This window comes from Carettochelys insculpta, chromosome 14 (assembly GCF_033958435.1).
Source record: "Carettochelys insculpta isolate YL-2023 chromosome 14, ASM3395843v1, whole genome shotgun sequence".
Lineage (NCBI taxonomy): Eukaryota > Metazoa > Chordata > Testudines > Carettochelyidae > Carettochelys > Carettochelys insculpta.
In genome coordinates, this window is record NC_134150.1 from 22802594 (window position 1) to 22874682 (window position 72089).

The following is a 72089-nucleotide window of genomic DNA, read 5'->3' on the forward strand; positions in this document are numbered from 1 at the left end:
TGTTTGTTAGCATTAAGATGTTTTCTTTTTCAGTGCCATACAAGCAGCAATGTCATCCTCTAGTTTATATCATGGATGAAAGCATGTGCCCCAAGAAACTCTGTCAAAGTTGCAGGTTTCTAATGTGCTCATAGCACCAACCCCTTTTAAAAATTCTTCTACTCTGTGGACTCCCGATCATCTACATTTTATCTTTTTTTTTTTTGACTTTTGATTTTCATCACAGCAGCGTGTTGTTCAGAAGGCCGAAGAGTACTTTTCATTCAAGGTATGTGAAAGTGGGGGTAAGGGAGGCTAGGAGACATAAAAAATTACTTTAAGAAAAGAAAGGCTTGGTGTGAAAAGCAATTTTTCTTTTTAACCAGGCTGCTAAATAGTTACAAGCACAGTTGTCTAAAATGACAGGCCACACTACACATAGTAAATAACTGATGAAGGTTAACTGTGCATCAACTCTGCACACAGTTTAAGTACTGTAGCCCACTAGGCACATGGGTATTTTCTTGAGCTGACAAAGCAATATCATGCCACTGTAACTGGTAACAATAATCCTTCTTTCACCCATAGTTCTGACTGGTCAGACATCCTACAGTATGTTTTCCTACATGATGAGAGTGTTGCTCTGGGCATCTAACATCTGCAGACTCTGTCCCCAAGGTTCAAGCTGTCTCAGAGGCCTTTCCTGTCTCCCAGGAGACAAAGGCTAGTGTAAAATTCACACCATTTGCCTCTGCTGTGCTTTTTTGTTCACACCAGAATTTGGATTCCTGAATGATGTGAGCTGTAAAGTAATTGCATGTACTACAGGTTGAACCTCTCTAATCCAGTACTCTCTCACCTGGCAAACTCCATAATCTGGAATAATTTTAAGTTAATTATGGGTGTGCCCAAGCTTCCTGTGGTCCAATAAAGTTTGTTTACAGCCACCAGTCCTGGCTCTCAATGTTCTGTAATTTACCCCTAAATGCCTTCTAAAAGCCCAGTAAGCAATAGAAGTGTTGGTAATGTTGCTAGACAATACTGACACCCTTACCCCATCATTCGGCAAATTCTCTCATTCAGCATCGGTTAGGTCCCAAGAGTGCCAGATGAGAGAGGTTCAGCCTGTACTTCTCAATGGTAGAAAGGCCAAGATCCTCTCTAACTGCTCTGAAGGGGAGAACGAGATGTTGTTTGCTGCTTGGAATAAGGATATCATTTAGTTGATCTGAATTCTGCATATCAGAATCAGACAATCTATTGGCCCACCTATGATTGCCCTGTGGAGGGCAGATTCCAGCAGATTGCTGTGAAGTGCAAGGAAAACCTACTAAGCTCTCTCATGTTTCAGTCCGGTCAGGTAAAGTAGTCAAACAAAGTCATTGGCAACTGGCAGAAAAGCTGTTTCTGGTTTGAGACACCACAAGAGATGCTTATTGGAAGGACGATGAAAATCTTCTGAGCAGTGCGTTTAAAACAAAATAAGTGCCATAGTCCCATATAGGGATGCGGGGAGCAATAAACCATGTAAAAAGTGGCCAAGCATCATCACCTTGTGGAGAAAATATTCTCAGAGTGGATAAATCCTAATATTTCTCAGATTTTGTTCACAGAAAGCTGACCATCAGGACAACCCAGTGTCAATAACACATCTATTATTTCCCATACAGCTGCCATGGCTTGATAAAAGAAAAGACCCGCAAGAGCCTCAGGTGCACTGGTTAACCCAAAACAAGCATAAAAGCAAGGCAGAAACCATTTTTCATTTCAGATACTCACTAATGGATAGAGAGACTTGAATGCCAACTCTTCTGGACCATCAGGAAATCATCGTGGATGGTGAAAACTGATCAAAAAGGAGGAGCACAAAGTGAGCGAAAATGAAGTCATGATGTTGCGATGCAGCCATGCATGAGGCAAATGATTGATACATTAGCAACACTTGTTCCCAGACCTCAAATAGAATCAGTGTTGCACTCAAATTCCTTCTCTTGCCAGAGCACGATGAGAATGATTTCCAGTTCTTCTTGTCTCAAAGATGCACCATATCAGTCTCACAATTAGATATACTACTCAAATTAGCAGGGGCATAGCCATGAACATACTTAAACTGTGATCCCCATGCTCAAGCCAGGGCAAATAGCACAAATGCATTGCAATGTGCCTTTTGGCCCCAGTTTGCAGTCCAAAAATGTTCTGTACTTTTCTATTGAAGTAAGTGACATAACTATTTGATAATACTTCTCTGAATATATCGAAGGCCAAAGCACTTCTTTAGTCTGCACACATCAGTAATTGCTTTATACAGCAATGACCACGTGACATCCAAGCATACCTAAGAAGCACCTGGTGTGATTGCTCTACAGAATAGTAGGTTTTACTTTTATGGAACTCAATGGCTTGATAGGTGTATGGACAGGGGAAGTGGAACTAAGCACAGGAAGTGAATTCCAGGAATAGCTTCTATACAGTTCAAATAAGTTGCTTGTGTGCAATATATGTGCTGTTACATGGCTAATTTGCATGCAATTACACTGATTTCACACAGACCATTACTAGCTGCACACGCAGTCTAAATAATCACACACACAAATTAGGCACACATTTTATCTCAATCCTATCCATCTAACTTATTTGAAAATCTGGGCCTTCAGCTATATCCCCTTCAGAGCAGAAAGAAGAATAGAGAGCTTTGGAATCAGAAAGTCAAGTCCTTGAGAAAGCAGCTTTGTCAAAAATAGCTTTCTGAATGATCCCACCCCAGTGATCTGTAACAAAAACATTTTCCCATTAAGGAATGTGACAAGGAAGTCTTGGTGGGGATATGCTGGATGGATTTTGGAGGTGAGAGATGGAGAAGGGAGTTTGGGGTGGAGGAAGATACAGACAGTCCAAACAAGAAATATACAAGGCATTGATGAGAGTTTTAGTGGCAGAGGTTGAAATGAAGGAGCAGATTCTGTTGATGCTGAGGTACAGCAAGAAGACTCAAAAAAACAGGATGTGAGGACATAGGAAGATGATCTCAGGTTTACAAGCTTAGATAACATGGAGGATGGAGTTAATATCTGATATGAAGAAATGCCAGACGAAAATGGATTAAAAAAGGAAAGGTTAGGCAACTGCGTTTTTAAACTTATTCAATGTAAGGCAGCTGCAGGCCAGGCAACCCACAATGCATGCCTAGATAGCACGGAACAGACTGATGTTGGAGGGTTTCAGGTGAGAGTTCTCAACCAGGTAGCAACTAGCGTCACCAGAATGGATAAGGTGAGCTAGGAAGTGAGTGTAGAAAAATAAAATGAAAGGGCCCCACAGTAAGAGAAGAGAAATGGAGAAATAAGTGGCAAAAGAAGGAGGAGTTCCATGAGTCAGAACACACACCTGGAAAGGTGGTGTCCTGGCTGACAACAATAAAGAAGAAGAAAGAAGACAGAAGAGGAAGAAAATAGAGAAGAAGTGAAGTCCACAGTGTGTGAGGCATTAGAAAGATGAAAATAGAGCAGTGGCCCCTGGATGTATGCAGGAAGAGGTGATCAGTAACTATAGTGAGGGCAGTTTTAGTAGAATGTGGTGGCAGAAGCCAGATTGGATAGGGACCAGGCGAAAGAGGAGAAAAAGTCAAGGCACTGGGTGTGGATGCTGTGTTCATGAAGCATAGAAATGAAGGGAAGGTGGGAGGAAAAGATGAAAGAGCAAGAGAGAGAAATAGAAGTGGTCTAGAATAGGGGGAACAATGGCTTGCTTGAATATGGAGGGAAAGTATCCAGAGGACAGAGAACAGAGATGAGGGGCAGAGGCAGGGGGAGAGCAAATGAGCTAAGGAGGCTTGGGAGCAGATGACAAGGGGGTTATGAAAAGAGATGAAGGCACTGAATAGGCATAATAAGAATCCTTTCCTTCTACTTATTCTTTTCCGCTGGTTGTGTCTTTAACTGCCAGAGTCTGCTCTGCATAACGGCAAGACAGCAAGCTAGTAGTGATTTTTAACTTTTGCAATGCAACAGTGTTAGTCTGGGGAATGTTTTAGGTGTAAAACTTCTGAAACTCAATTATGTAGCTCAGATGAACAGCTAACTTTAAAACTAGCAATTTCCAATGTGCTCTGGTAAGAAATTATAGTGAGCACTTGATATTGTTATGAGGCATGTGATGATGGCTTGGTATTCACAGTTCTGCTAGTGCACTTGTTATATGTATATAGCTGTATGTTGGTCTCCATGCTAATATTTGTAAAGCCTCTCTCTGCCCCCAATTCAGTGACCACAACAAAAGTAAGTATCTTTGATCATCCCCTTCCCAAGACTTTTTCTTCAGCTTTTTCACACAGAATACTCTTAAGGGGACAAATTTCCTCCTCTCTGCCACTGATATTTCGTGCTCAGAGACATGCCATAGTCTTAATTCCTGAATCTTCCAGTTGGAGGTTACACTTTGGCATAAATTTACTGCCTTGTGCCAAGGTAGTTTGAAATTGTCCTACACTCTTGAATGCTCAGAAACAGTGAAAAGATGTCAGAGAGACACCAGAGCATCTCATAGGGCTTGGGGAATATGGGTACTCCCCTCAGTGAGCAGAGGTGGCTGGAACAGACTAGTCATACATCATGGTGGTCTGAGTCCATCCCTCTCTTCTTTGCCCAGATTACCCCAACAGGACAACTAGCCTTGCAAAATTTCAGATCTATTTCCAGATTTATTTCTAGGTCTGAAGTGGGTCTGCCCCACGAAAGCTAATACATTATTTTGTCAGTCTTTAAAGTGCTACAGGCCTGCTTTTCTGTTTTGTGAAGGTACAGACTAACATGGCTACTTCCCTGTGACTAAAGTTCCTGTGCTCATTCTTTTCTTGGCAAACAGATTTCTACTGTGTCTGAGGCCTGATGAGGGGGCTGAATGAACAGGAGACAGTCAGGGAAGGGCCGGGCACAGTGTCTGTTCTAGTCTGCTGTACAAACTCACCTTTCTCAATCCATCACTGAAAAACAATGATGGACAAGGTCTTCAAGCCAATTCAACAATGTTCAAACTCTGGTCTTTAACAGTGTTGTGCAGCAACTGTTTTCACAAGATGAGGATCAAAAATTTTAAAGAAAGATGAAGGGAGCACTCTAATAAGGGAAATGTACCACAGATTTGTTCTTGGTATCACTCCTGGCCTTTTGTAGGCTGGGAACTGAGATGTAGATATTTTCATTTAAAACAAAAATCAGAGACTGACTCACTGTACTCATCATGCACAATCTGAGTAAGAAGCTGGTAGAAGAGTGCATTTGACACTTTGAAATCTACCCATCTGCCATTTTAGAATCATTTTCTTCCAGAAAATTCAGCAAACTGCAATGGCCCCTGAAAAAATGGCTTTAATTTGCCAGCATTGTGCTCTGAATTGGGTGAAACATTCTGTGAATGAGAAAAGGAAAATTGAAGGACTGGGTCTATTCTGCATTCCTGAGCAATACAGCAAAGTGTCTGAGGGCTAAGTGATGTAGCCCACACAACAAGAATAACCATCAGCAAAAATAAGAGCAGTCATAACCAGTGAAGCCCAGTTATAAGGCACCTGGAAGCTAACTCTGTTACTAAGCATTAAGAAAGAGGAAGAAGGAACACTAGCAAAGCCCCACGAAATCATTTTAAATACAAAAGGGATGATGTTTGGCCACAGTGAACTTCTGGCACTCATTGGTGGCATATCTCTAACAGTCTTGCGCCCAGTAATTACTTGGGTACATGGCTAGCACGTGGTTTTGTTTCAGATCCACTTGTCCAAAAAGTGACAATTGTTTTCAAATTATATTTCTGAATGACTGTGTCATATCTTAGGCCTTTTCATACCACTGATGTGGCTTAAGGATGATAAAATTAGGAAAGCATAAGTCTGTAGCTGTGTCTACACGTGCACGCTACTTCGAAGTAGCGGCACTAACTTCGACATAGCGCCCGTCGCGGCTACACGCGTCGGGCGCTATTTCGAACTTAACTTCGACGTTAGGCGGCGAGACGTCGAAGTCGCTAACCCCATGAGGGGATCGGAATAGCGCCCTACTTCGACGTTCAACGTCGAAGTAGGGACCGTGTAGACGATCCACGTCCCGCAACGTCGAAATTGCCGGGTCCTCCATGGTGGCCATCAGCTGGGGGGTTGAGAGATGCTCTCTCTCCAGCCCCTGCGGGGCTCTATGGTCACCGTGGGCAGCAGCCCTTAGCCCAGGGTTTCTGGCTGCTGCTGCAGCAGCTGGGGATCCATGCTGCACGCACAGGGTCTGCAACCAGTTGTCGGCTCTGTGTATCTTGTGTTGTTTAGTGCAACTGTGTCTGGGAGGGGCCCTTTAAGGGAGCGGCTTGCTGTTGAGTCCGCCCTGTGACCCTGTCTGCAGCTGTGCCTGGCACCCTTATTTCGATGTGTGCTACTTTGGCGTGTAGACGTACCCTCGCAGCGCCTATTTCGATGTGGTGCCGCGCAACGTCGAAGTTGAACATCGACGTTGCCAGCCCTGGAGGATGTGTAGACGTTATTCATCGAAATAGCCTATTTCGATGTTGCTAATTTCGATGTTGGCTTCACGTGTAGACGTAGCCTGTGTGTCCTAATTGTACTTAGGAGGAGGTAGAGAAAAAGACAATGCTTCCTGGAGACTGGAGTTAAAATTGTATCATTGTCTGTTCAAATGTTTCACAGTCCATGCCTTTCTGGATGGATGGGAGATGGAATATATTTTTAGAGACAAGCAAGAAAGATGCAGATTGGGTTGAAGGAAGTGGATAGAACCGAAAAAATATGACAATTAATAATACAGCAGGGGAGACTCATCCTGGCACTGGATTAGAATAGTTGGGAACTAAAGCTATTTAGTTGGGAACTATTTAGAATAGTTGGGAACTAAACCCCAGCTGCAGCCCAGGGGTATGTTTAGCCACCAGGAGAAATCTCTATCTTACATATACAAATCATGAGGTTTATGAGAAATGTCCTCGCCTGGTGGTGCATCTGGAAGTTCAGGTTCAGCAAGGCACAGGTTGAGACACTTGAACGAATCTTATTAGCAAAGGCAGGCTGTAAAAAAGGAAATGCAATATATGAGCATGTTTGGCTGGAGCAGGTTACCTAAATGGATGAAGTTAGTGTTCTTCATTTGCTTTTGGCTAGTTTACTGGGGTAAAGAGGGAAGTACCTGTCAGCTTATAGGTTAGTCAAACATGAACTCACAAATAGGAAGTGACTCATTTTTGGAGAAATATAAAGTAAATCTGGCTTAAGTAATAATGTGTTTGGCATATTGTAATGAACCTGTTCCCAACTATCCGGTGTTGTTGCCTGTGAATTCTTCAGCAGCCAATCAACTGATTCCTGAACATTCTGAAGCCCTCATGTATTTCCAAAAGTCCTGCCTTGGTTCTGCATTCAGGAAAATCAGGAGTGCTAATTGCATTGCAAATAAAGAATAAGAAGTAGCAAGTATTCCTATTTATATAACCTCTCCCCTCATCACTCCTCTCCTTGAGTCATTCCAGATACTGTTGACTAAAATATAACAATAAACAAAAACATAAACCAGAAAGCAAAAAACTAACAGAAAACTAAATATCCAGCATGGCACCACCAGTACAAAAGTGTGCAAGAGTGCTGATGTGGATAAAACAGGAAACTCTCAATAATGATATGATTCCAACAGTCTTTTTATGTGACAAGAATGAAGCTAAGACAGATGTCTAAGAGGAACATGTTCCACAGCCTAAAGGCTACCACAGAAGGATTCATCACCCAAAGGTGAAATGATGGAAGCCTTATAATGCAGAAGTCATCAGAGCATACGCCTGCACCAAGATAAAGTTGGAAGAAGAGGTCCTGAGACTCTCACTCTGATGTTTTCAGGGGCTTTAAAAACACTTTCAGAATGTATTCAGAATTTTGCAAATAGCATTTTACCTTTTGGACTTCCATGTGGGTATCCCAGTGTCTTCCCAACCATTCTAATAAAAACAGTGTGCTGTATATCTGCTTAAATTAATAAAACAACAGGAGTCTTTTAATAGATTTAAAAATCACAAACACAGGACCCACTCAGGCAGTCATTTCTATAGGGCCTGATCCAATGTCTACTGAAGTCAGCACCTCAGACTTCAGGAGGCTTTGGATCTACTCCGTTATTAACATAAGGCATGCTGCCACAGCATTCAATTAAATAGTAACCCATTTCATTAAATAAATAGGTCCTTGAAAATGTGTATAGTATTTTTTGGTGTCTACATGCAGGTGTGTGTGTTTCTGTGTATATGTGCACTTGGTGCTAAGAAAAGATATTTTGCAAAATAACTGGTGCCTTTTATAAAATATGTGTCTTTTGAGATCAAATATTTAAAATAACAACCAACGAAAATACGTTGCTGTTCTTTTATTAACACATATGGTGGCAAATGAAAGCATCACATGTAAATAACAATGCACAACTGTAGTCATTTACACTGTATATCTTCAGTGTAAAAGTTTATACAGCTGCTGCTAGCTACTCGGGAGTCACAAATGCAAACACGATTGCATTATGTTTACAAATTTCCCACAGAACATTTTGCATTTGTATGGGTTATATTACATTCATGCTGAGGGTTTGATGACAAATAACTGTAGATTAAACCTTCCTTAAAAATATGTGGAGCCTTTTAACAAAGGGTACATAAAACAAGCTGCTAGTTATTTTTCTTTGTTAATAACGATAGCTTTTAAAACCCAATGTTGGGAGCTGTTGGAGGGTCTGCTACTGGGCTTTCATTCATTATACTAATAAAACTCCATAAAGTGGAGTATTGCAGCTAGAGGGTATTTCTACTTTCAGATAGCTACAGTGACAGACACATATTTCCTGTCTCTGAATACTACTACAGATACTATCAACTGAGACAAAGAAAACAAAATGCATGACAATCATTCAGTCTTACCAGGAAGAGATTTGTAGCTAGCTACTAAGAATGCTTCCCAACAAACAGACTATGTTGTCCTAGGGCTACATGGAGGAGTTATATATATTTCTTTGAACATTCAAGGGCACTTGGTTTGTTTTTTCTCTAGTTGAAAGACTGTTTTGTTTTCAGCTATGGCTACACAGGTACATGATCATCAGTTGGAATTATACAAGCTTTCTCTTTCTGCTAAAAAAGAAAAAAAAATTAGCTGACTATTCCTTCCAGAATAATAATGCAACTTTTTTGTAAATATTTTAATATTTTTTCTCATCCCAGTTTTAGTTTATTCAAGAAAATAATTATGAATCAGATCTCTCTCCTTCACACATTCTCTCTCTCAGCATTTCTAAAATGCTTCTCAATGATTTGATATGATGTTACAGAAAAAAACAAACAAAAAAAAACTGTGAGAGCTATCCAGAAAATTCTCCATCCTTTGCTTGAGTGGTTTAATCAGCAGTTTCTGCCTCAAAACACTGGTCTAGGATTTTCTTTCACTTTGCTTCATTGGGAGATGTTTTATTGTAGAAGTGGGCTGCACAGAATGATCTAAAGGTGCTCAAGACAGCGCTCAGTTTGATGGGCTCAGGGAGTGCAATCCTGAGTTTTTGGCCCATGTTGAGAAGACTTTTTCTGTGATTCCTTGGAGACGCCATAGAGTTTTGATGACAGAAGTGTAACATTTGACTATAGTACCGAAGCAATTTCCAGAAGAAGAGGAGTCCTTGAGACCACACACCTCTGGTCTTATCCCACTAAGGATTTTGTAAACAAGTGCCAGAAGGAACAATTAGTGAACAAGGAAACAATACAAGCTGGGCAACAATGGTATAATATGGCCTCTTTTGTCTGCTATGCTCAGGAGACAAAACAGTACATGGAGGCTGTATCTACACTTGCATTCCTCTTTTGAAAGAGGTTTGCAAATGAGGGAAACCAAAAATGCAAATGGAGGTGCAAATTTGCATATTCAACACCTATTTGCATGTTCTTATTTTGAAAGAGTTTCTTTTGAAAGAAGAAAACCAATGTAGACGCTGCTCTTTCGAAAGTAAACCCCATCTTCGAATGAATCATTCTTCCCTTTTTTTTATGGGAAGCGCTTTTGAATAAGAACATACAAATGAGGCGTTGACTATGCAAATTTGCATCTCATTTGCATTTTTGGTTCCCCTCATTTGCATACCCTCTTTCAAAAGAGGAATGCATATGTAGACACAGTGGGAGAGTCCATCGTATTGTCTGTATTTTGTCTAGACTCAGGTACAATGGATTACAATAGTCTAGCCTGTAAGTTTACAAGTGGCCTACATTGTGGACTAACGTACTCAAGACATCATCCAAGAGAAATGTGTCTTACCAGTGGATAAAACTAGTGGATACTGTAATCCAAATGGTAGAAGCCCATTTAAAGGATTGTCCATATGCTGCAAAATATCTGTGTTGCCTGAAGGATAGCAGTGTAGTCACCCACCATAGCAAGACTTCATTGCAATTTTTGTCACACTTTTGGACTCTGTTTGTACAGAAGTTGTTTATACCTGAACCTGCATAGACTCATCAGTTCTTTCTTCTAGGTATATGTATTGTCTCCTGTGAGATTGCACTTGACACAGAAATCTCCCAGAAATACTTGATTGTTTCATACAGGATATTTGAAGGGGGGTTTTAATTCAATTTTGTTTTCCTACCAACATTTTATTTGTTATCTCCTCAGGACAATGTATTTCTTGTTGATTGCCTTCTGGGTCTCTTCATTGTAACTTAGTGTACCTGGAAAGCTGAACTAAGAGAGCATTTACATTCTACATCTTTATTTTCTTACTTATACTGAAAGGGATTTTGTGTGTGTGTTTGTTTGTTTTTTATATGAACATTAATAAAGTTTCCATCAGCTTGGATTACATTAGACAGGTTGTGGGTAGGCCTGCCAATTTCAGGAACAAAAGGTGGGGCCTGATGTAAAAAGTTTACTCACCCCAATCTATTGGGTTGCAAATACAATAGGAACTTTTCACAACATTTTTGAGGTATTTAATGAGATTTAGATATGAGCTCCATTATGATTTCCAGGTAAGTCTTTAAAAATGCTGAAGGAGTCGGTTTTGCTCATCCCCTTTGCAAATTTCATAACAAAAATTACAAACCACATTTAGACTTGTAGAGCTATTTCTAGTGACTTTCAAAGGTTTTACCAAGAGCATCATTTTTCAAGTGTCAACATCAGCAATGAGTGACAGAAAAGGATCTATAATCCCTGGTGTTATGCATTCCCAGCTGTTTAATTGAATAGTATGCTAATAAGCAAAAAAAAGTTGAGTGGTACAAATAACCAAATGATGAACTTTCAGAAGGCAATGGATGTTTTATGGTCTCAAACAATGAATAAAGCAGCAATGCTTTTAAAAACCTCCAACAATACTGAAAACATTTTTCTGTAGCAGTGACCGAGATACAGTATTCAAAAATGCTGCTATCCATAACCCTAATGAGGCTGTTTCAAGCAGCCAAATCATTTGCACAAAAATGCTTTTGCTTTTCTATGGGCATATCTACACTATGAAATAAAGTCAATTTAACGCAACTTGAGTCAGCCACGGCAGTATCTAAGTTGGCCATGAATATCTACACCACTATCATTGTGTCAATGTAGTGCATCCTCACTCACAGCACCTACAACAATGTACTGAGTTGTGCAATGTGGGTAGCTATTCCACAGTGCAACTAGCTGCAGTGGGAGTGGGAGTGGAAAGGGCTTACAATGCCCCATGTGACAAAATATTCTGACACTTGGGAATGGGAACATGGCTTTGGTCTCCTGTGATGCAGTGTCCTGCCCTCCCACCTTCCTTACCCTTTAATCAACAGCAAACAACCCACAATTTCTCATGCCTTTCTTTTTTGAAAGCCTGGCTTAGGTGCATTTATGCCATAGCCCAAGAAGAATTACCCTGCACTATTTCCCAAGTGGACACAGGACCCACCTCACAGAACATTGTGATGTCATTCAAGCAGCCCTGCTGCAAGCCATAGAATGAAACAATTCCCAGTAAATGCTGGTAGTTGCACAGTGGCAGAACACCAGGAAGCACCATTTCTGGAACCAGGAAACAAGCACTGACAGGTGGGATCACACTGTTATTGAAGTATGGGATAACAATCAGTGACTGCAGAACTTTTGAATATGGAAGGCCAACTTTCAGGAACTTAGTGCAGGTTTCCAAAGCCATAAAATGAAACAACACTAACATGGAACCGGCTCTAACATTGGAGAAGCAAATGGCCATCACTCTCTGGGAGCTGTCAACTCTAGACTGCCATCGGTGAATGCAGAATCAATTCAGTATTGGTAAATCCGCCATGGGAGCTGTTGTGATCCATGTGTGCAAAGCCATTAATTAACTTCTGCTAAGAAGGGTGGTGACTCTGGGCAATGTGCAAGGACACAGTGGATGGCTTTGTTGAAATGGGCTTCCCTCTCTGTGGTGCAGTGAGAGATGGAAAGCACAGGCCTATCTTGGCACCAGACCAACCAGACCACCTTGCTATGGAGTACATAAACCAAAAGGAATACTCCTCAATGGCATTGCAAGTGCTAGCGGATCACAGTAGGCATTTCTCTGATACCAGTGTGGGATGCTCAGAAAAGGTGTATACCACATACATCTTTAGGAACCCAGGTCTTTTCAAAGAGCTGTAGTCAAGGACAGGGCCATCTCGAGAGGGGATGGAACCTGGGGCAACACCTGCCCCAGGTGTTGGCCCTGAGACAAACCCCTCCTGTATCACATTCCCAGCCCTACCCTGCTCCACCTCCTCCCTGGCCTCTTGCCTTCTTCCCCCAGGCAGCAGGATATGGAGGTCATCTGGACCCAAACATCAAGCATGGCAGAGGCAACAAGGCTTGCTTTCGCCCCCGCCCCACAGGCTCTCACCACACAGGTGGTGAGAGCAGTAGCCTGTTCTGCCCTGCTGTGCCACACCACCCACCCAGCTTGTTCTGCCTTGCTTCACCACAGGCACCTGAACTTGAAGAGCAGTTCTGCTTCCCGCCATTGCAGAGAAGCGAGGCATGAGAGGCTAGCAGGGCAGCGTGGGAGAGGACAGCAGGGTGGAGCAGGCTGCTGCCACCACTGTCTGGGTGGAGAATGCCAGGAGTTTGAGGGGAGGTGACCCTGCTGCCTTACCCTCAGCCTCAGGTAACTCCCTCCCTCCCTCTGCTTCTGTCTCTCCTATCCATAGGATGGCTATGGCAGTTGCCACAGTGCCCCCAAAAGCATGGGGCCTGAGGCAATCACCCCAGTTCATCCTGTGGACAGGACAGCTCTGGTCAGGGACTTTCCAGACTACAAAACAATTACCAATGATGTTGTAATCTCAGTCATGATCCTGGAAGACCCAGTCTGTCCCTGCCTCCCACTGTTCATGAAGCTGCAAATCCACCATCTGGATATAAATAAGGAGCAACAGGCTAAGCAAGTCCAGAATGGTGGTGGAATGTGCCTTTGGACATTTAAAGTGTCACTGGTGCAGTCTGCTCACAGGTTGGACCTCAGTGAATATCTCCATTATCACCACTGCCAACAAGGAGTTCAGCATTTCTAGGAAGCTTTGAGAACCCATTTCGGTAATGAGCCACAGTAATGTGTGCTGCTTATCTGTACTGTGCCTTCTTGTACCATCCTCTCCATTGCACCACCTTCTGTTTATCCTTGGGGCAAATCTCCTTGTTTGGAATAAATACAGATCATTTCATTCTCAATATTTAGTTTTATCTAACACAGGTATATAATAAATAAATTAATAAAATAATTTAACCATGCACAAATGGAGTGATCAGACTGGGAGGGGAGAAACCAAATCAGCTTGTCTGAAAGCACAGTAGTCCTGACTGTCAGTGGTGTTCCTATGTGTTCTCTAATGGCCACAAGGAACCGCCTCCAGAGCCTCCTCAGACAAAGACAGCAATTTTGGTACCTTCCCCAGTGTTGAGTGGAAGGAATACTGAACTGCTCCCACACCTGTCACCTCCTGTAATTTGCAGGGGCGGGGGGCACTGGGCACAGCTTGATGTATGCAGGGGACTGCACAGAGAGTCTAGCCACACACTGCTTGTCTTGAAGCCCAAGCAGTTGCCTCAACATGTCTGATTGGTTCTTCATGATCTGCAGAATCTCTTCCTGCATGGCATAGGATGTTGTCCTGCTCTCCATGTCCACGTCCGGTTCTTCAGAGAGTAAAATGTTCCACGCTTTTATCTCTGTCTCAGCTGTCTCATAGGTATTCATTATCTCCCTGAACATTCACTTTTTCTGCCTTTTAATCTGAAAAAGCCTCTTTGCTGCTGTGGAGGATGCACCAGAGAACAAGCTTTCCATTGTAAGGCATGTGAAGCAACTATTGTCAGCGTATACCCTGGGTCTAGTGCAATGTTGCTATTTAAAATACCACTTTCTCTATTCAATCAAATGTAAGTCAGAACATACTCAGAATCCCTATTCCATTCATCTGAGGAAGTGGGTTTTACCCACAAAAGCTCATGACCTAATACATTTGTTAGTCTCTAAGGTGCTACAGGAGTACTTGTTATTCAGAATCCCTAGGTATTTTTTGAGCCAGTTTGCTGTTCCAGCCATGGCGAATATGGCCCTTTGGCAACTTGTGGCAAACCCGCATCAGGAGGACAGGTGATCAGGTGGATAGTGTTCCTCACCATAGTAACATGGATGTTTTTTTGAGACCAGGGGCCAGTGCTAAGCCTCCCATATTGCTGTCTTTGTCCAAGGTGGCCCTGGAATGGGATTATTTGTGGCCATGAGAGAACACAGGAAGCTCACCCTGCCTTCACTTACCTTGGGCTTGCAAAATGAGAGGTGAATGCCAATCCCTGCTAACAAACCCACTGGCATGATAGGGAAAGCATAGCTGAGGGCACAGCCATCCCCCTCAGTGCCGTTGCCCTACACAGCCCAGCACCTTCCCCCACAGGGGGAGCAGTTGCTCTGAGGGGGGATGCAGGGGCAGAAGCTGTGGGACTTCTGGGGGCTGTCAGCCCTCCCAGACTGGACACCATTTGTTGCAATGGTGTCCAGTCCATGTGGTCTGGAAGAGTTGGCAACTCCAGAGCGAAGCCAGAAAGGAGGCTCACCTGCAGCCTTTGAGCAGCAGATGAGTGGCGGTAGATAACATGAATGTAGGCTAGAGGAAGAGGGGGCAGCCACACTGCTGGCTAGGGAGAAATGGCACTTTGAAGAGAAACTGCCACATCTTTCCAGATGCCAGCTGTGTGCATGTTTGCTGCCACTTGGGGAGCAAGGAATGGTTATAGCCCATGGGGAGGGTACAGGGGATGTGGCTGGGGAATGGGGCCATTGGCTGCTGGATCCCCATTCTCCCATTTCTTCTTGGTGACCCTATGTGGCATCCAGCTCTTGAAGGTAACAGGGGTGATATGAGAGAAGCGGCTGCAAGCTGTTGCACCTCACTTTTTCTTCAGATTATACATGAACTTTACACAGGGGGGCTGACAGCTGCCATGGGCCCCAGGGCAAGGTGGGAGGAGACCCCAGCTCTGTGCCCTAGAAGGGGTGGAACCAAACACAGTAGGGGTGGGGCCAAGGAAAGTCAGTTCTCAGCACCATCCAAAATGCAATACTGCCCCCCCAACTCCCGATTTCCTCACAGCTGCATGCAGAACTGCTGTGGCACTTCACAGGGAGCCACTGCTCCAGCTGCTGCTGCTGCTACTGTGGCAGCAGCATCAGCCAGAGCTCTGGACACCTGGGAAACCCTGAACCCAGAGGCTACTGCCAACCTTCTCACCCTCACCCTCCGTCTATGTTGGCAGGACTGACTCACCAGAGGTGACTTCCTCAGCATCACACTTGGTGACCATGCTGAGCACTGGGGTTAAAACCAGTTTGTGGCTCTTAGGGAGAGTGAATCTACCACTCATCTGTCTTCTATTCTCCTCTTCCTCATAATTTTTGCTCCAGGTGCCCTGGGACTCAAACTCCTTGGAAATGTCTATGCTGAATTTGGTGGCAGTGGTGGAGACACAGTTTGTTGTGGAAGCAACACATCAGTTGTGAAGAACCAGCACAACTATTCAGCTTTCTTGTCGTCTCACACATCTGTCAAAGTTCTTTGATTTTCATGTGGCACGTCTGCATATCCCTGCTGCAACCCTTCCTGTTATCCACAAAGAACTCAGGCCATGATACAGGGCGTATAAGATACATCTTGTCAGTTTTAAACAAGAGGGACTCCCTCGCCTGTCCAACATGCAGTGCCACCTCCTCCTGCCTGTCTGAGCTGGTGCTCGACAGCAGAGGCTCTGGCAGAAGAGAGGCAAGACCACAGCTGGGATGTGTCTTAGTCTATAGTGCTAAGGATATGATTCATAAAATTTCCATGGATTTAATCACATAGAAAATACTCACCCAGAATCATGAGGGAGTTTGGACTGCCCACATTCATATTCTTGAATCATGCTCTCATCTTCCACTTTCACTGAGTGCTTTTGTCATCTACCCCCCACCTCGTGTATCAAGCACTGAACGTGAGTAAGGAACTATTACGTTTTTTCCTTTTAAGTCTGGTTTCAAATACTTTCAGCTGTTGTTAAGCTACTTTCCTTGGGGGTAACTTCATCTGTACCCTTAAATTTGTAGTGAGAATATACTCTGAATGGAGGGCAAGACAGGTACAGATCATTTTCAAAGTTCTCCATTATGACCTCCTATTCTCTCAGTATGTTAAATGGTCTTCATCTGCAGTTATCACAAAATCCAGTAGTCTCCCCCTCAGTGTCGTCTTCTGATGAAGTGAATGATAGTCACAAATCTAAATGCCATCCTAGCACTCTTTCAGTGATGCATTACCAGGAACCAAAACATGGACAAACTTCAGTAGTCTGGGATGTAAGTGACATCTTCACATAATTAATTCTGAGGCAAACATTGCATCAAGACTCTTCTTTGACAATGGACAGCATGAGAATGAGATTTTACACCAGTGTGCTATACTTTCTCAGTCTAAATACACTGTTACAACTAACTAGGCCCCTGGAGCTGAGGGGTGAGTCAAACACCAAATTGCATCATCCACACTTCTCAATACAGTTCAGCACCAGTCTCTCAGAAAGATAAATCAAATCTAACAATATTTTCTCTGGTTTGTAAAATATGCAGACCAGACACAGTGAGTTAAGCTTGGCTCCTAGTCATGTTCATTTGGTTGCTTGCAGACCATATTGGAAATCTGCATGGGATAAGATGGAGGAGTGTAAACAGTGACATATTTATAAGCTAAAGCTGGGATTTGGGGACATATTTCAGTCTGGCTTGCAATGTTCATTTATGGAGGATATTGTATGAACTCTGTCAGTATCTCCTTGCTCACTAGCCCTGCCTGATAGACTGGGAAATAAAGGCACAGACTTCCCCAAGAAAACAGCAGATTCAGGATCAGAACCTGCAGCCGTAACACACAATTTTCTTCCCTCCATACTACAATGTTTGCTTTCAGATCCCTTCAGCAAAGTATCGCAGAGGTAGATCTACATTCCTACTATGTACCCCATCAGAAACAACAGTCATTTTCAAGTATACCGGAGGTGCCTAGTAAATTATGGATGTATATCCTCAATCACTCTTGGAATAGAGACCTGTTTTCCTTTGGCTGCTGTATAAACAGCATTATGTCACCATTAACACGTACCCTATACTGATGTTCATGTCTGTCTTTTACCACTCATTGGCAAAGAAAGAGCAATTGGCTGATATTACTTTTTTTAATGAGTTTTGTACAACTACCACGTTTAGACTCATGCCTGGGGCTAAAGATGGGCAAACTAGCATGCTAAAATAAGAGCCAACTACAAGTGACAGAAAAAGGGTGTGCTTAAATTTAGTTTCACATCAAAACTTCTGGACGTGATTTGACTTTTAAACTTTTTTAATGTCCAGACATTGCTCATTGTAGCATCTACAGTGGTGTCCTTTCATGTAATTTCCACTGCCTTTCCTTTCCCATTCACTCAAAAGAAGTCTCCATGTCACTGATCTTCTATCCCAGTTTTTCAAATCTCCCAATCACTAGGGCTTGATCTGTTTGGCATACTGCCTCCTATTCTATACTATCACCTACTGCTAGCCCTATATCACTTACCAGTCCAGTCCAAATTATAGCATACAAGAAACCATGCCACTTTGGAACTGCATTGAAGAGTCTGAGACCTGGAAAGTACACCAGGTGGGATTATTTGTATTTTTCCATTTTCTTTTTTCCCGGTTTTTTTTTGTTTTTTTGGGGGTTTTTTTGAGGGCAGCCAAGAGGAAAAAAAAATCAGTGAATTATCTTAGCAAAGATTCTCTAATCTGTAAAGAATAGTATCACTCGTATAATCGTGCGAATGAAGATATTTTGTCCCGTCTAAGAAATCTCCCAAGTAATAGAGAGAGAGAAAAGTGTTATTAAGTTCAACTAGAAGTTAAAAAATGTTCAAAGTTTCCTTGTTGATCTCTAGTCAGTTCCAAGGTGTGCATTTGAGTGTGATCACAGGGAATGAAGGTTTGTAAAAAAAAGGTTTGTAGAGGTGTACCTTATATGGCACAGTAACCAAGAAAACTCATTAAATTAAATTGAAATATAAATTATCTTTTTAAAACCAATGAAAAGTCCCGTGGTACCTTATAGACTAACTGTTTTATTTGGAGCTGTCATATTTGGAGCATGAGCTTTCTTGGGCAAAGACCCACTTTGTCAGATGCAAAATACAAAATAATCCTTTTGTATTACCTTCGAATCCTTCTTTAATGAAGGACCAAAAGTGAAAGTAAGGAGGAGAACAAAGCAGAAGTACCCCCAACATATTATTCTGAAAGCTGAAGACAAATAATTAGGGAAGGCCTTTCCATTTCTATTGTTCTGAATTAAAGTCAAAACATTTAGAATAAATTTAATCCTGCAGATTTTCTCCTGTTTTTTACCAATCTTTATTCAATTTTTTTTCCGGAATCTTTTACGTATTTTCCCTTAGATTCTATGCTGAGACATGGACACAAGATAGCTGCTCAGAACATGTATAGACAAAGGAATCGGTTTCCTTAGTAACATGATCTACGGCAGTGCTCTCCAGGCACTTCCTCCAGCTCATGTTTCCAAACATGATTTTCACATGGACAGTGTTCACCTATGTGCAAGATTTGCTCACTGAGGGGAACAGCAGATAGCTGTGTGCCCCGATTGTGATTCAACTCACCTCCTGAATGTACTGAATTCAAAACTAGTCACAGGCTGCGTGGCCAGCTTTGATTATACATACTTCCATGAACGTACACTACCAAGTCTAAGGCCTCATTTCTACAGAGTTGCACTGGCTTAACTAAGGGTGCAATTTAAATGGATTTAGTGACATGGATGTGAATGGCTGCATGGAAATACATTTCTTTAAACCAGGTTTATTAGGATCAGATTTAAACCAAACAGAAATAAGCCACTCAGATTCAGTACCAACATAACTAAACAAGTGCATATTTGTGAGTCAACAATCTTGAAATTAAAGCATTAAAGTTTCTTGGGAACATCCCAGCATACCACAATATGTACAAATGTAAGTTTCATATATAATCAGCCATGCTTTCCTCTCAGCAAAATATTATTGACCAAATAATCTTTCAGGGTGGCTGTTGCCCTTACATAACATTCTCCCAGTGCTGCATTGCTATCATCTCATTCTGCTGTATGTACTCTGTTAAAGACTAGAACTATGTCTTACTGTCCAAGACTACAATAGCTAATATGTCGACTCGTTAGGCAACATTCTTACAAAAAGGCTGTGTCTATACTAGCTTCCAACTGCGAAGGGGGCATGGTAAGTAGGGTGTCGGGAGATTACTAATGAAGTGCTGTGGTACATATGGTGCACTTTATGAAGTTAATTCTCTCCCATGGCAACTTCGAAGTGCTGGCTTGCATGTAGCCGCAGCTAACCCACAGGTATTTCAAAGTGCCTGGGCTACAAGTACCCACAGCTCAGCCACAGCTGCATGCAAGCCAGCACTTTGACATTTGCCACTTTGAAGTTGCCGCCGGGGAGAATTAGCTTAATGAAGTGCTGCATGTGCACCGCAGCTCTTCATTAGTAATCACCTGATACCCCACTTACCATGTTCCCTTCGAAGTTGGGAGCTAGTGTAGACACAGCCCACGTAGACAGTGTAGACACGGCCAATTCAGACCTGCTGACCATGCAATAGATTAAATTGATGAAGATGTGATATGTTTACTTTTGAGATAACTTGAAGGGTATATGCCAGTAATGTAGAAGGTGGATGGGAGAGTCAAAATGAAGTCCAATTTACATATCATGGAAGGCACTGGAGGTATAATGGCCTCTGAGCTCTGTTGGTAACAGGATAGTTGTGACTTTTAACAGATAATCCAAATAACTGCATGGATTCTTACAGAGACTTGATGCCTTAATTTTTTATCCACGTGCTCCATCATATTCTCTAATGCTAATTGGCAGATTGAAAAGCCAACCTTAAACACTGCAGCTGATGTAGAAATCAGCTGCCTGGGAGGTACTATGGAACTGTTTTTTAAAAATCTCCCGCTAATGACAAACATGTGAAGATCTGTTGCTCTTTGGACACAGACTATATAACCACTTCTGATGCTGTCATTCTAAACACCATATCCCCAAGAATCTTAGATGTAATTCATGTTTAGACATTTGTGAAATCTCCAAAATCTAAGTTGTTAGAGTCTTACTTTATTTCCCATTATACACGAATATGAACTGCATATCCTTAAAGACTTAATATTCATAAATTGCAGAATCTGCTTTTTGTTGGTCTTACAATTTCACCCAAACAGTCATTAAATGCACAGATTTTTTTTCTTGTGTCTAAAGAATACTTGTGTAAATGTAATTGAAAACTTGCTTACACAGTAGCAGTTCTTCCTTTTCTCTCTCTCGCACACACACACAATGCCACTGTTTTAAGATTATCACTCTGCTTTTAGAATAAAAAGTAACAAAGAAAGGGAAAATAAAATTTCCATAAAATACTTTACAGCTCTAATAACTATAAATTAATAACTTTTCAGTAGCGTCCAATATTTCTTTTTATTTGCAGTTTTGAAATGCAGTACATATACTAAAACAGTACAATGGAGGTGGGGAAGAAATGTTTCAAAGAACTGAACAGCAAAAACTACATAATCAACTTTGAACTGATAGGAAAGCACTGCAGAAGACTTCGGTGTGATATCAAAGTTTAAGTTAAAATTCTGAAAAAAATTATCATTAGAAATACAAATTACTATTGTGCTCATCTGTTGGGTGACTATGAAACAACTGAAGAACAGTACCTTTTTTATTCTGTATTCTTTCTATGTTACATTGCCTTTACAAAGGTAGTTTAGAACATCTCCAAGTCTAATGGTTTAAATACTTATTATATCATTTCTTATTTGGAATATAAAGAACCTACCACAAGCCTACTCCTCATGCAAAATTGCCAATTTATAGCACTATTCCTTGTTTAGAAAACAAGGCTATCCAAACACTATAATTACAATATGCACCAGCAGGCATAACCTTGCATTAATGCACAGACTCCAGATACATTTGTCAAATAGAGATTTTTTTCTCTTTGCCTTCTTCTCAGGGTACTTTTAAGTTCAGGGACAGAGAACATGTCTTCATTAGAAACATTAACATTCACAGGCTGTAGTAAATTTTGACAGTGAAAAGGTCTCTGTAACCTTTAGTTGTGCAGAAATTTACTTCCCAAGAAAATTACAGCTGGCACTGTCTTAATTAATGCTAGCTTTCTTTTCTGAAAATTGTGGGCTTGTCAGTAAAAAAGGCAGAAAAACCTGAGTTTAAAAGACTGGACACAAAAGACGCCTAGAAATAAAGCCCTGCAAAATTTCACAATATTGCTCTGTTTTTGTTCTACAGCAAGCAGATGAAAAGATCTCATTTGATTTTGCCAAATGGAGCAACATATATGTAATGTAGAATTGATTTGCATTCTCCCCTCTTTTGTCTTTGAGTTTTATCATGTAAACTGTGCTTTCTAAGGTATTCTATTCTAAAAGCAATAGGTCACATAAAATCTATATCTATTGGGGGAAAAATACAGTAGGACTTTATTTTTGGCCTTTTTGAAATGCTTATATTAAACTGCAGCCAACAGTAAGAGTACCACATGAATTTTGGTTATCTGGCATTATTTTTTACTGGTTTATAAAATGGTGCTAAATACTATTTCATAGTTTTGTTACTAATCTTACTATTTACATATTAAATCTCTCAGTTTTATTTTGACGGAGCTCTCTCTTTGGATTAAAGATTCACTTTTTTATCTCCTTGCCAGCTTTAAATTTTGATCATCTTGCGTTATCTTTTTGTCATCTGAGTGAAGAGCTGAATGCATACTACTTAGCTCTTACCAATATTTTCATACACATGAGCTGAATCATAGCTAAAAGCAAATCTGAGTTTGCGTTTGCATCCTTTGTTGTGTGTCTGAGAGAGAGGGAAAGAAAGAGAAGATGTTTATAATACACTTATATGTTAGTGGTCTCCAAAATCTTCCAGCTTCGGTATATGCCATCTTAGTCCACAATGTGACAGATTTTCAAGGGGCCTGTTCTGAATTTTCCAATGTGGCTTCCATCTATGTTAGTAAGAGTGGAGTGGTTATAGCTTCACACAAGGCTCTAACAATCTTGCTACTGTTTACACCACAGTGGCAGTCCAGGAAGCACCAATATAGTGTGTCAGCTGTTCAAAACATTTTATGCAAGTTTCCAGTAGCACTTTAAATTAAGGTGCCATGTATAAATGGTTATTCATATTTATGAAATGATTAGTTGGTGCCACCACATCCTTTAATAACTTATTGTAAGACATGTTATAAAATGCATCCCCAATAAATGCTTAAAAGATGCTGCTGCAGCAGTACGATAAGCTGTTAGAATAATATTTTAAGGATATAAGTATTGTTCAAATAGTTTGGGCACTGCTTTAATGCATACTGTGAAGTTTTTTTTTTTACAAGCATGTTATACAAGGCCATATAATTTAATAAATAATAAAATATTTATAACTATCGCTTTGATATAAAGCGTTACTATGTTATCATAACTTTAATGTACACACCACATAGCCAGAGGAAGTCTAAAAAGTACACAAAGGCTATAGAAGAGAAACATTTTAATCTCAGGTGCAAAGCTCTTAAGAATTGCACAAATGCTTTCAAGGGTCATCTCTCCAGCCCTTGAAATCTGCAGTTTGAAAAAGGTAAGAGGTAAAACAGATTCCGAGCACATCTGTTTCCAAATGACAAAATGCTTTGACTACATGAAACTCCTTCCCCCACCCAATAATTTCAGTTTTTAAAGCCCTGATCCTACAATCGGATCCACATACGTAGGCTCTGCTACCCACATGGACCTGACTGTAGGATCATAGCCCTCTCAGTAGCCCTTGGCATATTGGAAAATTAATGGAAGAAGTGTATGACTATCTGCGATAAAGGAAAATGTACAGCAAAATACAAAAACAAGGTGGCCCATGTTTGGGGCTCTATTTATGCTACTAGCCACTATTCAGCATGGAAATATTATTTACAGGGGTCACAAACATGGAGACTATTTAGAGAATTTCATAGCTATGCCAAAAATGGAACCGCATCTCAAAAAGAAAAAATCAGTGCAACAACTCAAAAATGGCTTATCAGGTGTTCTATAATGTAGGGAGGAAAACTTTAATAATCCACAGCACAGGTACGCCATCTTGGAAGGACTCCATATTGGCTGCCCTTCTTTCTCCTCCCCTTAGGCATTTTCCTGTCCTTTTTGGTTTTGGCGGGAAAACTGGACAGATATGTGACCTAAAGTCTGTCCAGAGACAGCAGCCTATTTAAGGGTTGTTGCTGGCAGTCTGTTTTGCTGCCCCTCTGAGTGGCAGTGTGGGAAGGAGAGCTGCTTAAGGTAGGCCAGTACCACACAGTAGGTTCTGGGTAAAGCAGGGTGGACATACATGCACACAGGATGACGTAGTGAGGGAAAGAGCTGGCCATCACCACAAGAGAACTGACAGCCTGACCTGGATCCAGAGTCGCTCCACTGCTGGGAGGATCAGAGGCTTCAGGAGATGGTATCAGATTTCTAATGCTCTTCTTCCCTACCTAAGTCTACCCTGGGGTAGTGGGTCCACCATAGTCGCAGTCATGTATCATCTTATACCACTTACCTTTTTGTAATGGGGTTCTAGTTCTAGTTATGTTACTTACCTTATTCTGTTTTAAACCTGTTAAATAAAAAGCCTTGTTTATTTACCAGTTAAATAAAAACCTCATTAATCAGTTCATTTCTCTGAGGGCTAAACAAACCCTGATGATAGAGGCATATGGGGGTAACATTCCTGGGTTGGCTTTCCACCCCAACAATAACAGCATGATGGAGGATATGTTTTTTCCTGTCCCCCTCTTAGTCAGGATCAAAACTTTCTTGTTTATTCAATTTATTGGGGTTATTTGTATAAGTCAAGCAAGAATTGGCCTTCAGGGAGAATGTGTCTAGGCGTTAAGGCAGTGGACTAGAATTCCTGCTCCGGACTCTGCCACTGATTCACGGTGACCTTGGGTAAATAATTTAGGGACAGATTGTGGGTGGCTTTTGCACAGGTGTAGTGGATGGAGGACATATGGGATGTATAACATGATACGGGGAAAGGACAACTGTATTCTTGAGAGCACAAATTGTTCCTACCTTGCACCTCTGGTGGGGACAAGCACTTTGTCCCAAAGGAGATATGGGGAGGCCAGACCATACCTCTCTCATCCACCATTCTTTCCCCTGGAAAATATGTGATTCAAGCTTACCTAATGCGGTGGTACAATCTAACCAATCAGCTCTCAGATTGACCACCTGAAAATGGATAGAGTGATATTTGCCTACTTAAGGAGACTACTGCAAGGAGCACCAAGGATTTTACACACCTGATGGGGTGGACTCTGCCATTGTCCCTCAGCAGGTCTAGTTGACCAAGGAACTAATCAGCACAACCAAGAGTGGAGGACAGTGGCCCAGAGTATCAGAAAGGCAGATTCTGTTGCCTCTGCATGGGCTAGATTGGGGTGAGCAAACTTTTTATGTTGGTCCCCACTTTTTGCCCCTGCAATTGGTACGGTTCTCACAACCTGTCTGGTGTAATCCAAACAGACAGAAATTTTGGTTATGTTCATATGAAAAAAAAATCCTCTTAGCATGTGTAAGAAAATAAGTCTGTAGAATGTAAAAACTTTATTAATCAGTATATAAATGTGAATGCTCATGCATAAAAACAGTAACAGATTTCAACATTTTTAGTGAGATGGATGAGTTTGACACATAGCAGCCAATTGTGCTTTGCCCCCCCCCACAATTTCATGCCCCCCTCTCAAACGGACTCACCCTCCAGTTTGCTCACCCCTGGGCTACATTGTACCCAAGGCTTTCAAAGGGAATGAGTGTGAGAAAGGGTTCTCTCCACACACATTCTGCAAGCTACACCGTACCCTGTACTCCAGATATTTTCCTTGCAAACAAATGAGCAGCTGGGGGAAAAGAGGGAGTGGTGGCCCTCTCCCCACAAGCTGACCAGCTGAGCTAGCTAAGCAGGTGGGGAGGAGAGGGAGTAAGGAGACTAATACATCTTGAAAAGCAATGTCAGAGTGCTTCTCCATCAACACAACCATGGAGCCCAGGACAAAGCTGTGCCATCTTGAGGCAGAAAATCTCCAGCTCCCTGCTCTTTCTGCAATGCTGCTTACTCTGTGCTGTACTTAGATGGTACAACTTAGCTCTAGGTCACTATAAATGTGACTGTGCTAGCACAAATCACTCACAAGTACTAATGTTCCACTCGTGAACCTTGGTTTCTTGTTGATGTAATTCATCACAAGCACAGTCAACTATGACTCACTCATCCTTTAACACAATGAAAAATGTAAGATGCCTTTTGAGAACTAACAGTCTTAATTTCTCTGTATAGTATCATGTTTCCTTCAAATAATTTCTGCATTATCTCTGTTAAAAATAAAGCCAGTACCTTAACTCTCCTTTAGGCTCCAGTCCTTTGAGCACTTTTATACATTCGCACCTCTTGCAGTCCAGTAGTCCCCAAATGGGTTTAAATCTGTGTACAGTTAAACACATGGGTAAGTGTTTGCAGGCCCACTGCTTCAATTTGTCAAAAACAAAACAACTGAGGGTAAAGTGATATAGAGACCACTTATGTCACCATCGCATACTGTTTTTCTCCCAGTATTATAATCACAGGACTCAGATATGATGCCTGCAAAATATTTTTCTGGGAGTAGCATCTGGCAGCTTGGTAGATGTTTCCACCCATTCTGCTAGCAACTTTAAAGGCTTTTGAGTTTGTTACATGGCAATTTTGATATGAATGGGCTTCCTTAATTTTATGGATACCTATTCTCCATTTTTCTTTTCTTTTCCACTTTAGAAAAAATAATCTTCAAAACCAAATACTGGAAGGATTGTTATCTGTCTATTGAAAAAATAGGGGGTTGTTAAATCTGCTAATGGTCTTACAGATCCCCTCATATAGAAGCAGATGTAGCTTCTGCTTTATTTAATTCTTCTGTATGTATCTGAGACTCAGACTTGCTCTGTCTTGCAATGAAGTTATGAATTTTGAATGTGCATGCACAATGCACAATATCTTCCTACTTTTCTAGATTGAGCCCTAGGGGCATAACTATATATCACTATTCTTTGTCTAACAATTGTTAACATGTGACACTTGTATTTGCCCCCAGATAATGTACAAATATGTTTTACAGGTTTTTATAATGACAATCATGGCATTTCATTCTTCTTGCCCCCTAATGCTAAAAACACTCTAGCTTCAAAAAAACACAAAAAAACAAAAAAACAAAAAAAAATTCCTCAGTGAGCCTGACATTCAATGCAGAGAATCTAATGTCAACAAGAAATCTATATGTACTCCTGAGAGTGGTGGGCAAACCCCACTCAATCTATTTTTAGGCCCCAGGATACCAAAATGATAATTTCCTTCCTTCAAAAGTTTCCTGCCTTTCCAGTATTTATGCAGTGAAATTTTTGCTTTATTTTAATGAAAAATATTTTTCACATCAGAACTAAGTGTATACGAACATCTGTAAAAGGGAGCCATCTTTATGTTAAGATAAGTTATTCTTACTAAATGGAGTGTACCTGTTGTGTGTAGAATAGATAAGCCTGTGAGCAAGAAATCTGATAATATATTTATATCTTCTGGAACCTATTTACTATGGAAGATTGTTCAGTTTCCTCAGGCCCAAATACTGCTAGTAGGTTTTGATCTTTAACGGTAGGGTAGCCATATCCCATTCAGACACTATCTAAGGGCCTGGATTCTACAGTGTTTTAGTGGTGGAGTATTATCTTCAGCCCTGACTGGTAACCAATGATGGCTGTTTGATGACTACCAGAAAAGATTTGGTATTCCCAGTCCAGTACTCCAACGATACTCACTTTGCACAGAAACCATGGCTATTGGCATTTACCTCTTTGACAATCTCATACAAGCATTCATGGTCTGAAAGATCCATAGAGATTAAATTACTCACTTGTTCCAGCAGGAGTTTCCCCTCAGTGTGGAAGGAGAGTGGTGAGACAATATGGGTAGTTTGCAGTTCTGTGCTCATGTTATGGCTGCTGGGTAAACAGACAAAACAGTAGTGTGTGTAGTTTGTGAGGGCAGGGTCAGAGGCAGGGCTTTCACCCCAACTCCAAGGCTAGGCCAGGTTCAGAATTTGCTCCCACTCCCCATGCATGGCCCTGTTGACTTGACTGGAGCCATCCCCCAGACCTAGAAGTCAGACTGTGCCTAGGGTGGCACTTACCATGGTTGTCAGTCCAGCAACCTCAAATTGGTAAATCCCCACTTTAAAAAAAGAAAAGGGAAGCTACCAAATCCTGAGTGTGGATTGCATAATAGTAGTGTAACTATAGCAAACACATCAGGCTTCATTAAGAACTTGGGGTAAAACAGCATGCTTTGGAAATATATTAGAGAAGGCCAACACATTCCTAGGCTAGTCAATTTGTGAACTTCTTGAGGTTATACCCAGAGGAAAGATATTTGTGCACTGTGTTAGCCCCAGGGCTATGGAAAGACAAGAGCAGTCCACGGTGTTCTGGTCTCCTTGTCCCCACCCCATTCCAGGGGTAGCCTAAGCTTTCTTGGAAACAATTCTTCCATTCCCTCTCCTCCTCTTTGTGGACGTGCACACACCTTCCTTCTCAAAGGAGACAAGGCAGAGAATGAGACTCAGTGTTGCTGATTATAGCTGCAGGAAATCCTCCATATGTATATGTGGTCCTTAAAAGGACTTCCTTAGGCTAAGTCTACACTACCCTGGAAGATTGACCCACTCAGGGTCAATCTGCCAGAGTTCAATTTCTCACATTTAGTAAGGCCATGCGAAATCAACCTCTCAGGGGTTGCAGTCAACTCCCGTACTCATTGCAAGATGAGAATAATAAGGGAGGTCAATGGGAGAAACTCCCCCATCGACCTTCCCAAGTACAGACAGCCAAGTTAGCCGAGAGCAGATATGTTGATTTTAGCTACACAATGCTGTAGCTAGAATTACTGATCTGTGGTCAACTTACTCTGCCTAATGTAGATGTAGTCTTTACCCATTTCAGGGCTTTTCCCCCCTACCCTCTATTATGCTGGCCAAGCAGAATAAGGCTGCATGGCTTACTGGTTGCTGCTGTCCCCTTTTTATTACCTCCCTCTCATTCAGTTGCTCGGGCTTCTATTCTTCTCTGCCTTCATCAGTGAAGAGGAGCTTATAGGCCTGGGAAAGAAGAACCACATATGCAATTCTAGTTTGCATTATATATGATAGCTTTAAAATATGTTTTCATCTCACAAATTTCTTCCTTTGAAACCAGGGCATAATTTTTAGACTCTCCACTTCATTTTCCCCAATACAGATCAAACAGCAGCTGTTTTCCCTTTGGGCTATATTTGACAAAGTTATAACACTCAGTGGGGACCTCCTAGGCCACCTCAAAGCAGAGATTAATCCGAACAATTTAGATTTCTTGCTGGTCCACAGGAGGATGGCATTCGATTGGATTATTTAGGGAGGACAAAGTGTTTTTGTTGATGAGCGAGATGAAATCCTCAGAGAGTGAAATCAATCTTATGTAGAGACCCTGGAGCATTGATCTTGGTGCACATTGACAATTTCTGGTTGTTTAGCTGTTTAGAATGACCGCACAAAATGAGCAAGTTGTTATAGTTTTAAGGTTTTGGTATTTATTGGCAACTCGAGCACTCATATGATTAATCACACATTCAGAGTGTGAGCTCAGTGGAAATTGACTGCAACACAGCAGAAACAAAGTTTTCAGTTATCATTGTGTAATAAATTGAAGCTATATCCCTAAGCAGATTTGTCTTCAAGTTTCCAGTTTGCCTTGTTAAAAGTGTTGTTTATATAGTAGTTAGCAAAAATGCAAGTAATTACATACAGAATTCATTCTAAGCAATTATTTATATTTTTTTCTCTTTATTGGCTTTCTATCTTCATTATCAGATATTTTGTTATACCTAAGCAGAAACCACATTCTGGAGAACCTGTAAATGGCCAGGACATACTATAGTGCCCTGCTTATATTCAGAAAAATATTTTGTTAATACCATGTAGATGTACAAAGACGTCTGAACAAACAAATAGACTCAAATGAAAATACCCTTTAATGAACCCCTTTTGCCTTGATACTTGTACTTTGTGGTGTTTACAAATAAGAGGCAGGAATGCAGGTATAAACATTTTCAGCTGATGTATTATATTTCATCTCAAGAAAACATATTTCTCTAAGAACCTTTTTTAAAAATTGCTAGATTATGATGTCCATATTTCACATTGTAAGCATCATCCATATTGCAAAAAAACATACTTTTAAAAAAATCAGAAACATAACTGGCAATTGGAGTATAAATTATGGAATTTAAATATTGAGACATTATACATGTGATTGAAGTGGTGAGTGAATTTGGGATGTGTGTATAAAAAGGTGCACAAACTATGAAGGGGGAAAAAAGCAGCTCTAAATACCATATGCTAGCAAAAAACTCATAAATTCTCTATCTTTCAGAATTGCCACTGGGAGCTTACTTTAAGCTCTAAGAAGCAGTTGTTAGGATGTACTTCCCAGAGATAAGATCAAAACTGTGGAACAACAGAAAGGGGGAACCCTGTCAGGATGGCCGCATGCTTCCCTAGAAAGGCTTACACAATCATACGGTATAGAAATGACATCCATATTTATCAGGAGAGGCCTAATTATAAAGATCAGATTTTAATGACACACTGAAATTTACATGTGGTTGAAAATATGAATATTCTTAAGACAGAAGTCAAAACTTCATGTGATTCACTTCAGAAGCAGTGAATTATAATTCAGGAGCTCTCTCCTTAAAGGTACAGACTTCCACAGAGTTTAAGATATTTATATTTAAAAAATGAACAACACTTATCAAACCTATCTAGAATGTTATTGCTCAGTATCTTTTATTCATTTGATGCTCCTTTCTGAATGCCCTCTCTAAAAAAGGCTTGCAACAATAAATTTGTCACAATTATCTTTCCATCTGTGTATCTCAAAATCCTATATGTGATATGGGTACAGCAATCGTCAAAGCAGAGAAAATCCTTTTAATTGTCTGAGGCTTTTTAGGGCAAGCTTACTGAATGATTTTTTTTCAGGGTTCCCATTAGATGTAAAAGTTTGCTGTGGGTTTTTTTGCAAGGTTGTATTATGCTACAGTTCCCTAGCGGACTTACTTCTGTGTTCCTTTTCACTCTTCAGTGACATGGAAACATCCCTATATCTCTACCTGTAGAGGAGATAAGGAGTTGTCACAGCTGCTGTCCATGCAGTCCTCAAAGTAGAGAGTACTGTAATAAATCCTATTTTATTTTATGGACAAATAAATGCTGAGGTAAAATATTCGAGGATCGTTGCTTGAATACTTGCCATAGCAGCGCTACTGTAATAACCACTATGACATTAATTTACTGCAATGTGCCGTAGGAAGAAGGAAGAAGGAGGGAGAAGGGCATTAAAAAAGAAAAATTACTATCCTTTGGATTTATTGGGATTGGCCTTCCTCATTTTCAGCCATCATTAGTTGATTAGGTGCTGATGACAGTATGGACAAGTGTGCTGGAATAGTTGGCTAAGAAAAGCCCTAAAGGTACTCTGTTAATTGAGATGATGTTCATATTGTACTTACTGAACATAACTGCAGACAGTGAAATAAGAGCTTAGTGTTGTGTAACAGAGCACATGAACATTCACTCATTATCTGTCTGCAATGGGGTAAAAACCACTGCATATGGGCTAGCATTACTCTACAAGTTTTAAACATTATGGAGACTTTATAGCAAGAAACTCTATCTATATTGTATAACCTCCTGGGAGGTGCTGACAAACCTGTCTAATGTTGTTCCATAGTACCATTAAGGAGACATTACTATATCACAGGAACAGAAGATTTGACTTATGTCTTTATCTTGAGAGAAGAATGCACCTGAACATAATGGGATGGCAGGATTTGCTTACCCAGTAGAAGCTTAAACATTATTGATACCCTTTAGGTCTGTTTATGCCCCACATACTTCAGGTTTTCAAGTAATTTAGAGAGAATAGTGAGGGAACACAGGCCCCTCCATCTTGCTTATGTAGAATCAGTATTGTACTCTGGGGATGGGGGTAAAGGATCTGCATTGGAACAGGGTGAAATTCACCTCTGTATACAAAGATAATAAACTACATAAATGCCAACTGGACTTCAGCAGTTCATGGCCTTTTTGTGGCCACTGTACCTGGGTGAATTCAGTGTTCAGTGCAGGAGTTGGGGGATGGGCTGTCATTCAAATAAAATCTCTCAAAGAACTTTGAAAAAGAGCAGAGATCTTTTAAAGGGCCTGATCCTGCAAATAATTATGCACTTGAATAACTTTACTCATATCCACAGACCCAGGGCCTTAAAAGGGACTGCTGACATTCAATAGGTACTCATGTGTGTTTGTGGGACAGGGCCTTTAGAATTTTAAATTTAACCAGATTACTAAAAAACAAATAGTTTTCTTTTTAGAAAAGGCAAGTGAGTAAATTAAACCTGTCCATTGGCAGGTTTATGCTGAACCATGTAAAACTCACTTAAAATACAGAGAGACCCTTGCTAGTATTCAGTGCAGGTTGAACCTCTCTAGTCTGGCACTCTCTGGTCCAGCAACATCAAACAGCAAACATGATTTGGCATGATTTTAGTTAGCCAGATATCTAGTTTGTTCATAACTATCAGTCCTGGCTCTCAGTGTTCTGTGCTGTTATTTTGCTTGAATTTTCCCCTAAATATCTTCTAAGAGCCCAGCAAACAGTAAAGGTGTTGGTAATGCTTCTGGATAATATTGACCTCCTGTGGTCCAGCAAATTCTCTGGCTTGGCACTACTTAAGTCCCAGGGGTTCCAAACTAGAAAAGTTCAACCTATAGCATCACAAGCATCTGTCCTCAGCTTCTCGTGGAATGGTAATAACAATAATAAACTTTATTTCCCTAAATGATATTCTGATATTGACCTCTTTTAATATAAAAATCAGGTTTACTCATGTCATGCAGTCTACGTGTACAACATTTGACTTCTGAGGTACTGAACGACAGACCTTTACTGTCTTGTCTCACAGATCGGCTTTCAGACAGTGATGAGCTAGATCCTTCTTGTCTGTAGCAATGTGTAGTGCCAATAGGTGAAGCGTGAACCAGAAATTTGCCTCCAATAGTAACATAGATATACTGAAACTTAGGTTATGTCTATACTTAAGGGGGAATCAACACGCCGTGATCGATCTTCCACAGATTGATTTTGCTGTGCATGTGAAGACACAGCAAAATCTCTTTGGGCTCAGCCATCGCCCCTGGTACTCCATGCTACCAGATGGAGAAAAGGACATCAGCACGAGCCTGAAACGTCCCGATCTACACTAGGCAACAAAGCTGATCCTGATATGTTGATTCTAGCTATGCTAAGGGTATAGCTAGAATTGTGTATTTGGGATCAACTTTGCTGCCTAGTGCAGACCAGGCCTTATAATTAATTTTTCAAAGCTAAGAGTTTCCCTATGATTAAAACTGCACCACAACACCAATGAGTGACACAAATTCTAACAAACACATGCAAATAATAATTCTATAGAGCCAAATATTTCATTCAACTGTGAGTGCAGTTGCTTGTACAAAACCACCCAATTTGTGTACTATTTAGCATCTCATTACTGGATTAAAGCATCAGCTAACTACTTATACCTCCCGCTCACCATCCACGCTCACAATTTCTGATGTTCTCATTGAGCTTTAGCCGAATGTTTTAAATCGGACATGGTCAGTACAGGTTGCACCTATCAAATCCACAACACTCTCATCTGGTAAAACCTGTTGTCTGGCCAGACCATGGATGTCCCAGGACCACAGAGTCCTGAGGCCAGGGTCGGAACTGGCATCTGTGGGCTGATGTCCCTCAGCCTGGCTGGAGCTGGCATCTGCAGAGCCTGGGCTGGGGCCAGAGTGATGGAGGTCCTGCCTGTACCAGGGCAGTGCAGGACTGGAGCCAGAGCTCCTGCCTTCCCTGTGGCAGTGTGGGTCCAGGGCTGAAGCAGCACAGCCTGGGCTGGGGCTAGAGTCGCTGAGGTGTGGGAAGCAGGGGCTACAGCAGCCCTGGGACCACAGGGGCCTCTGGCAGCAGAAGCACTTGACCTGTTCTGTTCCTGTTCTGGAAATTCTCTTATTCGGACCAATCTAGTCCCAGCCACGCTGGACCAGGGAGGTACAACCTGAATTCAAGGGCTTCTTTTGAGGTAGTCAGATTTTTTTTTAAATGAGAAACATGTATCTAATTGTAATGCCCGGTAAGAAAATAAATGGATTTTCCTCTTTTGGATCTGCTGTGACTTTGGTGCTCAGTGAAAGTTGTGTCCTGTTTGATCACACTATTGGATATCTAGATAAAAGTATTCTTAAACCTGAGCAAATGAGCCATGAGCATCTTTGAAGGAACCTTGAGCAAGCTGAAGCATAACTGATGACTCAGTTTAAGGAGTCAGCATCAGAGACAAGGAGTTCTCTCAAGAGAGAGAAAAGAAATCATGCAGTACAAAAACGTCCCCTTTAATGCACCCACGGAGTAATGGTAGGCCTGATCCCGTTCCTATTGCAATCAATTGCAAAACTTCCATCAGCTTCTACACCATGGATGGGGAGCCCGCTTGCTTCATTTCATCCGGCCTGTGCAAATCTCTGTGACATGGGCCAGAAGCCCTGAGCCTAGATACTCTCCACCCACAGGGCTGGAGCGGCAAGCACTGGCTGGCCAGCATGTCTCTGCAGCCCGTGATTAGGAAAGCTCTACATGCTGCCCCCACCACCTCCAACTGCCCAGCACCAGTTCCAGGGACAGCACAGTGTGCTCTGCACAGAGCTGCCTTACCCCTGCACCTAGGGGCTGGACATTGTGGCTACATCTACACTATGAGATAAATTCAAATTTAAGGAAGTTGGCTCGATTGTACCAAGTGACTATTTTTACTGTAAATACCAGTAGCTCGATTTAGGGAGCACTAATATGGATAAAATAATATCGTCGGAACCAGGTGGGTGTAACGTCAAGTCTGAATGTAACCGTTTGAATGAAGGCTAGTGTGGAAGCACCTTGTCTTTTAATCGAATTCATTAGCCTCCAGAGGCTGACTGGCACTGCTGCATACGGCTCCCAGCTCCCTGCCACTTGCAGGAGCCAGGAAATTGACCAGCACAGAAGCCCTGGTCAGCTTCCTAGCTCCTGAAATTGGTGGGGAGCTGGGAAACTGACAGCACTGTTGCACCTGGCTCCTAGCTCCCTGCCACTCACAGGAGATGGGAAACTAACCAGCGCAGCACCTGGCTCCCTGATGCACCTAGCTCTTGGCTCCTGTGAGCCAGGTGCAGCAGCACTGGTCAGGTTCCCACCTCCCCAAAGCTGCAGGGACCAGGGGACCAGGCAGAAGGGGGAGTGCTGCCAGCAGTGGGGGTGCAGCAGGGCCCAGGGGGAGGGTGCAGAATGCAGGGCTGAGGAAAATGTGAAATAAGTTCCCATAATGCACTGCTGCAACAGTCGATGGTTGGTCACTCCAGTGTGGCACCACTAACTTAACTTTGTGTGGACTTTGTGGTAAGAGAGGATCCTCAAAATCAAATGTATAAAACCCAGAGTTATAAAATTAAATTTAATAAAATTGAATTTATCTGGTAGCATAGATGTAGCCTGTGACTACTTCCAGATGCAGCACAGAGCCAGAGAGGGTAGGCAAGGCGCCTGCCTCAGCCCTGCTGCACCACTGACCAGAAGCTGCCGGAGGTTAGCACCACATGGCAGGAGCCCACACCTTGAACCCCCTCCTCCACCCCAACCCCTTACCACAAGTCCATACCCCCCTTGCACCCTATCTCCCTTGCAGAGCCTGCACCCCAAACCTCCTTCTACACCCAACCCCCCTTGTCCCATCCTCAGCCCCACCCTGAGCCAGAACCTTCTCCCACACCACAGCCCCTGCCTCAGCCCTGAACATTCTCCTGCACTCCAAACCCCAGCCCAAAGCCACCTCCTGCTGCCCAGACCTCTCATCCCAAGCCTCACCCTAGAGCCCACACTTCCAGTCAGAGCCATTACTTCCATCTGTACCTCATCCCTTGCCTCACCCCAGAGTTCAGGGAAGTCCAAAGTCACTAGATTCTCTCCCTACTGCAGGACACATACAGCCCAACAGATTTTTCATGTGGGTCAAGGAAACTTGATAGAGAAAAACTTCTTCACCTCTGTCCAATAGAATCAAAGGCAACATGAACAAAAGCAAGATACCCCTGGTATGCCACCCTGAGAGCAGGCGTGGTACTGCAGGTGGGTCCTGCCTCAATGTCCCTCCACCTGGAGGTATAAGAATCTCTGGACCAGCTTTGGGTCTTCAAGAGCAGCATCCCCATAGAGTCAGTTTTATTTAACAGAAAGTCTCCCACCAATGTGCATTACACCTTTTGATCTCAGCTTCTTAGCTGAGCAGCTCACTCAGTAACTTGTCTGGAGTTCAGCATCCCTGATTTTGGGGGAGTCTTATTAATAATTTTGCACAGGTTAGGTTTGGAAATTTTGTATTGTGCTCCTAAAAACTCCAGATAAATGTAGCAGCAGCTATCCCTCACTATGAGGATGGCATCTGCCAAGGGGAAAAGTCGTTGATCAGACTTAAGATGGACTGAAGAGTCCAATTCATGCTTTACAGGTTTTTCCGCATATGTGATGGGTGATTGCTGGAAAGAGCACAACTCCTGACTGGGATGCAGTATCCTTTCCTCTGCCATTTCTCAGCTTCTTGAGCAAGGTGATTCTCTTCAAAAGTAGGATGAGGCTCAGTGTACAATATGATCATATTGCAGTCTATCACCTGCCATTTCTTCCCAATTTGTGTGCTCAATACCTCCTTTCTTAAGATAGACTCATAATACTTCCTCTGTCCTACACTGGTCTTCTTACCATGACTAAGTGGTAAAGAAAGGACTTGTGCCAGAAGATAAATATCAGCCATGTACAGACAATGACCACCCCAGCAAAGCTGATGTTTCATAATCTTCACCTTAACACTGGGAATGTTAGCTTCAGAGGAAACTCTGGCAGTGCAATGATGGTCATATCTGATATGGAGAATCTTCCCCCATGGCTCCACTTTTGGTACCACTCCAGACACATAAGATGGCTTCGAACTGACACCCATTTCTCTCACCCAAAAAAGAAAGGAGATGAGTACTGCAGTGTACACCCAGGATCTTAGTTTCCATCCACAGATCTCCATCAATAAAAATACAATAGAGCAACTTTCCAAAAGATATGCTGATACACCCTCTACAACAAGATTGGCTATCAAGTAAAGGGAAACGCTCAGTATTTTCCAGGGGTTCACAACTGATGCCCATTTGTGAAATAATAGGGTCAGCTTGTTCTGGAGGTAGGCTGGTGGAGCACCTTAATCTTCCCAATGTAGAGTCAAAGTTCCGGATTATGAAAGGTGCCAGAGAAGAGAGAGAGGGTGGGTTGCAAGTCAGACTCACACTGTACATTAGGATTGATGTCAGCTGTGCTGTTACCATCAAGGTTGGTAATAATAGTCCCAGTGAATTTAGTTTTAGAAAGGAGACATCAAAGATTGCAAATTGGTCATCCATACAATACTCAGTCCCAATTCCAGAAGAAAGATGGTCACAAATTAGAATCAAGATAGCTGGAATGGAAAAAATGAGAGGGGCAATAAAAAAACCTTACTTAACATCAGTTTGTATGGCAAATAGGTTCATCTTCAACCCATTACAAATGACAGTGGCAGTCATCCCCTCATGAAATAGCCTGAGAACATGAATGAAGTCTAATGGACAACTGAATCTACATAGGGTCTGCCATCATGTGTCATAAATGATGGAATCCAAAGCCTTAGGTAAATAAATGCCATAAATTATGGCAAGTGTTGGTCTCTACACCTCTCCAAGATCTGTCATGGAACAAAAGTCCTAACAGTGGTGTTCTGAGATGGTCTGAAACAACACTGGAATTCTGGAAGTATGTTTTCAACAATAAAGAGAAGATGCTTCAAAAGGTTGTGATCAGGGATCTGCCCAGCAATGGAGAAGAGGGCAATATCTCATTAATTCCTGCACTTTAACTTAGCTCTTTTCTTAAAAATAGTAACAATATTGGCATCTTCAGGTCAGGTAGAATTTCCATATTATTCTAAAATCTAACAAGACGTTGATGAAGTTTTTGCATATGTGCTATCATCAGCATTGAAGACCTGCATGGGGATGCCACATGGGCCTGGCACCTTGTTTCTAGTCCGAGTGATGGCTCGCCAAACTTCCCCAGAAGATGGTAGATCAGCAAGAAGTTCTAATAATGAATACCAAGGAATGGACTCAATGATGACTGGTGAGGGTTTCAGTTCGTAGGTCAATAGAGTGCCAAAATGCTGCTTCCAATGTTGCTTGAGGGCCGCATTGTCCTCAAGAAAGGTGCCATTGTTCTAGGATTGCACAAGGATTGTGTTTGATTTGGCCCATGGATGAACTTCTCATGCCACATTAATCAAAGCTCTCGATCTCCAGGGCCTTTGTTTGTGACCATTGATTCTTGATGGCACACAGCTTCCTTTGAACTAAGCATTAAGACCATGATGAGTCTCTAATTTTTGCTGATACGAGAGTTAATTTTGCCAAGTGCAAAATGTGCTTCTCTTTTGAGGAATAAGTGCTAGGCTTTCCCCAATGACAATCCTGATAGTGGTGAGTGGAATAGCCAATTAATTCAGCACATGCCTTGTGAATAATGGTCTCTAACTCCTCCCAGTGTGCCTGGATGCTATTGATGTTGTCAGGTGGGTCGGAAAGCCTCTCAATGAGATGACGCTGAAAAGTCTTGTGACTAATATGTTTGTGAAGTGCCTTGATGTTGAATCTATTCCCCATTCCTTTTGTTGTTGCAAGCTGCCTGTTCCTGGTTGATCTGACTAAATGATGGTCTGTCCAGGACTCCTCTGTACCGTGAATGGCTCCAATAATATGGACATCAGTATGATCACAGGCTCCGAGCGTAACATAGAAAGATGCCAGTGTTTGGAAGGTGTCTATTTCTAAGTGGTTTTATACTTCCCCTTCTGCCTAAAGATGGTATTTGGGACAAACAAATCATGCTCCACACATCTGCTGAAGAGAACTCCATTAGAATTAGCATTTCCCCCTTCTTTCTCAATGATGCCTCTTTAAAACTGAGGATGTTGCCCACCTCTAGCATTGAAGTCACCCATGAAGATAAGCTTGTCTTCCTTGACTATGGCAGTGAATACTATATCAAGAGTGCAGTAGAACTGCTCCTTGTTGTCTTCACCTTCATCATGCAGTGTGGCAGCTAATGATTGTTACTAAGCTCATGATGAACAGTCATGAGGCAAAAAGTCTTGTGGCTCCTTATAGACTAACAGATATTTTGGAGCATAAGCTTTCATGGGCAAAGACCCGCTTCATCAGATGCATGAGTGGGGCAGGGTGGCACTTCATATGTAGCATAGTTCCTGGGTTTTTAGTACCAATCACACTTCTTGTTGCACACAGTTAATGGCTTCTTTTCATGTGGCTCTTAAGAATTGGCAGGGAGCTGGAGAGGATGCCTGCAAGCAACAAGATGGGCTGGCAATGAGGAGCTGCATTGTCAGTTTTCAGGAAATTTCCAGTTGCACTAGATCCAACAGTTACCATGGGCCAAGGAGAAAGAGGTGGGAGGGCCTGGCTCCATGCCCTGAAAGAGGCGGAGCCTACAGAGGAAGGGGCAGGGCCCAGGCCAGTCACACTTGAGTTCTCCCCAGAGCATGGCACTGGGATCCCCAGCCCCCAGAAGTCACGTGGAGCAGCAGAGTGATGCTCCCAGGCGTTTTAAAGGAGCCCAGGGCTCCCTGCCAGTGTTACAGGTACTGCAGCAGTGGTGGCAACCAGGAGATGCAGGCCCTTTTGAAACACTGGGCTGATATGCAATTGCCCCCCTTAACACTCCCCACCCCATCAGCAGGGCTGCCCAGGTGTATTGCAGAGCGGGAAGTCTATGTGATATGAGCTAGTCCAATGAAAAGATTAGGGAAGGAATCAGGAGCTAAGGCTATACTGATGTGTTTAAAATTAGACATATACTCAGGTGCCTTTCTGAAGCATGGCCAATTTATTTTTTTAGGGAAAAAAAAACCAACCTTGCTTAAAGGAACCATTGGTACCCAAACTCTGCAATAATGAGCACCTTTGACATGAATAATAAATAATCAATGTAAATGCTACGAGAAACCCAGAAGAGGGGGGGAAATACAAAATAATTATCTAATGAAAATACATATTTTAACCAAGTAAATAATAGGATTTTTTACAGGTCTCAAATAATTAAGATCGCTCCAGACCCTCTAGTGTTTGTTCTCGGGAGAGACACTCAAAACAGACATACCCTAGAGACCACAATTGATGAAAAGGCAAAATTTCCTGGTTAAACAATATGCATTGTGTAACTTTTTAATAAATATTTAGAAACAAAACTTACACTTACAAATACTGTCTTGCTAATGGTTGCTTGGAGCTTAGATACTGCCTGGTAAATCCCAAATATAAACAGACACCAAAACCCTGGAGATTCAAAGTTAAGATTGACAATCCTATGGTTAATATGTCTATTTTCCTAATTATTAATAATACAGACTCAGTTCTACAAGTGCAGAGTAATGTTACCATGTGAACGCAAAAGGGATTGTTCATGTGGTTAAGTTTGCTCACATGCATGGTTGCAGGATATAAGCTTATATAAATCAACATTTTTCATCTTAGATCCCAAAACAATATAGAAAGCAGACTTAACTATTCCTTTTTTCTGCAGTGCTCCTATCATCAACTTTGAATCCCAAGAACAAGTCAGCATTTAAACACACATCTCACAGAAGTATCATATACAACAGTGTGAAGGGGCACATAACCATCGCAAATTGCTGCCAGCTCTGATGTGGAAGGTGACAATAACATTATGCTGCACTTCAGAATACAAAGTGAAGTTTATCTCATTCAACAGGAACTAGAGGGGAGTGCTACAATGTTATGATTACACATTCCTCCCAGCAGCTTGAATTAATATAATGTCAGCATTAGCTTCAGTAGGCCCTTCCCTGCAGCCTTTTCTGTTGTAGCTGCCTCTTTGTACATTTGATAGTGTAAATTAAGACCGACATTCTTTGCTGTATGGAAGCTGCTTGGCACCAGATCATAGGTGAAAAGTATCGATAGATGTGGTAGATTCAGTTACATCTGAGCTGGGCTAAGGGAAAGGAGACTTACCGGTGTCCTGCTTACACTCCAACTGTTCTTGCTTGCCAGAAAGCCCTTGCAACCCATGGGCAGCCTACTTAGAGCAGCTGTGATGAGTCTCAAAATGGATGCAACTCAGACACAGCTTAGGCCATAGCTCAGACCCTAAGCATTGTTTAAATGCATTTTTTCTACATAATCCTATGCTGTATTAGCCTGTATGTGATTGGTTACTCAGGTGCAGTGTAGCGCTGAGCTAACATAGTGGTAGGGGTAGGACCTACAGTGTTTCTAAAAAGTCCTGACTAGATCCAGTCAGAAAAAATCCAGCAGAACATTTTTGTGAGAATTTGCTAATTCATCAAAATGTTTCATGGAGCAAATTGAGCTTTGGCAAAGCCCTGACAAAACACTGCCCTTCTTGCCGGCCTATGTTTGCCTGTTGGGGATCTCACAATCTATTCTCCTTTTTAGGATATGCTTGCCTTATTAAAGCAGCGCAGTGATTGCAAAGGAACACCACACCTACGTCCAAAATTCCTGTTCCTGCATCACTTGACAAGACTCAATCAGAAACCCATACTATGTAAACAGAAAAGAAAGGACAGATCTTATACCATTTGTAGTGAGTGCTCAGGAAATTTCTACTGCCTCTGCTGTTTCCAGGCTCAGTATAATTATCTGATTTTCCCTTCAGTTTTCATACAGGATGGTGCTCAGTGTGGTATGGTGTGAAATAGAAACAAATTTAAAAAAAAAGGGGGAGTGGGGAATGGAGGTGGGAACAAAGACAAGAAGGCAAAAGAACAAAGGCAAAATGATACCAACTGTTGACTTCTCCCAAATGCAGCACTGTGAGCTGGAATGCCTGTGCACTTGATGAGTAAAATTGGAGGAACGGCCATCCGCTTTTCTAGGATTTCTGGAATGCTGTTCAGGAACAGCAGCTGATTGTGTTTTCACCACAGCAACACTGCAGGAAGTAACACATTGGGAGTGTCAGCGTAACTGTTCTTTTCAAGAGTAGAAGACATGAGCAGTTTTATTAAAGCAGAACCAGGTAGCTCACACCCTGGAATTGAGATCGTGGTCCACTCAATATTGGGAGTTTTGATGTTCACTGTCATGATGACAGCATTTTACCTTTAGATTCTATCATGATTTCTGTGGCCTCACAGAGTGATTCCCTCTGTGCCACAGGTTGACCCTTCTAAAAGAATATTTATCTAGCTGATAATGTGAGGCTTAATGCTCAGATGTCACTAAGATTTCCAAGATGGAAAGTATCCTATATTTTGTTATTTATTCTTCCATATCCTCTGTGTTAAAAAATATAAGTTGTTTAGGGATTTAGAGCCTTCTATTTGATTTTTTTCTGACATAAAACAGATATTTTCAGTGTGTATTGAATATATTACACAGATAGTTTATTTAGTGGCATGTATATGTAATTCATTAGATTGCTTATACACACCTTAGCAGCAGATGGGCGAAATGTAAGACATTTTTAGAAGGAAAGAGTGAATTTTACTCTAGTGCTAAGGATGTATTAACAGATGTACCGACATTTATGCATATTTTATATACCTGTTTACTCTGCCACTCACTAAGAAAGTATAGTTACAGTATATTAGCAACTGCCACGTCATATGGCATAGCTGTAACCTCCTGGCAAGCATTGCAACAAGCATCCCTAAAAATGCAGATAAACCTATCACAACCTGCAAGATCTTATCTGCATGCATAAATATGTTAGATAGGATTATTTTTCCCAATGAAGGAAAATATACTTAGAAATAGGACTTCCTATTTAAAAACGGGGATTGGGTCTGATACTTCACACCTGTGGTATCAGACACTTGTCCGCTTACTGAAAGTAAAGAGAATCTCACCTGCTACACAAAGCCAGGACAGCGTCTGCTATACTTTTTCAGATCCTCTCTTTCTATCAATACTAGGAGGTGCCTAGCACATTTCTCATCCCTCTCTCCCCCCACCCCAAATTACAGCACAGCACAAAGAGTTAACATGTCAAGAAGACAAAGTGTAAGACAATGGCTACGTCTACACGTGAAGCCTACATCGAAATAGCTTATTTCGATGTAGCAACATCGAAATACGCTATTTCGATGAATAACGTCTACACGTCCTCCAGGGCCGGCAACGTCGATGTTCAACTTCGACGTTGCGCAGCACAACATCGAAATAGGCGCAGCGAGGGAACTTCTACACGCCAAAGTAGCACACATCGAAATAGGGATGCCAGGCACAGCTGCAGACAGGGTCACAGGGCGGACTAGCACTTCCGGGGCAACAGCTAGCCGCTCCCTTAAAGGGCCCCTCCCAGACACACACAGCCTGCACAGCACGCGGTCTGAGGAGCCATAGGCACATAGACCCCGGGCGACGTAGTCATGGACCCCCAGCAGCAGCAGCAGCAGCAGCAGCCGCCAGAGGTCCACCCAGCCCACCCGGCAGGAGCAGGGCTTGCCCTGCTCCATGCCATGCGGGAGGCAGCTGAGCACCTCCTTGCTACACCGGAGGAGGAGCTGCCCCCAGGGCAGCAGGGCTCAACCCCCAACCCTGCAGCACCCTGCCCCCACCCCCGCCTCACACGCCGGCGGCTGTGGAGCTACCCCACCAGCACCGACTGGTGGGAGCGGCTGGTGCTTGGGGAGTGGGACGACGACCGCTGGCTCAGGAACTTCAGGATGAGCCGGCAGACATTTCTGGAGCTGTGCCAGTGGCTCACCCCCACATTCAGGCACCAGGACACCGCCATGCGGCGTGCCCTTACAGTGGAGAAACGGGTTGGCATCACTGTCTGGAAGCTGGCCACTCCCGACAGCTACCGATCTGTGGGGCAGCAGTTTGGTGTCGGCAAGGCCACCGTCAGGGCTGTCCTCATGGAGGTAAGAGAACCCACGGGGGGAGGGCAGGGCAGAGAAGGGGGGCCTGGGCAGAGGAGGGCAGGGGAGGGGAGGGGAGGCCAGGGCAGGGCAGGGCAGAGGAGGGGAGGGGAGGGCGGGGGAGGGCAGGGCAGGGCAGAAGAGGGGAGGGGAGGGCGGGGGAGGGCAGGGCAGAGGAGGGCAGGGCAGGGCAGGGCAGAGGAGGGCCACGCACACCCTGCTCACCCCTCATTGGTGCTGTCCCATGTGCTTTCCCTGCAGGTTGTGCGTGCCATCAATGCCATGCTCCTGCACAGGCTCGTGAGGCTGGGGGACCCAGATGCCACCATCGCGGCCTTTGCCACCCTGGGCTTCCCCAATTGCTTTGGGGCTCTGGATGGGACTCACATCCCCATCCGCGCCCCGCATCACAGTGGAGGACGCTACATGAATCGCAAGGGCTACCATTCTGTGGTCCTCCAGGCCTTGGTGGACAGCCGGGGCCGTTTCCAGGACATTTATGTGGGCTGGCCTGGCAGCACCCACGACGCCCGGGTTTTCCGGAACTCGGGCCTGTGCCACCGGCTGGAGGCGGGGACCTACATCCCCCAGCGGGAGATCCCTCTAGGGGACACCACCATGCCCCTCTGCGTCATCGCAGATGCAGCATACCCCCTCCGGCCCTGGCTCATGCACCCGTACACGGGCCATCTCTCCGCTAGCCAGGAGTGCTTCAACAAGCGCCTGAACCATGCGCGCCAGGTGGTGGAGCGCTCATTTGGCCGCCTGAAGGGACGCTGGAGATGTCTCCTGACCCGCCTGGATGCAGGCCCCAACAACATCCCCCAGACTGTGGGTGCCTGCTGTGCCCTGCACAATTTGGTAGAGAGCAAGGGGGACACCTTTTTCCAGGGCTGGGCTGTGGAGGCCGGCAGGGGCGACGTGCAGCCCCCCGCTGCCCCCAGTTGGCAGGTGGACCCCGAAGGGACCCGGGTCCGGGAGGCCCTGCGGGCCCACTTCGATGATGAGGCCGCGGGGTGAACTCTGCCAGGCCCCCCACTGCCCCCCTTCCTCCAACACACTCCCTGCCCCAACGCCCACACCATGGAGCACCCAACCGCACCCCCCTCCCACTTTTCCTGGACAAATGACAGCACGCACTTGTGGCTGAACTTAAACTGCTTTTTCTTTTAGAACTTTTTTTTTAACTATAAATATAAAACAAGAACAAACTATATGCAACATGTGTGGAACCAAAGTAATATGTACAAATAAAACAATAGTAATAAAAAAGTGTGCTCAGTAATAAAAAGAAAACCAGGGAGGATAAAGGGGAGAACTATTTACATGGGGGGGACGGGGCAAACGGGGGGCACAAAATAATAAGTCCCAACTATATACGGGGGGGGGCCACATCCCGGGCCCCTCGCCCCGAAAGTCCGGCACTGGGCGTGGGCGGCCGGGAGCCCAGCCGCGGCCGCAGCCCTGTCCGGGGCTGGCTGGGGGCGGGGCGGACCGGAAGATATGCCTGGCGAGTCTCAGCTGGCTCCAGGGGTCCCTCGGTGCTCCGGCCCTCGGCAGTGGGTGGCGGGGCGACGGCGGACGGGACGGCGACGGGCGGAGCAGCTGGTGGTGCGGCGGGTGGAGCAGGCACGTCGGGCACTGCGGCGGCCAGCACGGCATGGGGGGCCAGGTAGTCCACCAGGCGGTTGAAAGTCTCCATGTAGGCCCCCCATGCCTCTTGGCGCCAGGCCAGCGCCCACTCCTGCAGCTGCAGGTGCTGCTCCGCGACCTCCAGCTGCCAACAGTGGATGGCCAGCAGCTGGGGGTCCATCGCTGTCGGCTGGTGGTGGCGCGGGGTCCGCCGTCTAGCCCGCCGTGGGGCCGGTTGGTCCTCGGCCGAGGGGCTTGCCTGGAGCGATGGCCCCGGAGGGCTCTCTGGGACCACTGATGCCTCGCCGGCTCTCTCTTCCGATCCTTCTGATGGTGCAGGTGCGGGACACAGGAGAGGAGGGGGGAAGAAGAATGGAGACAGGCGTTAGTGTGGGCCCCGAGCTGTGGCCTTTGTCCCCCCAGCCCTGTGCTGCAGGTTCCCCATCCCCATCCCCGTCCCCAGGAGATGCTGCTGTGATGGATGGGGTTCAGGGGTCCCCCTGCACTGCACCCCATCCCCTGGTGGGAGCGACTCTCACTTCACTCCGCAGGGTCTGACAGGAGAGGTTTCTTAGGCCACAGATGCCCAGTTTCTCCCAGGAGTGACAGCACCAGCTGTCAGAAAAGACAGTCCTTCCAACCCGTCCTGGGGAGAAGACCCCAAGGGGTGCCCCTCTGGGATGCAGCTTTCCCCCTCCTCAGGCTGGCTGCCTTCCAGCTCTCCCTTCCCCTAGCCTCTACCTGTGGCCCCCGCCCTCCCCCCCCAATTCCAAGCCAGCTCGGCTCCTCCCTCCTCTTTGTTCAGGGCAGAGGTGTCACCTGCCAGCTGTAGCCCCAGGATCATACTTTGCCCCTGGGAGCTATTCGGCTCTTGTTGCTCATATCTAGCCTGAGTCTCCCTTTTGCACTCCCCCCACTCCATCACATGCTGCTGCTGCTGCTGCTGCTGCTGCTGCGGGCTGTCCCACCCCCTCCTCCCGGGGGCCCCTCAAGGTTCCGCTCCCCCCTGCCCCAGGGATGGGGCATGGCACTGTCGTGCGGGTTGGGGGGCGGAGCAGGGGCTGATGCACTGCTGTGAGGGACATGGCCCTGCTGTCCTTGGGGCCATGGCCATGTGAGCATGTGAGGGGCCCTGGACACATATCTATTACCCCCCGCCCCTCAAGCCCAGGGGTGTACACCAGAGGTGGGTACATACCTGTCGGTCCACTCCCACGGTCTGGAGATCCCCGGGGGGCGGAGGCCCGGCTGCTGCTCCGGGATGGCAGGAGGAGGATCTGCAACCCGGATTCTGTGGAGGAGGAGCCCCCCCACCCTCCTCCTCCTGCCACGATGTCCCGGGGATGGGCTCCGGGGGGCCCCCGGGGTGCGGGGCTTACCTCCGGGGCAGACTGTGGCTGCAGGGCCTGCTGGGGCTCGTCGGCCAAAGGGGAGGAGGTGTGCCAGGGGCCCAGGATGTCCCTGAGCTCCCTGTAAAAGGGGCAAGTGACGGGGGCGGCCCCAGATCGGCCGGCCGCATTCCGGGCCCGGGAGTAACCCTGCCGCAGCTCCTTCACCTTACTCCTGACGTGATCAGGAGTGCGGGCAGGGTGACCCCGGGCAGCCAGGCCGTCGGCCAGCTGAGCGAACGCATCCGTGTTCCGCCTCTTGCTCCCCATTACCTGGAGCACCTCCTCCTCGCTCCAGAGCCCCAGCAGGTCCCGCAGCTCAGCCTCCGTCCAGGAGGGGCCCCACTGCCGCTTGCCAGCCTGGCTGCCCGCCTGGCTGGGCAGGCTGCCCTGGCTCCCCTTGTGGGGGGGACCCCTGGGGGCGCTGGGGGGGCTGCTGGGCAGCCATGGCAGGTGCTGGCCCTGTTCTGGGTGGCTGAGGGACGTGCAGGCCAGCCGCGTGTCTGGGCTGCCGCCTGCACGTTCCCTCAGCTTCCTGCACAGGAAGGGAGGGGGAGGGGACCTTTAAGGGGCCGCTCCATGCGGCCACCATTGAGCTGAGGGGCTGGAGAGAGCGTCTCTCAACCCCTCAGCTGATGGCCGCCATGGAGGACCCCACAATTTCAACGTTGCGGGACGCGCAATGACTACACGGTCCCTACTTCGATGTTGAACGTCGAACTAGGGCGCTATTCCTATCCCCTCATGGGGTTAGCAACTTCGACGTCTCGCCGCCTAACGTCAAAGTTAACTTCGAAATAGCGCCTGACGCGTGTAGCCGTGACGGGCACTATTTCGAAGTTAGTGCCGCTACTTTGAAGTAGCGTGCACGTGTAGACACGGCTTATATGTGCTATACTGTGCAAATGAACTGTGATAGGTATCATTAGGGTGACCACATTGCTCTTTGGCAAATATGGGACACCAGCCTCCAGGAATGGTGGCGGGGGCTGGGGGGAATGGCGACACTGCTGACTCATGTCAGAGCTCCTCGATGATGGGGGCTGCTGCAGCCTCCCAGTGAGGGGGAGCGGAGGATGGGCATTCCAAAACCTCCTTACAGCAGGCTGGGGTTCCTAATAGCAGGGGCTGTTGTGCCAGGGAATGGGACAGCTCCCTGCAGAGGAACTTCCACATAACAGGAGTTGCCGCCATGAGGCATGGGATGCTGGGGAATGAAGCATGCACCCCTTGGAGGCGCTCCCTGGCAGTGGGAGCTGTCTCCCCCAGGCAGAGCTCACCAACTATGGGGGCTGCTGGTATGGCGAGCCAAGGAGTGGGGCAGCTGCCCCATGGAGGAGCTCCCCTGCAGCGGGGGCTGCTGCCCCAAGGTGCAGGGTACCAGGGAACAGGGCAGCTGCCCTGTGTAGCAGCTTTCTGGCAGTCGGGGCTGCAGCTCCAAGACACCTGGGAACAGGAGGCTTGTAAAATACAGGACAATTTGCCCATTTTCTTTAAAAAAGGCTGCCTGTGAGACAGCTTAAATAAGGGAGTGTCCCGGTAAAAACAGGATGGATGTTCACCATGTGTACCATCCACCAACTCCATATGGCATCTCCTCTCACTGCCACGTAAATTTCCCACTGGACGTGCAACCGGCTGTCTATGCCCTCAGACCATGCACTGTGGTGGAGGGAAGAAGCTGACAATGGCAATATGGCTCCCCCAGGCTGGAGTTTATCGTAGATGTTAAGCAGGGATGAGCAAGCTTTTTTTTACTGTATCATTAGTAGTGTCTGAATCTTCACATAATCGGCACCCAGCACACTGGAGAGAATCGAGAGCGACTTTTATGAATATAAATAAATACTTAAAAGCATTTGGGCCCTCGGCCTGTATGGATGTGAGTTCTTAGCTATCATTCACAGTTCAGGGAGCACTAGTAGACTTATTGCCAGTCTTGCCCCTCTTCCAGAATGCCATTTAGTAGCACGTTGGCCCTGGAGAGCAGCTTCTCAGCCTCATTCTGTGAAGGATCCAGAATCACAGCAGCCAGCCCATTTGTTATGAGACTTTTCTCCTGGGCATCCATGTGTGCCACCTGTCAGAAACTGGCCTTCAATATGCAGAGAACTTTTAAAAATATAAACGGTTGAAGGCTCATTGTGACATTAGGTAGAACAAACAGAAAATAAAATATAGTGTTGCCAGCTCCCAGGATTTTATCGACTCTCCAGCTATTTGGTGTTTTTCTTAACGTCCTGTGACTGTGCGAGACTATCAGCTTTCATTTAAAACTAAGTTTCTAGCCCTCAGAGATGTCAAGAAAAGCTCAAAACCCTAAAAGATCCCAACAGTGAGGCCAACTTTAAAAAAGGCTGAAAATATGTATTTATTTATTTTTAAATCACTACATTTTTAAACCAGGTAAACAATTGAGCATTTTAAAATAAACTAAATTTCCTTTCCTATGTTACCAACATGTTAGATTACTCCAGTCCTTTTTGAGTTTCACTTTCCGAGGGAAATGAAAACAGACTGATCAGTTTCTCTTTTGTTTATAACCAGCATCGTCTTTATTTCACATTCAGTGCCACACATATTAGTACATGACGTAGCCCAAATCACTAGATCTTCTAAAATTAATGTGTCAGGGAAACCATCTCATTAATGTTACATATAATTCAATTTTGTAATGTTTTAGATTACAAGCTAAATAAAATAGATTACAACCTACATATAATATCTAAATAGTTATTTGCATTTGACCTGCCATGCATCTTTTGTAATAAATGAAATAGAATAGGAATTAGAATTGAATGTTTTTCATCCATTTGTATTAAAAGGCAAATGGTTAAGTGAAATTGTTTTGTGTGTGTTTCTTTAGGACATTGCTCTGATTGAAATAGCACTGAACTATAATGATCCCAAATGGTATACTTCACAAGAGTATTGGTGTGGTATCTTAGAATATTACTAGCATACAGTAGCATTTTTATAAAGGTGCATTTTAAAAAAACGGTTGGCTGCCTCTGGGGAGATCTTTAGCACCTTGCTGAATTTAGTTCAATATTCTTATTAGAGTTCTGTGCAATTGAAAGGCAAATCAATAAAGTTTATGGGCAAAGATCACCACTAACATAACCACACATATCTCCACCAAAGTCAATAGAATTTCCCCAGTTTACACCAGTGATAAATTTGGTTTCTTAATGGAGCATTAGGAAACAGAGAGAGTGAGAGCAAGAAGAGTTAACACAGGGTTCGCTGGGTCATGCTTCATATGTACATTATCCAAAAACATCTACTTTTGGGTTTTAATTGTAGTGATGTTCTGCAAAGAAATATGACCTTATGGGGCATTTTCAGGAATAGAACAGTCTATATATTAAAAAGCTGCAAATGATTCATAACTGCTTAGTGGTCAGGCCTGTGGGTCTATGCTTCCCATGTGAAATTTTTTTTTCTGCATTGCAAACTCTTACATTAAATTGTGATAAATGAAGAGCGGAGGCTATTCATACAAATCAATGACTTTAGTGTATGTGTCATTAGCCTGAGAGATGCAGGCAGCGGTCACTACTATAAATCATGTGATGATCTGCTGTCTGTGACTCGATGCAAGCAAGCAGATGCATTAGGAAGGTTAAAGAATGAAATTAATCTGTGCATTTTCCCTTTTTTTGTCACCTGGTCATATGGAAAAAATTAAAATCACATGATCCACATTAAACCAGCTACAGAACAGTAAATTGGTTAAGTCAGACTGCACCTTTCAACTTAAAGGTAACTAAGTATTAATGGGATTAATTTATTTATCATCATAAGAAAGTAAAATAGATAGAATAAGAGAAACCCACTAGTGCTCCTAAGCAGAGAAGGTGATATTATTAATTGCCTTTAATGCAGGCTGTGGCACAAGACCATGCGTAAGATATCAAGCTCTCTGCAAAATGTGCTCTGATACTTTTAAGTGCAGCATATTTCTTTTCAAATCCCATGCCCATGCTCTTCATCCCAGTACCTGGGAGCGAGATAAGAATATGAGGCGGCTTGAAGGTATTACCCATGAATACATCTCCAGAGATCTGTGACTGAGAGAATTAATAGTACATGTGTGTGGAAGGGACGAAGGGCAGTAAAAAGCAATATGGGCTATATACTTTTAAAACAGGAATTCATGAATTTGGGGAAGGCTGTACTTGATATAAAGGTTTAGCCAAATACCATAGTCTTCACTTAGTACTCACTCAGGTAAAACTCCCATTTGCTTTAACAACCAATTTGCCTGTCATAAGTCCTAAGGGGCAGATTGTGCCTTGCTTTTGCACAAGTCAAAGTTGGGGAGAGTATGCAAGTTCTCACAGGACTTGCATAAGGTTCATCCCCCACTGCAATCCTTTTGGTCAGCATGAACACCAAGACAGCTCCACCCTTACTTTGGAAAGGGTACAGGACTGTCTCCCAGCAATACACTGTCTCAGGAAGACATGTAGAAATGGGTACTCTGGCCCTGAATGCCTGTGATCTCCAGGAGGCCGAATGCTTCTCCTGGGGCTGAGATAGTTCTGGACTGCTTCCAAAAGCACAATCCACATCCAAATAAAGATGTCAGGATTTGGCTCATGATTGCAAACAGAAGTACAGACTCTCTTAAGAGTTCTTTAGGTTTTCTCAACTCAGTCTCTGTTTTGCCCATGCAATAGCCTATAGGCACAATCAGCTGCCAGAGTAAACACCTGACATTTAAATGTCTGGACACCATTAGCAAGTTCTGCATTTCCAGCCAGTTCCCACACAAGGATATCTGACATACAACAGGTATTTCCTAACCTAACAATGTGTGAGTGTGTCGGGGTAGAGAGATATATTATCATAGAAACCTCTGTGGACTGTTGGCAAATGATGGCTTTTTAACTGCTGACTGCTGTATGTGATTTGGCCTCAAAGAGGATAGACATCTACAATCTATCATTTACAATCGCAGCTGATTGGGTTCTCTACAATAGTGTCTCCACAAGGTTGTTTCAAACACTATGGAAATACAGCTATCCCATATCTTTTCCTATAATAGATAAGTTATACTTCACCGTTCTTCCTTAAACCCCCCGCTGTTCAGCAAGTTTGCTATGCCTTGTGAAAATGCTGCTGTTTCTCACTCCAGAGATGGCTGCATTCAGGGATGGTTGAAACATTCCTTTTACGTGAAACACTGTAGAGCATCTTTGCGCTCATGAAGGGCACTGTAAATCAATAAAGCACAGACTAGCTTGGACAGTGATAAGATAAGTATTGCACAAGCTTAATTCACTTAATTATCCTTCCAAAAAAAAAGTAATATGCTCAGTGAAGACATATTTCAAATGAAATGACAGTAGATCAGGACTCAGCAAGCCTAGAGTCTGAATTGCCTTTTAAGGGTGAAGTCTCAGGCAAAATCAACATCATAAAGGTCTTATTGTCTCGCACTGTAGTATACCTCTTCAAACTTGCAATGAAATAAATTAAAATTAGAAATATCTATTAAAAGCAACAACAGTTGTGCATGTACAATATGTAACCTTACTTTATAGAAGGGTAGGAGATCATAATATTCATTTTGGACGGTTAAGAACATAAGAACAGCCAAACTGGGTCAGACCAAAGGTCCATCCAGCCCAGTATCCTGTCTGCCGACAGTGGCCAGTGCCAGGTGCCCCAGAGGAGGTGAACTGAAGACAATGATCAAGTGATTTGTCTCCTGCCATCTGTCTCCAGCCTTTGACTAAAGGCTAGGGGCACCACACTTTACCCTTGGCTAATAGCCATTTATGGACCTAACCTCCAAAAATTTATCAAGCTCTATTTTAAACTCTGTTAGAGTGCTGGCCTTCACAGCCTCCTCCGGCAAGGCGTTCTACAGGTTGACTGTGCGCTGTGTGAAGAAAAATTTTCTTTTATTAGTTTTGAACCTACTACCCATTAATTTCATTTGGTGTCCTCTATTTCTCATATTATGGAAATGGTTCTCTCTCTTCAAATCATGAAAGATACAAAGGATGCAGTGAAATCTGTCTTAGATAATTACTCAGAGGACCAACAAAAAGTGGTTGCTTAAGAGAGATGGACAACAAAGATGAGGCAGATATGTACTCAATAAATATGAAAATACTTTGGGCTGCTTTGATTATACAGTAGAGTCCTTCCTAAGCATAGTCTTGTGTATGCTGTTTCAGTACATCTCATTGTCCATCAGGGCCTCAGATTAGTAGGTGATCACACCTAGTGGGATGGGGAAGAGGGAAGCTTTTCCTATGACTAGCACTCCAACACAGAAGCTAAACAGGAAACACATCACCCCAGGTATGTCTAGACTATGCAGGAGATCGACCCAGTTGGTCGAACTTCCGGAGTTCAATTTTGTGCCCCTGGTAGAGACGCACGAAATCAAACTATCTGGGGTTGGTAGTCGACCCCTGTACTCCTCAGTACTGTGAAGAGTAAAGCAGATTGATGGGAGAGTTTCTTCTGTTGACCTCCCTTTGTGAGGATGGCCAGGTAAGTCAATTGCAGATAAGTCAATTCTAGCTACACAATTGCTATAGCTAGAATTGCATATCTACAATCGACTTACCTGCCTAGTGTAGACCAAGCCCCAGTCTCTAATGCACTGTTGTCATGCCATAGCCCTAAAGGGACATGGACAAGACCACAGCCCATATTTTAGAAAAAAATACTTGGGTATATGTTTAATTTTAAAAACAAGTTCTACCCTACTTAGCTAAACACTCGAGCATGAGCTTAAGTTTCAGTGTTTCGCTGGCTGAACCAGGGCCTAAATGAAGGCTAAGTCACTGGCAGGAAGCTGCTCTTTCTTTAAGGACCTATCCAACTAACACTAATGTCAAAGGAAAAACTCTTCTGGACAGATAGGCTCTTGGACATTCCATTCAGAAATTTCTGTTCTGAGGCCCATTCTCCTTTTAGTGAGTTTGGAATTGCTTCATATAAACTGCTGAGTTTCTAGGGGTGTCATTGTTCTCCTATTTCTCCAAAATGACCTATTATTTTTGCTAACTTCTGAAGCAAAAGAAACCTGCCTTTTATACCTGAATAAGGGGAGCCATAATGCAAAACTAAGAGATGGCTTCACATTTTATCATTCAAGGGATTTTTTTCAAAATTTTTATTATAATTGGCTTTTTAGGAAGCACAAGGGAGTTCTGAAAAAATCTAATGAACTTCAGTAACCACCTGTAAAGTGCCCCTACATGACCACCTAAAAATGAAATAAAAAAGCGGAAAAATATTATGTGGATGAAATTGCTGCTTCTCCTTGGAGGAAATCCATGCTTCCTTTTCAGTGACTAATTTCTGCGGTTTTATGTTTGCATATCACTTCCATCTGACTAAATGCCAAAAGAGGGGAAAAATGCTCTTTGCAAAAGGTTAATAATTTTATGATGCAGGTTAATGGACAAGTCAAAAATAGAGCCCCTGAATTCCCATTTTTTTAGCTGTTACCTTAAATAAGATCAGATTGTTTTAAAATATTTTGGTTACTTCATTCTGAGACATTTGTTCTCACAACTGCTTTGGTTGGCCTGTATCAGTGACAGTTTGGGGGCAATGCTTTGAGTTACTCAGGTGCACTAATATCTTGTCCCAGCAAGTCTGCTGTGCATTTCTGAATTGCTCGCCCGCTCAGCATTTTCCAGCACAGCTGATCTCTCTGCTGCTCCCTTCTACTGGATCCAGTCCTGCCAGATGTCAGTTATTCTGTGATGGGGAAGCACTCAGCACTTTGCAAAATCAGGATGGCTTGCGTGAGTAAAGGAAGCAGAATTGAACCCTTCAAGTTAACTAAAGAGCGACGGTATCCCCCTCCCCTGCAGGAAACAGGGGACTTTTTGATATCCCTATACAGTTTTTGTCTGAAACTCAGTGATGAATGGGTGTTGACATTGCTAAACAAAGGTATTATTAGTAGATTACATCTAGAAGCCTGGACTACTGCACGAGGAGGGCAATCTAAACCCTAGGGCTTGCTGTATCTCCCAATTACTACACAAAAGACTAAACTGTAGGGTCATGGATAAAAGTGAATAAATGTTTCTAAATTCTTATCTTAAACACACTTAAGCTTAAAGCTGTTTAACTGGGGCTTTAAAAGCACGCGTGCTTTATGAAGCTGTGGCTACCTGCTTCATTCTCTTGCTCTTATTTTTGCTTTTATCCTTTTAGTCTTGAAGAAGCCTAATTAGAAGCTTGAACAGGGCTCTCTCTCCCTGCCCTTAAATCAGTAATTGGCTTCAGTGCAGAGACTGTCAGGAAATTAACACATCACAACATGACAGCTGTTAATTTTTTCTCCTTATTTGTCATATGAATCACTGCTGATTTGCCGGAGTGCATAACAAATTAGTGGTCTGTAATCAGCGGCCTCTCTCCGTTTGCAGCACCTACTTGTTTTTCACCCTTTTTTCTAAAGTCCATTACTCCACTGCTTCAGCAAAGATGACTGTTGCTAGGTGTGTCAGTGTCAATAAATCAGAATAAGCAAATGCTAAAAGCGCAAGGAGCTCTTTAAACTTTGATGAAGGCTTTTAGTTACATTTTTAAACTTACACTTGGAACTGGATTTTTTTTTTAAATTGTCGCTCCCTGGCATAATATACTGTCAAGGTTTCTGGTATAGTTTCAAGTTCTGCATTCCTGGTAACATAGCGATTAATACAATGTGGTTTACATAAGTTAAAAACAAAAGCTACTTTTGAGAAGACAGTTCTGAAAATGGTAGAGTCTGCTATGGATGCTACACTGTTAGCTAGCAATAGGACACAATGAGTAGGGGTATTTTTGTTGTTCAGTAGTGGGGAGATGTAGGAGTAGTTTTTTATTTTTGTATTCATTTCAAAGATTCTTCTGCCCCTCTTCACCCCAGTAGTAGGCATATATTAACGGAGCCTCAGGTATCAAGTATAAACATATGTCCAATTCCAACCTCCCAGATACATGCACACAAACCCTGCAGAGGTCATTGGAAATTCTAAGCATAAATCTGAAGGCAGCCCTTTGCCCACTGAGGTTTATTGAAATCATCTTTTATTTTTTGCTTTGTTTTATAGATTCATGAAATACTGCAGGTATGAAGTAAGATGGATAGATATTATGGGTCCAATTTTCAAGCTTGTGCATGAGAGAGGGTGCCTGTCTATGCATTTGGAAACTCCAAAAGGGACTTAGACTTGGTCTACACTTCGTATTCGGTGTATCTTTGTACAACTACAGTACTCAGGGGTGTGAAAATATTCAGTTAAAGCAACCTGAAGCACCCATGTACACAGTGCTATGTCAGCAGGAGAGCCCCTCCCACTGATAAATCCACCACCTCTCACAGAGGTGAGCTTATGAAGCCAATGGGAGAGTTCTCATCTGTCAGCTTAAAGCAGTGATGGGCAATTTGCTGCATCTGGCCCATCAGGGTAATCTGCAGGTGGGCTGCAAGACAGTTTGTTTTCTGCCCACAGGCATGGTCCAATGGGAGCTGTGGGAAGCAGTACAGGCCACATCCAGCTGCTTCCAGCCAATAGTGTGCGCCACGGGCCACATCCAGCTCCCACGGGCTGAGAATGGTGAACCATGGCCACCAGGAGCTTCAGGGACTGTACCTGTGGATGCTGAACATAAGCTGTCTTGTGGCTTGCCAGCAGATTACCTTTCTGCCCATCACTGGCTCAGAGTGGTCATCCTGCAGTGGTGCACCTGTGCTGATGTAAATTTGTAGTGTAGACCTGTCCCTAGGCATTCATGTGCTGGCTCTAAGTAGCTAACTGCACTTACAACTTTACTGTACTTATCCTTTCTACCACTGCTTCCTTTGCAATCCCCCCGCCCCTTCCCCGCCAACCCCGCTACAGAAAGCCAGGATTATAAATGTCCATAGTCGTCTGAGGAAGTGGGTGTTACCCACGAAATCTCATGACATCATACGTGTTAGTGTTTAAGGTGCTACAGGACTGCTTGTTATTTGTAAAGCTAGAGACTAACACGGCTCCCGCTCTGAGGCTAATTGCTGATTTGTGGGCCCAAGCTTAAAATTGGAGGCCAGTCCTGGAAAATGAGAATGCTTTGTTATCTGGAGTAACTTGTGAACTGAATGTGCATATTGTGTGTTCAATAACTTGTTATTCAAATAGGGCCAGAGTAAATTAAATACAGGACAAATTCCTTCAGCACACGGACCCTGTGATGTCCTATCTCTGCTCTCCTCACAACATTCCCATTTAAAAATATGCTCAAAGTAAAATTTCTTTTGCGTTTATAGGTGTCCCCAGTTAAATATCTCCATGGGGCAAATCCTTTCATCAGTATAGAGACTGAATAAACAAACCTGTGCACAAGAGGTAACCAATAGAGACTGATGGAGCAGAGGGGACAGAATCCTCCTGCCCAGCTGCAAAGCAGCTCCTAATATATCCCCAGTGTGACAGTATCCTGTGACCATTCCTTTCCTTCTAAAGGTGTAATCCCAACACCTAAGTGCCTTCCTCATAGTGACTTAACAGGAGATCCTTCTGAGCTATGCTCCTTATGATCCCTTGAGGGTAGAACACACTGCAGTGACCCTACATCCTATATTATTTTCCAGTGTCATTTATGTAAAACAAATAATCAAACAACAATCAACATTTTTTGGCAAAGCAAAGAAAAAGTTGGATATTTAAATTATTAAATATGGATTTATTTCAATATGTTTAGCTGAATTTTCTAGAAGTTGTTCTTTACTGTTCATTCTAAAAAGTGGTTTAAGTAAAATATCAATTTTGCAATAATTGTGTCAAGCCCTAATGGAACCCCCTCAAAAAAAAAACTTTTTGTTTACACAACACACACTGTGAAATTAATTTCCCTGAAGAGACCTGAAATTAGTGATTACAAAGAGAGCGTAGTACAGGGCAACTCCTCCAGCCTTTTTGAAATGCCACTACAAAGTGAATCTCAATACTGACTAAAAGGAATTCCTTGACCTTCTGTAGTACCAACACACAGTGGGATTGTATTAGCCATCTCAAAGTCTTTAATAGGGTTTCCCAACCAGACGGCCTTTGTTCAGAAAGACCAAGAGTGATCTCACTGTTTACTGAATCTCTAAATGACTATTTTTTAGCTTCATCACATTAGGCACATCAAAAGCAGCATTACAAAAATTTGGTGAATTATTATATGATTCTGAGCTCAGATTTAAATGGCTATAACTAAAGAACAAACCGAGAAAACAGTAACAGGAAAAAATCTATTAAATCCAAAGTAATACACCAGTATTTAACAGAGTTGAGTTTATGCAGATATTCAGTCTCTCTATTATGGGAAAAGTAATTGTGTAACCTCCAATACAGGTGAGGATTAATGCCAAACTGTAAGCTGCTCATTTGTACAGTTGATGGCTCTATCAGCATTTCTGGATATTCTAGGGTTCTGTTTATTGTTAGGAGTCAGAACAGAGGGATACATAGGAGTGCTCAGGTAGCAAATAGGAGGACAGCAGGCAGATACCTCCATTTTTTTTTTAAGAACAATGCAGCAGGTACTATAAGGCCATATCTTTGTATCACTTTGTATCACTATAACAAGCATAGTGAACTTTGATTTCATTATTAATCTGCTGTGCTGTGAAGCCACACACATTTTGCATTTACGGCTTGAAATTTCAAAATACTAAATCTAGAAATGATGACAAATTAAGACCTAAATGGTGCACATATGTAAGTAAAAATCATGAGACTGTCTTCAGGGTAAACACCAACAGTTATTTAACACTACTGGGGAATCCTCTGGCTGGTAGAAGACCAACACTCACCAGCCATTACACATTTTTAGACAAAGATGCCTCAATGAATTGCAGATTTTCAGGGGAAATTATGCCAAAATATTTGAAGACTCAGGCCATGTCTACACAACAGCCTGATACTTCAGAGTGTCTTATTTCAAAATACCACCAAACACAAATGCATTTTGAAATATCACTTATCTATTTCAAAACAATGTTTCTGGTCCATAGCACTATTTAGAAATAGTGCCATTCAAGCCCATTATGGCCCAGTTTGAAATAGGCATTATTCCTCAGGAAACAAGGTTTACCCCAATTAAAATAATGCACCCATTATTTTGAATTCAATTTGAGAAATAGTATGGGCATCATTTAGACAATGCCCATTATTTCAAAATAACTGGTCTTATTTCAAAATAACTTGGCCATGTAGTCATAGCCCAAGAGGCCTGAAGAGGAAGGACAATGTTTCTAAGTCTTAAGAAAAAGGGTGTCTCCTCAACTCTTGTGAGGGACTAAAAAGGTGAGACTCTCCCCGTGCATGCTTCAAAATGCCGAAGGTCACACCAAGTTTTAGACAACTAACATGTTTGAACAGAGACACAAAGGACTACGATGAATTGTGAACTTCTTGCCATACCCAACCAAGCATGTATTTCATATCCCTTTGGGTGAAACTGAGGACAGTGGAGGGCTAACACAAGGACTTATGAGGGGCTTATGCAGAATGGGGCAGAAACCTGGCAGTAGTTAATTTTCACTCGCATATTCTGTTCTCTCTTTTCTCCCTAATATCTCTTAAAATGTTTTCTAAGGCTTTTGGAAATAACATATTGATCTTGGGTTTCAGAAGAAACTTTAAAACTAGTGAAAAGAGAAGTGGGGTGGAGGCTTCAGAAATGGTGACAACACTGCTAGGAGGGCAGCGAAGGTTACAGTATTTCCAACAAACTGTATTTCCACAAACTCTGCTTAGGATGTCGTTAGAGATACCTAATAGTTTTAAGTACTGTAGCTTGTAAATGTATTTGCCCTTTAAGGTAAGCCACGCAGAACAAACACAAAGTATACATACTGCGAGCAAACCAAGGCACTCCTAGCTTTTAAAAAAATCTAACTGAAGCTGAAATAAAAAATAAAAAAGACAACCCATGAAAATTAAAATGCAGGTGGCATCTACACATGTTTTAGTTCCAGTAAAGCAGGAATTAATTACACCCTTGGAATATGAAACCCATCTTTTTAATGATAAGCCTAGTAAGCCTGGCTTAATCAAAAGCCACACTGATACTGGTAACAATGACTCCATTCTGGTTGTTTCACACAGATTCACCTCCACAGTGACATGTTACAAAGAGGATCAACTGCATGAAATGTCGAAAGAAGGAATTATCTCCATATTTGGAATCCAAATAGTATCCAAATTTTCTACTTTACCAATACCAGCAACACCTGAAAAGCAGAAGTGGAAAAAGTACCCAAACAGTTACTTGAGTAAAATTACAGCTGCTGGGGAGTGGGGGTGGGGGTATACTTAAGTACAAGTCACTGGTGCCCCTGTGGAAAACTACTTGAGTAAAAGTGCACACACGCATGTGCAAGCAGATGCACACATCACAGCTTGACTGTACTCAAGTATCCAGAAGTGAAAGCAGCTTCACTTTTACTCAAGTAACTTTTGGGGCACTTTTCCCCTCCCCACCAAAAAGATGATTTTTCAGCCTAATGTCAATGACTTACCTCTGTCCAATCTTATCTAATGACTACTGGCAAAAGGTAGCAGATGAGGGAAAAAAATAGAGGTTATTTGTATATTATCCTCATAGTATTTTATCAGTTGTTGGCTTAACAAACATACCTGCATGGTTTTAAAGAGTGCTGCTGTACTTCATGTGCGGTGCTAATGTTTCATAGAAGTCACATTGTTATGCTCAATCAGAGGCAAGCAAGATAGGCCCCAGAGGCCAGATCTGCTCCCCACGAGCCTTTTAATCCAGGCTATAGCAGGCCCCTATAGCTGTGGAGTGGGGTGGAGCTTCAAGTGCTGCTTCTACTCCCCCCTCCTTAGAAAATTCTTTCAGCTCATACTGGCTGGAAATTGGCCAGCAGGAGCTGAGAAATTGGGCTGCATTGCCAACCCCCTACAAAACTGACCAACGCAAACTGGGAGATTTGTTGAGGGTAAGATCAGTGCAGCACAGTTCCTCAGCTCCCATGGGCCAGTTTCTCCCCAGTAGGAGCTGAGAGATTTTGCTAGTAGAGCCGCAAGCCCTCTCCTCCCAGCACAGAGAGCCACATGGAACAGCCTTTGAGCTGGGTCTTGTGGCAATCAGAGAAGCCTGCCTGAGAGTGCTGCTGGCCAGGAGCCACTCAGGTAAGTGCCTCCTGGCCACACTCTGCTTCTGGCACCAAATCCCGACTCCATCCCAGAAATTACACCCCCTCTTATGCCCCTTCCCCAAGCCAGAATCCTCTCCTGCACTCAAACCCCCTCCTGGAACCTGCACACCGATACCCTGCCCAAGGTCACAACCCCCTCTTCACCCAAATTTTCTCTCAGACCTCCCACTATTTCCTGCACCCTATTTCCCTGCCCTGAGCTCCCTTCTTCACCAAATCTCTGTCCTGGATCCCAGGTCCTCTCTATAAAAAAAAAGTGTGGCCTTTGACTACTTACCAAAATCTGGGAATGGCCCTCCATCAAAAATTATTGCCCACTTTTGGGATATATGATATAAAAGGAACTGGTGAAAAGCACTGGCAAATATGACAGTAGTATTAACACCTGTTAGGATAGAAAGATGGCTCATCCTTCTGTTGCAACCAGTTCTTTCTTTCTATCCAAGACTTTTACCACGTCCTATCACTGCAGCATCTGAGCTTCAAGGGGGAATCAAACACTAAAATTTCAGGACAAAGTCCATTGAAGTCAAGTTCTCCTTGTTGCTGATACAGTTCCCCAGATATGCTCTGTGGCTGAGTGTGGAATGAGCCCAGCAAATGACTGTGAAGAGGCCACTGTGTTGGAAGTTTGGAATCTAAAGTAAGTCCAAGTCTTGTTGTGCTCATATGCAATTATGCATGTTGATAATAAATTTATTGTAATGAATTAACTGAAGCGTGGAGATTAGCAGGGAACAGAATACAATCTAGAGAACAGCACAGAAGGTATCTGGAGAAGCAGACATTCAACGAGGCAGTGGACATCTATAACCAAAATTGCTCACACCACGCTGGGTGGAGCTGAACAGCAGGAGGCATGTACAGTAGAGGTATGGCCTATGAACTGAGCATTAGTATTATGGTCCAACCACAACTGCAGACAGGCTTATCAAAACCAAGAACCACAATCTAATAATTAGCCAGCTTCACTTACCTGCATTACTTAAAACAAAGCAACCTTGAAAAAAAACAGATTCTTGGAAAAAATATTCAGTCTTCCAACCTGATATGTACTAGAGATTAAGGAAAACTAGGTGTGTTTTGTTTCTTACAAGCCAAGTGGCAGCTTTGTGATACCACAATTTCTGGTTTCCATAGTAACCTTTCCTGATAAGTGTTTATGGAAAGGTGTTCTAACAGAAGATGTCCAGTAAAGGCCTGTGCAAATTGCAATCCCCATTGTTTTCCAGATTAATATTATTAGGAGAAAAGAACTCTTGATAATCATGGACATGTATTTCTTAATGCAAGAACCCATAGGTGATAACTATCAGGTAATGTTCACTTCACTCAAAGTGGAAGTTTTGAGACTTCAGACCAACAGATAAAGAAAAGAAATTCACCAGACAAGTTACCAGGAAAACTTGTATACAAGGAAAGGCAAGATACTTTTGAACATAGCAGATAACTGAGGAATATGCTGCATTATTCAGTGAAAATTGCTGAGGAAAAGTTGATGTTCTTTTCTCCCTAAAAGACAAAATTCTTATATTTTATATTATACTTAAAATACAGAGGAAATTGCCTTGAGCCTAAAACTTAGAATCCTGGACTAAAGAATGTACTTAAAATCATGGAGCTTTTATCTGTAAAACAATAATTTTTTTCTTTAGCAAATGTTTAATCTAGCACAATGCCATTCAGAATTAAACCTTTAATAGTAGCATTTTCTAGCAGTCGTATGTATGTCCCAACTCTAAATAAAATCTATACAAAGACAGTCAAGGTAGTAACCCTGCAGCTACAACTACAGTTATCAGGATTTAATAGTGTTTATGAATGACTTGCTATAATTGAGAGGATAACAACTTGTCTTATTAAACATTTCTTCCAAGTTATTTTTATAAAAGTTTTGCCATTTAAATGTCACCAAAGATTGTTCTTTATGGATTCACAAGGAGCATTTGATCTCTGAAACTCTAGTAACTGGTCATCCTATAGTTTCTCAGTAAAATTTATCATATTCTTTTTGAGCATTTACAATACAGGAATTAAATAAGGAATAAATTCCAGAGTGAATAATTCTGATTAAAAACAACAAGAAGTCCCATGGCACCTTACAGAATAACAGATATTTTGCAGCATAAGCTTTCATTTTATCAGATGCATGAGTGGGGGTTCCAGAGGAGGGTCTAAATATATAGGCTCATGAAAAGGAGGGAGTCCCCGTCAAAGGGAGGACCGGAGTTAACAAGGTCAGTTCAGTCAGGGAGGATATGGCCCATCAGCAGGAGCTAATAGGGAGTTGTGAACATCAAGAGAGGTCAATCACGTCAGTCAGGCAGAATGTGGCCCATTATCAGTAGCTAATGTGGAGATGTGCATATGAAGGAGAAACTGCTTTTGCAATTGGCCAGCTACCCCCAGCCTCTGTTCAGTCCTTGATGGAGGTGTCAAATTCGCAAATGAATTGCAGTTCTGAAGTTTCTCTCTGGAGTCTGTTTTTGAAGTTTTTTTGTTGCAGGATGGCTACTTTAAAATCTGTTACTGAGTGCCAGGGACATTGAAGTGTTCTCTGACAGGTTTTTGTATGTTACTGTAGCCAGTTCACGTTCCCGGAAAGGTTCCTTCCCATCCAGGTTAGTGGGCAGCCACTCCACCCCACTGCCATAAGTACCAAACAAACCCCAAGTCACTAGTGTGGGGGGTTCCCACCTTGCCTCAGGTGGGTGAGAGGCAACAGTTCAATACCAGCCTTACTTCAGGCAGTTGCTGGGAAAAATTAGCTCATGTCAGGGCCTAGCCCCAGGTCAGGGTGACAGCAAGCCCATAGTCTTAGGTGGCCCCTGCCATAGCTCAGGGTAGGGTGGCAAACATCCAAGAGACCACAGGCCCTGGTGCAGTGCATTGCAGTAAACGTCCAAAAGGGAGCTCAGGCCCTAGTGCAGGGCATGGCAACAAACACAACAGTTTATGAATGCCCAGGCCCTAGTTCAGAGCAAGGTGGCAAACCCAAAAGAGCCCAGGCCCTGGTGCAGGGTGGGACAACATACAAACACAGTCTTATAAGGGAGCCCAGGCCCTAGCTCACGGAGGGGCAGCACACAGCACAGTGCATAGAAGACCCAGACTATAGCTCAGGTTGGGGCAGCAAACAGCCAGGTTGTCTCCTCACTCAGGAGATTGCAGGCACTTCGCCTGCCTCGGCAGAGCCGGGGGAGACTGCCACCCAGCAAGTGGGTGGCAGGGGAGATGCAGTCTCACCCACTCCACTGCGTTCCAGCCCAGGGGCCCTGGTTGCAGCAGCATGGTCTGCTGTGCGGGTCAGCAGGGCTTCCAGACTGTAACACGCTGACCAAGGACCTGTCACGGTCCTCTCTACCCCCTGGGCCACTCCTGGTCTCCCCCACAGCACCTACCCAGTGGCTGGCTGACTTCTCAGGGGTCACAGGGTTCCAGGTCCGGCTGGGGTTCGGGTGGCCCAATCCAGGCCTGCATGGACTATGGGTTCCGCTGTCTCAGGCTGGCTCAGGGTGCAGCCTGAGGTGGTTACTGTGGTTGGTCCTCCAGGTCTAGATGGTCTTCTGCAGGCAGCAGGTTCCTCTGGGGTCCCCAGGGCATTAGGATCAGCAAGGGCCCAGGGCCCAACCCAGGCTTCAGCCTCACTCAGTTGGTCCTTCACCTCCCCGGCAGGGAGCAAAGAGACATCCTCTGGCACCCTTCGAGGCTGGCCCCCAGCTGCATCCTCAGGCTGCCAGGAAGGGAGCACAGAGCTAGACTCTGGCTCCTCTGGAGGCACCCTCCAGAGTGAGTCCTCAGGCTGGGCTTTTCTAGGCGGGGCCCCACCTCCTGACTTCTGGTCAGGTGACAGGAAGGGGCCAGACAAAATACAAAACGGCTCCCAGAAGGGTTCCTTCCCTTCCAGGTAGTGGGGTGGCCACTCTGCCCCACAAGTTACCATTCCTGATACCTGATTTGTGTCCATTTATTCTATTATGTAAAAACTGTCCAGTATGGCCCATGTATATTGCAGTGGGGCACTGCTGGCACATGATGGCATATAATATATTAGTAGATGTGCATGTGAATGATCCCCTGTGATGATGTTGCTGGTGTAGGTAAGTGAGCAGAGTTGGCACAGGACTTCTTGTTATTTTTGAACTCAGACTAACACCACTACAATTCTAATTAAAACATTTACACACTTTGGAATAGAAACATAGAATCACAGGGTTGGAAGAGACCTTAGGAGGTCAAGTCCAATGCCCTGCTGAAAGCAGGACCAATCCCAACTAAATCATCCCAGGCAGGGCTTTGTCAAACTGGGATATAAAAACCTCTAGTGATGGAGATTCCACCACCCTTTTAGGTAATGTATTCCAGTGCTTCACCACCATCATGGGCCATTTCTATACACAGAGCAAAAGATGCTAATGAGAAGTGGATGCAAATTCCCCGTGCCTCATTAGCCTAATGTCATGTGATTTGGAGCCCAGAAGACTGCTCTTCCGGATTCCAAAACGCCGTGTAGAAGCGCAACCCCAGGGGGGCTTCCAGAAGGAAGTCCTCCTTCCAGAGGCCTCTTCTTCCCAAAAATTTTTGGGAAGAAGGAGCCTCCGGAAGAAGGACTTCCTTCCGGAAGCCCCCTTGGGGTTGTGCTTCTACAAGGCATTTTAGAGTCCAGAAGAATGGTTTTCCAGACTACAAATCACATGACATTATGCTAATGAGGTGCAGGAAATTTGCATCCGTGCCTCATTAGCATCTTTCACTCCTTGTATTAGCATGCCACTTCCGAAAGAAGTGGCCTGTGTAGAAACAGCCATGGTCAAATAGTTTTTCCTAATATGCAACATAGATCTGTCCCACTGCAACTTGAGACCACTGCTCCAATTCTGTCATCTGTCACCACTGCAAACAGCCTCTCTCCATCATCTTTGTAATTCCCCTTCAGGTAGTTGAAGGCCGCTATCAAATCCCCCCTCACTCTTCTCTTCTGTAGACTAAATAAGTCCAAAACCCTCAACCTCTCCTCATAAGTCATGTGCTGCATCCCCTTAATCAGTTTTGTTGCCCTCGATTGGACTCTCTCCAATGCAGCCACATCCTTTTTGCAATAAGAGGCCCCAAATGGGACACAATATTCTAAATGTGGTCTCACTAGTGTCAAATAAAGAGGAATCATCACTTACCTAGATCTGCTGGTAATGCTCCTACTAATGCAGCACACTATGCTGTTAGCCTCCTTGGCTACAGGGGCACATTGTTGACTCATGCCCAGCTTCTCATCCACTGTAATGCCCAAATCCTTTTCTGCAGAACTCCTGCTTAGTCAATCAGTTCCCAACCTGTAGAAATGTTTGGGATTCTTATGTCCTAAGTGCAGGACTCTGCACTTGTCCTTGTTAAACTTTATCAGGTTTCTCGTGGCTCAGTCTTCCAATTTGTCTAGGTCACCCTGGACCTTATCCCTACTCTCCATCTTATCTATCTCTTCACCTAGCTTAGTGTCATCCATGAACTTGCAGAGGGTGCAATCCATTCCCTCATCCTGGTCATTAATGAAGATGTTGAACAAAACCATCTAAGGACCAATCCCTGGATGACTCTGCTTGATACCGATGACTAACCAGAAATCAAGCTATTGGTCACAGCCTGTTGAGAGCAACAATCTAACCAGGTTTCTATCCACCTTACAGTCCATTTATCCAATCCATACTTTAACTTGTTGGAAAAAATACTGTGAGAGACTATACAAAACTTAGCTAAAGTCCAGGTATAACATCCACTGCCTTTCCCATAGCCACAGAGCCAGTTGCTTCCTCATAGAAAGCAACTGAGTTGGTCAATCATGATTTGCCTTTGGTGAATCCACATTGACTATTCCTGATCACCTTCCTCTCTTCCAAGTGCTTCAAAATGGATTCCCGGAGGATCCCTCCTCCATGATTTTTCCAGGAGCTGACGTGAAGCTGACAGGTCTGTTTCTTCCCAGATTCTCCTTCTTCCTTTTTTTTTAATATGGGTATTACTTTTACATTTTTCCAGTCATCCAGGACCTCTCTCAATAACCAGGAGCTTTCAAAGATAATGGCCATTGGCTCTGCAATCACACTAGCTAAGTTCCTCAGCACCCTCGGATGTGTTAGATACAGCCCCATGGACTTTGTATGTCCAGCTTTTCTAAGTAGTTCATAAGTTGTTCTTTTCCCACTGAGGTCTGCACACCTATTCCACATCCTGTGCTGCCCAATGCAGGAGTCTGGGAGCTGCTCTTGTTTGTGAAGACAGCAGCGAAAAAAAAGAATTGAGTATTTTAACTTTTTCCACATCATCTGTCACTATGTTCCCTTCCCCATTCACAAATGGCCCCAGGCCTTCCCTGACCACCTTCTTATTGCAAACATGCCTGTAGAAATCTCTCTTTTTGCCTTTCATATCCCTTACTAGCTACAACTCCAAGTGTGCTTTGGCCTTCCTGATTGCATCCCTGCATGTTCGAGCAATACTTTCATACTCTTCCCTAGTCATCTGTGAAAGTTTCCACTACTTGTAAGCTTCTTTTTTGTGGTTAAGCTCACCAAAGATTTTTTTATTAAACCAATTTGCTTTTCTTGCTGCACATTGGGATGGTGTGTCCTGAGCCTTCTGTAAGGCTTCTTTAAAATACAGCCAGCTCTCCTGGACTCCCTTCCCTTCATGTTAACTTCCTAGGGGATCCTGCCCATCAGTTCCCTGAAGAGCTCAAAATCTGCTTTTCTGAAGCCTAAGGTCTATAGTCTGCTGCTCTCCTTTCTTCCTGTAGTCAGGATTCTGAAGCTGACCATCTCATGATCACTGCTGCCTAGGTTGCCACCAATATTTACTTCCCCTACCAATTCCTACTTGTTTGTGACCAGCAGGTCAAGCTGAGCACAGCCGCTGGTTGAGTCCTTCAGCACTTGCACCATGAAATAGTTGCCAACATTCTCCAAAAACTTCCTGGATAGTCTGTGTGCTGCTCTAGTAGTCTCCCAGCAGAATTCGGGGTGATTGAAGTCCCCTATGAGAACCAAGGAATGTGATCTGACAGCTTCCATTAATTGTCCAAAGAAAACCATGTCTACCTCATCCACCTGATCCAGTGGTCTAAAGAAGAAGTCCATGTCAACATAGCCCTTGTTATTTCCATATGTAAACTTAACTCAAAGACTTTCAACAGGCTTTTCTCCTCTTTTATACTGAACCTCTGAGCAATCACGCTGCTCTTTAAGAAACAATGCCACTCTACCTATCCTCATGTGTCTGTCCTTCCTGAACAGTTTATAACCTTCTATGACAATGGTCCAATCATATGAGCTGTCCCACCAAGTCTCCATTGTTACAATCACATTATAGTTCCTTGACTGTGCCAGGACTTCCAATTCTTCCTGCTTGTTTCCCAGGCTTCTTCTATTCAGGGGTCCTCCTCAGTCACACTTTCCCCCTTGTGTTTCTTCCAAGTAGCCCACTTCTCCACTTACCTCAGATTTCAATATCAGTACCATGGAAAAATAATGCCAAGGCCTAATTTGGGGAATTGCACACTTTCCACCCATAATTAGGCTATGCCAGATTCACTATGATAAATGACCCGAGATCTTTTTAGCAGCTCAGGGATAAACATGATCCAAATGGAACCTAAGCCAGATGGTATATATGATTACTGGAATATGACTTGCAGATAAACCACAAACCTGGATGAGCTAATGCAGTTCCAGATGCATTAACTCATAATCCCCAGGAAGAAAACATTTTAAATGAAAGAACGATGAGGAATCTTTTTCTTAACAAGCTCTGATAGCTATGGTTAATCCTCTTCCTGTTGCAAGATAGTTGCCTCAGAGTGTAGAGAAACTTTGTCAAAACCAGGACGAGGAACCAAACATTTAAAAACAATTATATCAGGAAAATGCAATTCAAAAAAAGCAGTTCACCATCACTGAGTATTATAAAGGGCATTATAACATCAGAAAAGTCCAACCCAAGGTGAATGGAGGATCCAAATTCCCTTTCAGAATTTCCTTTTACTTAGTAGTTTGGGTCCAATATAGCTGCTTTACTCTCTGGCAGTTCTGGAGAGGTTTTTTTTCCCCTTATCCTTTTCATCTTCAAAGTTTCCATAGCTAACAGAATATTTAAAAGATAATGTGACCTCCCTGCAGTACTACTGATTAAGCATGGGACTCAGCTCTCTCAAATGGCTCTACATATGATTGTTGTTTAAAAAGAATTACATTAGGGAGATTGTGTTATCTAATTGCCAGAGCAAGGGATCAGGAATCAGGATATCTTGATTCTATATACGTCTCTTCTACTGGCTTGTCTGACATGGCCACATCACAAGCTATCTGTGCCTCAGTGACTATGCAATAATTAAATATATTAATAATGCAAAAATATCGAGGAATTAGAGTTTTCCCAATTAATGATTAGCATTCTAACTATTTAAAATATAAAAATTATACAATTATAAAAATCAAAAATTAGTGTGTACAAATAAATTCAAGGTCAACTCATTACTTAGTGTTTATACTTACCTAACATCAAATATATGTTGTTGTAAAGGTTAATTAATTACAGCATAACCTCAGAATTACAGAGTTACAAATTGAGCGGTCAGCCACACACCTCATCTGGAGCCAGTAGCATGCAATCAGGGGACACGAAAAAAGTAAAATACACTATGGTATTGTGTTAAACATAAACTGCTAAAAATAAAGGCAAAGGAGTCTTTTTCTTCTGCAAAGTAACACTTTAAAGCTCTGTTAAGTCAAACTTTAGAAAGAATAACCATAACTTTGTGTTCAGAGTTACAAACATTTCATCATTACAAACAACCTGCTTTCTCAAAGTGTTCTGAACTCTGAAGTTCTACTATCAAAACCAAAAGCAGTCAAGTAGCACTTTAAGGACTAGCAAAATAGTTTATTAGGTGAGCTTTCGTGGGACAGCCCTAGTTCTTCAGACCATAGCCAGACCAGAACAGACTCAATATTTAAGACACAGAGAACCAAAAACAGTAAGCAAGGAGGACAAGCCAGAAAAAGATAATCAAGGTGAGCAAATCAGAGAGTGGAGGGGTGGGGGGGAAGGTCAAGAATTAGATTGAGCCAAGTATGCAGACGAGCCCCTATAGTGACTCAGAAAGTTCCCATCACAATTTAAACCATGTGTTAATGTGCCGAATTTGAATATAAAAGCCAGCTCAGCTGCTTCTCTTTCCAGAACAGTGTGATAATTCCTCCTCAGTAACACACATATGTTTAGGTCATTGACAGAATGCCCCATTCCATTAAAATGTTGACTAACTGGTTTGTGGATCTGGAGTGTTTTGATGTCTGTTTTGTGCCCGTTGACCCTTTGTCTAAGGGACTTAGAAGTCTGTCCAATACACAAAGCATCTGGGCATTGTTGGCACATGATGGCATATATGATGTTAGTAGAGGAGCATGAGAAAGTGCCCGTGATTCTGTGAGTAACCTGATTAGGTCCAGTGATGGTATTTCCAGAGAAGATACGTGGACAAAGCTGGCAGCGGGCTTTGTTGCAGGGAAAGGTTCCAGAACTGGTGTTCCTGGGGTATAGACTGTGGCTGTTAGTGAGGGTCCTCATGAGGTTGGGAGGTTGTCTGTAGGAGAGAACAGGCATGTCACCTAGGGCCTTCTGGAGTGTAGCATCCTGATTAAGAATAGGTTGTAGGTTTTTAATAATTCATTGCAGTGGTCTGAGTTGGGGGCTGTAGGTGATGACCAGTGGTGTTCTGTTCTTGGCTTTTTTGGGCCGATCTTGGAGTAGCTGGTCTCTGGGTATTCATCTGGCCCTGTCGATTTGTTTTTTTACTTCTCCTGGTGGGTAATTCAGGTTTATGAATATTTGGTAAAGTTCTTGTAGTTTTTGGTTCTACTGTAAAATGTAGTGTTTATTATCTGAAAGCTTCTAGATAAATGCAAAGTCCTGTTGTGGCAGCTTAACTTTATGCTCCACAGCAGAGCTACATGTGACATCAATGTTACGTTATATACCATGGTCAATATATACCAAGGCCTGCTTCCGAGTCCCCTGAAGTAAATGGGAGACTTTCCATTAACCTTAGAGGACTTTGATTCTATATGCTTAAAATTAGGTTCCAAGATCCAGACCCTTGAACATATTTATCTATTGATCTATCAAGCTGTAAATGGCCTGGATGGCTTTTCTTCCCATGCCATACTGCCACAGTTGCAATCACCAGAAGCACTCAAGTTGAGTACCTCTCCTTATGAAAACAAGACAGAACCTGTCAGGACATTCTTTGAGTTGTCTCTGATATTCAAGGCTTGCTCTTTCGAACACAACGTAGTCCAAAGTAGTTTGCAAAGTCCATCTATCAAAAAAAGTTTCCTAAGAACTTAAGACTGTGTGCTACCTAAATGACAATGGGGACAGGTTTTTAAAAAAAAAGACAGACTGACACATAAAATTCTAATCTGGATTTAAGGCCAGATTTCTAAATTCAGGGATCTCTCTCATTTCTGGCCAGAAAAATACACCTGAGCAAAGGAAGGAAAAAAACCAAGAATTCTACTGTTAAAGCAAAGATTCTATAACAATCAAACATGCCCCACACCTTAAAATCTATGGAAGGTGAAATTCCACATCCACTGTCATCAATGGAAGCCTCTTCGCTGACTTCATTGGTGTTGGGATTTCTCAGAATTTCTTGCGTTTATCTCAGAGCTTCCAGAAATAGCTGAAGGGTTTCATAGAATAGAAACCAGTCACTGTGTTCTGATTCACCAGTATTTCCTGATTAGAACAGTCACTGCCTTATGTGAGCAGTTAGTAACTTTTTCAAGTGAAAATCAATGGCTACCCTTTTCTATTTTTTTATTTTTCATTGGGGCAATAGAGCTTTGGCTGTCTATCATCATTAGTTAGTAAACAACAGAACCAGCTTACTAGTGAATGGCTTGTCTTAAAACCAATCACATCTTGTTATGCAAAATTATGGTGGGGCAGATACAGACAATAATTACTT